Source organism: Prinia subflava (genome assembly GCF_021018805.1).
Source record: "Prinia subflava isolate CZ2003 ecotype Zambia chromosome W unlocalized genomic scaffold, Cam_Psub_1.2 scaffold_22_NEW, whole genome shotgun sequence".
NCBI classification, from domain to species: Eukaryota; Metazoa; Chordata; class Aves; order Passeriformes; family Cisticolidae; genus Prinia; species Prinia subflava.
In genome coordinates, this window is record NW_026960606.1 from 5449439 (window position 1) to 5521527 (window position 72089).

Sequence of the window (72089 nt, forward strand, 5' to 3'; positions counted from 1 at the left end):
TACCAGAAATATATTTGTTTCCATGATAACTAATTGTTTAACCAATAAAGGGGAGGAGGAGAAGTAGCAGATTTTGGTAATACAATTGAAAATAAGATCAGGTCATAGAAGTGATCATAAAACCTGTGGAACTTTATTGTGTTAAGACATGCAAATATGACGTATGATATATAGAATTTTGTGTAAGTGCATGTGCTTAATAACCTGTTAACAGCTCTGTGTTGCTGTTTTCTCCACTCTGTTACAAAGTCTCCTCTTTCAAAGTCTCTGTTCTCCCAGTGGATCCATGGTCATGCTCTACTGAGAGACTGGAAGTGCCCCTTCCTCACCATGCCCACCCTGCTGTGTTCCATGGGAAGGGACACACAGCCGCCACCACTCCTGTTGTGTCCAGTCTTTGTGTGATGCTGTTTGTGTTGACTCCTTCTCTCTGTCAATCTTCACAGCTGCTTTCTGTCCTTGGGCTACTTTGACATTCATATCCCACTTCCCCACCAGTGTCCCAGGTATTTCCACTGCCACTTTGTAGCCCTGATTTCATGCCTGAGATGTTTTGGTTTGTGAAATTTCTTTCCCAGGTGATTTGCTATAAACAAAATGAGATGTTTTCTTAAGTATATCTTTGTTATTTATTCCTTTTAGAGGAGGGACTTCTTGATGGCCCTCTGGTTTAACCAATGTGGTTGAAGAGGTGTTAACTTTGTGTCTTGGGTTGAAAAATGTAACCAAAAATGTGTATTCTATTTTCATCTGTTGAAGTCGGTTGGGAGATATTGTTCTTTATCTCTTGTAACTCTAGGGGTGGAAAGAGGACAGATGCCTTCTGTTAATGGGACACCTGATAACACCAGATATGGCAGTGCCTTCTTATCTCCTCCTCCACCCATCCTCCTCAGAGGGACATCACCTGTGAATGGGCCATTCAAGGCCTCTCACATGACTGATAACATTACCTCATTCCATTGTGAGATGCTCCACCCAGTGGGAGGAGCCAAAGCCTTTCCACCAGGATAAAACCAGCAATCTCAAACACCAAGGTAGCCTGTTTCCACTGAATTCCCACAGGAAGACTGGACCCTTTCTTGAGGATCATCTCTACTCCAACAGAGCCACATCTGTCACTCCAGGAGGACTTATCTCGGACTGCTTCCAACGCCCTGACCAACAGGGAGTCAGGTTTGTATTCTGACTCTGTCAGTGGTTCTTTGTACTATTGCATTTATTTTATTTTTACCTTTTTTGTTGTTGTTTGTTTCTTCTCTCTCTATTAAATTGTATTTCTGACTTGGAGTCTCACTGGTTTTGCTTTCAAGCCAGTACACTTTGCCATTCAATCATATTGGTCTCTGTAAATAGTACATAAAGAAATCGCATTTCTAATATACCTCTCTTTCTTGCCTTCTGAGAAATCACGGAGTCAGTGTGGTTTACTTCATGTCCTATAGCGACAGCCACTTGTTTGCAATTCCTCCAAGCCCCGGTGCACAAGTTGTGTTTTGTTTCTGAGATGGTTGCAGCTGTCCAAGGTCCATCCCCTGATGACCACACTGAGCAGCCACTTGCAGAATTCTTTTTAATCACCTTTGCCAGCAAAAAGCTTTGCACCAGACACTCCCTTTGTGAGACGAGCAGCTCACCGGGGTGCTTTGATGGTATAGGTCTGGTGGCCTGTGGAGGAATGGTCAGCTTCAAAGTGCTGCTGAGCTTTGGGCAGGATTTATCTGCTGCAGGGCAGTGGGTGTGCTGTGTGTCACAGTGAGAGCATGGGCACCAACTCTGCCTGAACAAAGTCCTGCTTCTCTGTTCCTCCTGTTCTCTGAGGTCTCTTGGTGCCCCTCAAGGTTTTCTCCCCCTCCTTGTCTCTTTGAGAGGAGAAATGGAAACACTGGACAAAGAAAGAGGGAGCAAACGTGTATTGTGTCTTGTTTGCATGCAGAACTTTGAAGCCTTATGGCTTTAAACTGCCAGAGGGCAGGGTTGGATGGGATTTGGGAAGGAATTGTTCCCTGGGAGGGTGGGGAGGCCCTGCACAGGGTGCCCAGAGAAGCTGTGGCTGCCCCTGGATCCCTGGAAGTGTCCAAGGCCAGGCTGGGAAGGGCTTGGAGCACCTGGGATAGTGGAAGGTGTCCCTGCCATGGTAGGGGTGGCACTGGATGATCTTCAAGCTCCTTTCCAACCCAACTCATTCCATGGTTCTGGATCCCATGGAATGAGCACACCCATAAGAGAATTTACACACAGCCTGTACCTGCTGAGACAGAACCCAGGTTAGTGCTCTAAGTGCTGCTGGTTTTAGGTGCATGCATGTCACGGTGCCTTTAAGAGAACTCAGTCTCTCTGCCTGCCTTGGCTAGCTCAGACACCACAGCAGGCTAAAGGGTACAGCCAGGCAAGTCACGCAAGCCTGCTGATCCCTGTGAGTTCTTGTCCTGAGAGGCTGTGTGAGGTGGTGGAGAATGCTGACAGTGACGGAGAAGAAGAAGGGAGGAGCCAGTCCAGTAAAATGACAGATTTATTTGGGGGTCACACGGGACCTCCTTACCACCTGCCGAATGCTCAAAACTGCCCCCGAGGCTCTTCTGACCTGCCATTTTATACAGCAGTGAAATGGGGTGTGGTAAGGTTACAACCAATGGGTTTCAACTAAAAAGGTGGTACGAACATGGGGTGACATAACAGAAACCAATCAGGGACAACAGGGAGGGGTTTACACAGACTATGAGAAAAGATTGACAAATAACTGAAGAGCTACATGACTTTGGGGAATTACAGGATAATACTAACAGGGGAAAAATGGGGTACAAGGAACATACCATTGTGCAATCAACCTGCACAAACCTAAGAAACTTATGAACTTAATTCCACACCACCACACATGCAGTTGTTTTCAATCAGAATTCTGTTCTCTATTATTCATGAAAAACTGACTGAATTTACTTGTGAGCTGCTGCGTGCAATGTACAAATATTCTCCATATGTTTTTTACCCATTTTTAAAAATATGATGTGCAACAGAAATCATATGAAGTCTTCAGTACATCAAAAGATGTCAATATATGAACCAGGTGCATTCTATAGTACAATAAAAATAGATAAAATTCTGTATAGATCAAAGAAATGTCATAAGCCATTGTCACATTTCAGAAGTAAACATTACTTAAAATTTTATTAAAATACATCAAAATTATTTCAAGGCATAATTTGGAAGAGAACATGATATAAAATCCATTTGATTTTTATGTAATTTTAAGAATAAAGGCAATTTTTCTTGAGAGAGTCCATTATTTCTAGAAACATGGCATCTGTATGACAGAAAAATCTACTGCAACCATAAAGGAAACAAAAAATGTAGGAAACTAAAATTCCTTTAATGACTTCTGCTTGGTTGCCTAGCCTTTTTTTTTTTTTTCCCATGTTCTTTTTCCTTTTTGTGAAAAGGTGCTTGAAATTTAAATATTAGATTTATGAATCAGGTTTTGGAAAACAGGAGGAGAGTCTGAAATTTATGGGTGATTTAAAAGTCCTTTTTCTCCCAATATTTTTATTTATATGCACCTGCATATATTCCAAACTTTTAATTGCTGAAGTGTTGCTAAGTAAGCAAATCGTGGTTGATTTAATGGTCTCCGTATGATATTTTCCATCTCCTGTTTCCCATGGCCATTAAGTGGGGGAAAGATTTCATGAGCAGTAGGTGATAGCCTCACTGCTGAATGTGTGTGACACAGGAGCAGGGCACAGGCTGTCCCATAGGGTATGGAGATGGTGAGTCCTGGCCTGGTGTCACATCCCAGACAAAACAGACCTGAATATTCTTGGGTTTGATAAGAAACAGGGCTTTCCTATCCCGTGTTTAAAATATTTATATATATAGCAAGATATCCAGTTTTATTTTACATTATTTGGCGTGTTCTCCATTTCTCTTTGGAGCAGTACAACAGGACAAAATTGTTAATTTTAAGTGTTTTAAAAAATACCTTAGTATCAATTTTTGGGTGTTTATTTTGATGCTTACAGTATTCTTTTGGTTTTTTCTTGACCCTTCTGCTCTGGCAGGTATTGTCTGATTTTCAGTACTGCATCTGGTCTTGCTTATGAATCTCCAAATTGCCCAGCAGAGCCCACCTCCACTGGAGAGAAGTATTCTGGGGTGTGCAGCCAGCTTTGGCTGATGTTTGGGCATGAGAATTATGTGTTTTTAGAGGCCTGGGGTTTTATCAGCTCCTTTATTCACATCAGAATAATCCCAGGTTGTTGCAGTGTGCTTTTATGGTTTATCCCTGTCCTCCAAGTTGTGTCAATCCTTCCTCCTCTTCCCCACCCAGAACCCTGCCAATCTTCTGAGCCCTGTCTGTCACCAAAAAAGGGACCTTCCCCTTATCCTGGAGAAATTCCAAAGGAGTGTCGTGTGAGTGGCTGATTTAAAAGATGCCCTTCACCTTTTGGAAACTATTGGCTGCCCAGGTGTCCTTCTTCCCTTGAGATCCCCCCACTTACCTACCTGACTGGTGAGTCTCCTGCACCTTCCCAGCTCCCCTCCCCCTGATAAAACCGAGGGGAACCGCATAGCTGGGGAGTTCTGGCGGGGCAGTTACTGAATTCGGAAGCCTGTAAGCTACAATAAAACTCTGGATTGAAACCCCCTGACCAGAACCAACTCTCTTCTTTGCTATCAGTCTAAAAGTCTGTCCGACAGAAGGATTCCTGGAGAACTACCCTCTGCAAAAGGCAGTTCTCACTCACTGGCTCCAGAGCTCCAGGCAAGTCCAGGCTTGTCCTCACGTGGTCAACCCCACTGCTTACAGCACCTGGCTAGGTAAAGGTATCTTTGTAGGTAACACTGCAACAGCTGCCTTCTGGGCTAAGCCAGTGGGTTTTTGAACAAGCCCAGACTGGTTCCGTCCAGACCTATGGGTAACACCAATAGCACCTATTGGTAACACCAATAGTGGGCCAAGCAATTAACAGGAACAATATCAGATGGAGATGGACATGGCTGCAGGCAGCCAAGATTACCTGCATTCTCATAGAAGTTTTTTTTTAATTAAATCAAAGTCAGATTTCTAAGTCAAAAGCACAAAACTGTTTTTATTTTGGATGTCTGTCTTTAATTGTCTCTCTCACATTTACACAACTAGTGGTAGGACACAATAATAATCATCTACATATTTTTATTATAGATAAATATAGAAAATACAGACATTTATGTCATAAAAGAGGTTTCATAAATACATGTTGGTTTATAGTGCTCCATGTTAAAACCAGCTAAAAGAATGTAGCTGTGCTTCATTAACACACTGATAGGAACTAAATGAGATATGAGGAAGGAGTCCTTGGACTGTACTTCTACCATGTACACCTATAAAGAACATCCCAAAACTGCTTCTTTCCTGTCCAGTGGAGTTCTGGAATTGCAGCTAAAAGGATCCTTTCTGCATTTTGCCTGATACTTCTCTTGTTTAGTTTTCAGATTCCAAATTTAAAAAAAAGATATTTTTCAAAACATGCAAATTGAACATTCATTAGAATGGGATCTTCACTAAGACGCCTTCAAGAATTATTTGAAAAAAATCAAGAAAAAAATTCAAGAGACGCTGTGCAAAAGTGAAACAAGTAAATTAGCAAGGCTGCCCCAAAGTGCAATTTTATATCCCAGTCTAAGCAAGACATGCAGTGTGCTATTTCTGCTCTGATACATCAGTGTAAGCATAATTTCACTGAAATTGGTTTAAAAGCCTCGACTTCCAAAGGAAATATTTACGTATTTTCATAAATATTTGCTTTGCATGAGAAGACTTCTTGTTATAAACAAACTAACAAAAAGTAGAAACTGAGTAAGATTAGCTCTAAGAACCAAGACTAGCCTCAGAAATCAAAATTTCTCACTTAAAGATACTATTATTCTTTCTGGTAAAAAAAAAAAAAAAAAGGAACTAGAAAAGTGGATATTACAACAGAAACTAAAAATAGCAAATAACTGAAAAAAAGTCTCTTTATTTGCCAGAAAAACTTGTTTTTGAAAAGCAATTCTATAGTGTTTTCTCTGTGCTTCCTTCAGTGGCGTTATACGGCAAATGAAAAAAATTTAAGTCAAATTTGACTCTTGTGTCAAAATTGTCACATTGTTCCTCTGTCATATCTTTTATGGTTTGCACAGGAGGGAGTTTGGACCTACTGTAGGAAGAGGAGACATGTTCAGCTGTAGATTTATAGGATGCATTTTAAAAAACTCCAGTGACTCCAACACTTCCTACAAACCTTTGTTCACTCTTCAGCACAGTGGTTATATTTCTGAAATTAGGGCCAAACTCATCAAGCATTTAAAAATTATCTTGTATATACCAAATGTCACCTACATACATGTATGGGGCAGCTACACAATACAGGCTGTCCTTTAAAGATTCCTTTTCAGGTGTTTTCTCCTCAAGTACTGACCTTTCTGATTCCTTCTTGTCCTGACAAACTTGTCCCGTCCCTTAAAGCCATTTATTCCCAGTGCAGTAGCACAGAAACACCACAGGCTGGTGCCTCTGGGGAGGGACCCCCAGCAAAGGAACAGCTCTCATACAGATAATTCTGATTTTGTGAATGGCTGTTTGAGGCAAGCTATGTGGAAAGTGAATACAAACAGCATAAAACAGCTGGAATCATGTAATAGTGTGTCTTTTCGGAGTGTAGCTACAGCCTAATTAGATCTCAGTCAGCTTCTCCAGTGGAGAAACTTCTTGAGAAGAATTCAGGCAAAGCAATCAAGCCACACATCCACACACGTTACCGGCTAGCTCAAGCAAGGAGAGGCAGAAGGCTCTCAGCCACCAGATCAGTTCCAGCAAAGTTTATTCCATGTGCCAAAGAGAATCCATGGGGCTGAAAAGGGCAGATCATGTGATTTTTCTCAGTTATATAGTGTCTCAGGTTCATGGGTGGTACAGGGGGGCAGGGCAGGGGGCAAGTGACCATAGGGAAGACAGAAACTGGATACCAAGCCCCACAGCCAATGGGGAACCAGGGGAAGGGGACACCATGGGGGAGTGATGGACATTGGGAAACCCAGGGAGCAGATTGCACAATGTTTGCAAGGAACCATGGGGGAAAAGCCTTTGTTACACCTGGAAGGGGTATCTTTAATCTTTGCTTTTCCAGGGCAAGGCAGTTGGGAATTCCTTTAAGGGCACAAGGGACTCCACAGAATCACAGAATAGTTGGAGTTAGAAAGGAGTCAGAAGGATCATCAAAGTCCAACTCCTGGCCCTGCACAGAACAGCCTAAAAGTCACATTGTGTGTCTGAGGGTGTTGTCCAAATGCTTCCTGGACTCTTGGTGCTGTGACCACATCCCTGGGCAGCCTGTTCCAGTGTCTGACTACCCTCTGGATGAAGAATTTTTTCCTAATATCCAACCTAAACCTCCCCTGACTCAGCCATTCCCTCAGGTCCTACCACTGGTCATCAAAGAAAAGAGATCAGAGCCTGCCCCTCCTCTTCCTCACACAAGGAAGTTGTAACTGCTCTGAGGGGAAAAAAGGAGTCAGTTTATCCATAATTTTAATATTTCATTATGAATAAAATCTTAGTAAATATAACAAGATGAAAAAAAAAATCCTGTATTTCTAGTAATTGGTTGACCATTGCCACCCAGGAGTCGGACGCAGAATCTGGGCTGTACCTCGTCTCTTGGGGCTGGGCACTCAGTGCACACATTATTGTCAGAACAGCGGTGCTGCATTTGTGTTTAGAAAATATTTATATTCTAACAGCAACTTGGGGTTGCAGGAACAGGGCCTTGGTGATCCAAAATGCTTAAGGACTTGTTAAAGAAAAAAACCCTGCAATTTAAACTTCTGACAGTATTTGCCTTTTAAAGAAGGCAGGAAGACAACAAACATCTAGATGCTGACCTGTGCTGATGTTGAGAGGATAGCCTGCTTCCTTTTCAGCTGCTGGCTGAGCTGGAGTGCTCTGTGAAATATTTTCCCTTTCCAGGGCAAGATAACACAAACAGAAACTTGTGCTCAGCCCTCACTTAAAAGTTCTTCAAGGCCATAATACCCGGGGAGGAGGAAGGGAAGGTGATTGTGCCAAAGTGCTGCTGGCAAACACACACTGATGGAAAGCCAAACCTGAACATTTTGTATCAGTAAAATGAGCAGGAAGTAACCAAAGTCTGAACAGCAGGAGCCAGGAGAATGAGATAAGCTCCCACTCCAGACACAAAATACTGCAGCTTACAGTTTCATCTTCTGAGACCCTACAGCACTTACAAAGTGGAGACTATAAATTTATATTATTATCCAGGCCATGTTAATGGAGAAAGCACCTAGACTTACAGCTCTAAAAATAAAAAGCGAAAAGGCAAATGAAAATCCAGAAAATCAAAACCTTCTCTCCAGGACCATTGTAACCCCATAAGACCTTGGAGTTTTGGACAATTTTTTCATGGTGTTAAAGCCCAGTGCCCTGCTGATTAGCCTGCAGTTCCAGCAGCTCCCCAGCTCACAGAACAGCTTTCCTCATCTCCTCCCTCACTAGGCAGCTCCCACTGTTCTAATTTAGAAGACAACCTGAGACCATCTGTTTCCTTTAGTTTAACCAGTCTATTTAGCATTAGTGCTTTTCTGAGCAAAAATCATATCCTGTTATCTCTTCCCAGATCACTTTTGTATCTACTCACACAGTGTGCGTGATCTATGGCACAGCCCCAGCCATCAAGTGGCAGATTAAATACAGACCGAACAAGAGTGCTACATGAAATTGATAAGTCTGGATTTATAAATTATACATACATTTCCCAAATTGTCGTATCTCCCAATCTTCTCTCTGCTGTTTGCCAGATTTTCTCCCACCAGTCACTGTCACATCACAGCTTCTCCTTTCTTTTTTATGTCCTGTTTAACAGGATATCTATATTCTCCCTTGAGCTCTCTTCCTCCCAGCAAGATTATTTTCCATATCCCTACAGAGGGGCCAAGAAAGCATTTGTGAGCCTGAGATGCTTCTTTTTCAAGATATACTATGTGATCTAATAAAAGATAATACTTTTTCTTATAAATGTAGCTCCATGAGAGCAATTCAAATGCTTCAATATAGGTTCAGAAAAAAAATCTATATGAAAACAATTTATTCTTAAATTACTTTAAAAAAAAAATCAAATTTCAACCCTTTCCCCTATATGTTAGGGGGGGAATGGTTTGACTCTTGAAATATTGATAAAGACCACAGATTTTGCAGTAGGAAAAAACAGCCAAACATGGAATGATCAGATTCTCCTGGTAGCAGTGATTCTTTAGTGATGTTCAGGACACTTCTGAAAGCCACTGTGTTCACATACAACATTTACACCTCCTGCTCTATTGTGGTTTGGATTAGGGGGGGTCCCCGGGGAAGGTTCCCCAGGAGGCCCCCCAGGCCCTATGTTCCTTGGTATTTGCATGCAGGCAGGCAAGGAGACTCCAGACAGCTGGTGAGGTGCTAATGAGATGACAATTTATTTGGAGTTCAACCCCAGGAAGGCAGCATGGTCACTGAGGGAGAGGGGAGAGGAGGGGGAGAGGGAAGGGGAGAGGAGCAGAGTCTCCAGAGGCCTCTGGGGCAAAAAGAGCGAGCCTGCTTCCTCTACACCCTTAACAGGAAGTTTCAAAGTGGGTGCGGATAGATCTTCAGGCCAATAGGGTTACAGATAAACGATACTGCAGGGGAGGTTACAGACTTGGGATAAACCATACATTTTCTAGGGGTGAGCCAGAGCATACCATTTCAATAAAATGCAATTCCACACTGCTCTGTGTTAAAACTTACCCACCAGAGTAATGAATCTAGAACACATACAAAGTCAAACAGTATTCGCAGGGAGTTTTGGGGTTTGGGTGAGTTTTTTTCCAAAACTTTTGCCAAGCTTTAGAACTAACTTCCTTAGCTCTCAATACTCAGAAATGCTTAGAGGAAGTGCCAGGTGTTGCAGAGTGGCTCAGCAAAGAGCCCACAGCTGCAGGGCTCTGGAATGCAGGTGGGTTTATTTGCCAAAATCTAAACACCAAAGTACATAATTTTTGCCAAGAAGCAAGTACCACTAAGTACCATATTTTTCCAGAAGAACAATGGATGGTGCTAGAAAATGCTTCATTAACACTGAATTTCATTCAGTGCTTGAGTTGAACCAAGCCACATGTCACTGCTGCAAGTTCTTTTCACACCTTGTGCCCAGCTTCACAATTTTTACGAAAAATCCAGGGTAGGTCCCCACAGGTCTTTTTGTGTTTCCTCTGAAGTGATTTCTCCTGTACATGTCCATCTTGAATAGATACCACTTTGTTTTCCAAAATGTGTATTTTTGTGATGTGAATATTACACACACAAGACACAGCAGTTATATAAACATCACTTTGCATGATGGGTTAATAGGAAAAAAACCCTCTTGAAAACAGAATTCTCTTGCAGTTTTACTCTTTAATTGCACACTGTGTGCTGCTTTTGACTTTTCTTTTTTATAATGGGCCTTGGTCATACAAGTCAAGCTTTTAGCCCTAAACTGAGGAGAAGTGTTCACATTACATAAAACAATGTGTAGGAAATATCAAAATAATCTGATTGGTTTAAGCATGTCTCACTAGCAGAGTTTGGAGAGCTCAGTGGTTCAAGGAAAATGGTTTATTCTGCTTGTCTTAAACTAAAATGAATTTACAGGTAAAAGGCAGCATTTGTGCACGGACTACTCAAGGGCACATCCAGACTCACCCTGGAGTTCAACTCGCTTTTCAAGCAGAAAAAAACCACACAACTGTCATGGTGCCTGCTTGCTTGAGGTACCTTCTCAAGCCTGCCTGGCTAGCTCTGGCACCATGGTGGCTTTCGGCACAGCCAGCAAGGCACGCGAGCTGGACCGACCCGGTGAGTCCTTGTCCGGAGCAGCGCCGGAGGACACAGGTGGAAGGAGGCGACAAAGGCAAGGAAGGAAGGGAGGACTCTGCGGAGTTGTCACAAGAGTTTATTGGTGTCTCTTGCAAGACCTCCTCAGCTCTAGCAGGGTGACAATTTCTGGCTAACACCAGCTTTTACGGGGGGGTGGAGAAAGGGGAATGGGCAAGGGATCAGTGATTTGGGAGTGGCTCCGGGAATAACAGGCATCCTTGGGAACCAACCCATTAGGGGAAGGAGGGACCTCCTCTGGTCCTGACCAATCACTCGATGCCCTCCTTAGAACTTTCTAGCTCAGAGGAGAGGCTCCTAAATGACAGGCAGGCTCCCGAGGAGGGGGAGTAGGGGATTGACAGGTAAACGGAGGAGGGGGAATTCCAGGGTACAACCAAGTGGAAGTGAGAATAGGGGTACAAAGAACAAACCATTTAACTATGGGATTGCATTTTATGGAAATGGTTTGCTCTGGCTCACCCTTGGAAAATGTATGGTTTATCCCAAGTCTGTACCCTCCCTGCATTATCCTGTATCTGTAACCTCATTGGCTGGAGAATGTTACCGCGCCCCTTTGAACCTCTGTGATAAGAATGCTAAGGCAGAAGGCTCTGCCCCTCTTGCCCCTCTACCCCTGGAGGCCTCCTGATGCTCCCTTTCCCTCTCCTCCCTTCCCCCCCTTTCCCTTCCCCTCTCCCTCAGTGAATAAACCCTCACCTCATCAGCATCCCACCGGCATCTGAGTCTCCTTGCCTGCCAGCGCGGGAACACCACGACCCCAAAAGACCCCGGGGGTCTCCGGGGGGCACTCCCCGGGGACCCCCCATAAATTTAAACAACAACAATTTAACATAGTAAACTCACATGAAATAAATGAACAAAACCACACCACAGCACACAACAAAAAGAGAAAACAAAGTCCTTGACTGTTACAAGGACCATTTCTCAGGTGTCTTCCACTGCTTCACAGCTGCCAGAAGAATGTCTTATTCTTAAACACAAAGTTTGTGTGACAGCCACTGAGCTTGTCCCTGTCTTTCCCTGTCAGCAGGGCAGTAAATGTGTTAAATTCTCTGCTTCAGACAGAGCTGTAATGCTTCCATTACAGAACTTATTGTGCATAAGAGACGTAACAGTCCAACCTCCGAATGTCCCATTTTATTCCAAAATGTTCCTTTCTAGGTGGTCTAAAAGCTCAGTAGTTCTGTAGCAAGGGGTGGAAAAAGTCATCCTGTGTTTCACTTGTAATAGGAATATTTTGTTGGAGTTAATAACTAGGAGTTGATTACCATTTCACGTGTTTGTGCTGAAATTAAATCTGTACTGCATGGTTTGACCTTGAAAAATGATTTGGGCTAGTATCTAGAAGACAAATTCAGTGGCAAAATAAAACACCATAATTTTTGAAAAAGAAAAGGATGACAGTACCAACAGTATCTTAAATATGCAGTGCTTTTGTAAGTAAATGCATACCTGATGTTAGCAAATAGCACATTTATCACCTGACTGCCTAGGAAAACTGCTGTTACTTGAACTCCTTAGACTTTATACATTTTAAAGAGAAAGGTTGTAATTCTGTAAGAGTTTGGAGAATGTATTTAACCATTAAAGATCATTTTTTGCTACCTGAGAAAGATAAGTTTCAAACTTGTTTAAGACTTTAGACATTCAATGATTTTCAGTCATTAGGTGCTGCTCTTCTAAAAGCTCATGGATTTTAGATTTATGAATCTTAGCAAAGTAGACCTTACCATTTCCATGGTTCATCTGTTCCCCTGCATTACTCTCACGCTAAATCAACCTTCAGATTCATAAAACAAGTCTGTAAATATTAATGCAGGCCAAAGCAGCCTCATCTCGGGTAACTATCACAGCAGAAGGAAATTGGAGAAGCAGCAGCTTTTTGAAAGTCTTTTTCAGCAAAATTCGACTCCTGAGCAAGATGAGAGAAGAATCTTCTAGTGAGAAAAAAATGTAAAATAGTACAGGAAAAGAATGGAGTTCATAAGGCAATTGGAGAAAATCAAGAAAGGGGAAAGTTGAAAGTAAGAAGTGCAATGTGTTGAGAAGATATGAAAGGGAAGAACAGAATCAAGGAAGGAAGACAGAAAAGAGAAGAAACAACACAGCAGTGACAGAAAAGAGAATCCTAAGCAGTCGCCGCTGGATCAGTGTAAAAAGGAGCGAAGTGGGTCTCTCATGCAAATCTGAGAAATCCTTTATTAACATAGCATAAACGCACAGCAGGGAAGAGGACAGGGAACAAAGGCAGGACTGTGGGTTTTGAGGAGCAGAATCAGGGTGGAGTTTTAGGGTCGAGGGGCCAATAAGGAGAAGACCGGGGAGGGACACAAGGTGGGGTTTACAGGACAGAAACCAATGGAGAGGCTAATGTGAGGAGATCTATATAAAAAGACCAATGGAGCTTCGAAGAACAGAGGATTCCCTAAGGGGCAGTCCAGGCAGGGGCTGGTACCAGGAAGATTGACAGAGAACATTCGAGAATAGGAGGTAGGTATCAGGGAAGACTGACAACCCGATGGGTGGACACAACCCAGGCTAAACCACCACCCCAGGGGGAGGAAAGGGAACAAATCATAGGGTATTAAAGCACAAAATTATACACCACTACAGTTATAGACATTGCTTTCAATAAAACTGTAGGACATAACTGACGCTTTCTTCCTTGCATCACACAAGTTCTCTATGCTGGCCAGGTAAATCCCTCTTTACCTGAGGCATTTGATACATGTTATTGTAACTGCAAAACTCAGAAGTTTGAATACAAAAGATATGTCCTATATTGTAGCTGCTTTCGTGTTGATTTTTCAAAATACTATTTATCAGCAGTGAACTTGTCAGCTTGTCATTTTTATTTGAAAAACTGGGTTTTTTTCATTTAAATAAACAGTACAGTCACTGACACTGTAATGACGTAAAAGCAGCCATATTACCTTAGGAAATGTGTCTGGAAAATAAGACATTGATGCTTTTGATGCAAAGAATTAGATTAAATAAAATGACTCGGTTCTTCAGTTGTTGGTATTTATATCCTTGGGAAGAAATCTGCAGTCCTTTGCCAACTGGCCAGTAAAAAGTCACACCACAGAATGATAATCAAAAAAATCCAGTGCTGGGAAAGGTATTTGAAGGCACTTTTGTCCACTTGATATGTGGAGATCAGAACTTTTTCTTGAGAAAATGCAGTAATGTAATTTTTGTGAAGTGATTCAGGGACCGTTGTATTGCACTAAGTAGGTTAGCTCATTTTTGATATATATTGCACTGGGTGATTTAAATATGTGTTGTACCTTCCCATGGATCTGTGCGTTCCCTTTAACCTGATCTTCCCTGTGCCCCCTCCCCCTGGGTCAAATCCCCACTGGTTAAGGGTCTTATCCCCCGCCCCCTTCCCTCTCTCCCAAGGGCACAAAGTTACCCTGCCTGAGAAGAACTTCCTCTTTCTCTTCTCTGAACTTGGATAAGAAGGTTCCGTGTAATAAACTGTGGGACCTATCCCGAGAAGAGAAACTGCATCTCTGTCTTTTGCCTTCGGTCCTTTGTCCAGCTATTCCCTCTGAGGCCTACAGCTAGCCCGGGTTGGACCTCAGGGGCAGAAAAACTGGACAGAGTTGACACCCAAACGTGAGGCCTCCCCCCGTGGTTGAGACCTTACGTCATAGCTGGATTTCCACCTGTGGATTTTACAAGCTTTTGGGACAGCCAACTGCCCGAGCCAGGATTACAGTTTCTTACACGGAAAATCCAGTGAGGGACGGAAACGGCAACCTGTCACAAACCCCCTGGATGGATCGGTTTCGGATGAAGAACCCTTCTACAGCAATCCTGACCAGCCAAAGTCCCAGGAGGGGGTAAGTGCACCTTTCTGGGAAACCCCGAAGTGACCCCCGAGTGCGTGGGGTGGAGGAGCACAAAACTCCGGCTGCAGAAGAGGGCGGCCCAGCCCCCACATGGGTGGGGAGAAGTTCAGGTGCACAGGGGAGAGCAGCAGCTTCCAGGCGTGGCAGGAGGGGTTCGGGCAAACGTGGGCAGGTGCTTTTATCTGGAGTTTTTGCATCTTTCCCGGCTCCGGCAGCCACGCGCTGCTGCAACGTCTGTGTGGCTGCCAGCAGCATTTTTAAAAGCCGCGGGCTTATCTTCACGTGAATTTCTCCGTCTTGCCTCACTGTTGAGGGGAGGAGAAACTGAGCACTTTCATTAGTCTGGCTGTTTTTGCTTTTGGCTTTGGTTTGCATTTAGCTGCAAAAAGAGGTAGATATAAAACTGTGCAGTCTGCATTTTAATATCAAATATGGGGGCTAAACTCATTGTGCATTAAAGAGGCTTATATTCCCAAACCCTAAATATTCTAGATGTGGAAATATTAAAATCTCTAAGGGGAAATGGAAACAGTTTGTCCAATGGTTATCTTTTCATCTGCCTCAGTTTACCCAGCAGAATGTAAGTTCTATCTCTGCCAGGGACAAAGTTGGAGAGTTGTTAACAGAGTGGAACTAGGAGATAAAATAGCATCTAAATTTCTCCCAGTGTTCCTTTTAATTCGGAAAGAAGTAAGAGAGAGATGGAAGATCAGCCACCACAAAACCCCCCTCCCACCATTTCCCCTACCCCTTCTCCCATTCCCATTGCCCCTGAGCTGAGAGAGATGCGCAGGACAACCCAGAAAATGCAGGGAGCCTGGCATGAAAGCCACAGTCCCCCTGGTCCTCTGCCTCTTTTTCAGAACCCTGGTTCTGAAAGCTGTGCACAGGCTGACAGAGAATTTTCCCTATACCCCTCTTTCCCGGCTTCTGTACCTAGTACTTTGTGTTTTGCTAGCTCTGAAAACAAAACCCCTTAACCCCATAGCCAAGCCAAACCACGTGGCATGGTCCCAAGACATGCCCGGGCATGTAGCAGAGATCCAATATGGCCGAAAGCACATGGCAAGGCCTCCATCTTACCCCTCTTCTTCCCAGAATCCCTTTCACCCACATGCCCCCTCCCCCAACCCCTTCCGGTCCTACAGCCCCTTCTCTCTTGAGATTCCCCTGCCCCCTCCCCCATGTTCCCGCCCTACATGACATTATCCTGCAACCCCACCTCCTGATTTTGCAATCCCAGTTCTCACGGATACCCCGCCCCTCCAGACAGCCCACCCCCCTCCCACTTCCCAGGTCCCACACCCCCCCTTCCAACACCCAGTTCCTACACTCCCCGCCTGGGTCCCACACCCCCCCACCCAGTTCCCATGCCTACCCACCCAGCCCCTGCAGGGCTGGGGGTCTGGGTAGTACCAGGGCTGGAGTTCCCAGGGCTGCCTGGGGTGGGGGTGGAAGTAGAGCCGAAGTTGCCGCGGCTGCCTGGGGTGGGGGTAGAAGTAAAGCTGGGGTTTCTGGGGCTGCCTGGACCGGGGCTGCAGAGGAATCCGAAGCTCGGGGGGGCACCAAGCCCAGTTTCTGCAGGTCCGGAGCCAGCCCCAGACCCGACGTTCCTGGGGCTGCCGAGTACGAAGTTGCCGGCGTTCCCGGGGCTGCCGGGGGCGGGGCCAGACCCGGGGCCGGGGTTGCTAGGGTTCCCGAGGCCAGGGGGTGGAAAGGGGAAGAAGAAAGCCAGCTCACTGCCAGTCCCCGTAGAAACAGGACCGAGTGGGAAATCCCTGATAATCAAAGCCAAGCAAGTGAAAGAGTATTCTTAGCTGCTCCTGTACAATATACTGGTAGAGATAAAGCAACCAGAACTTACCAACCTTTCTCTTAACAAAATAAAAAAGAATTATGTAAAAGCCAAAAAGAATTTGTCCGAGATAGTGAAATATTTAGAAGCATGATACAAGCTACTCTGTCCTCCTTTGAGCTGTTCCCTGCAGACCTCAAAGATATACTCATGTTATAAATGCCAATACAATAATCTAATTAAATAATTTTGATTTATTAATCAAAAGATTGAATTACAGAATTTCGGTAAACCTACTAACAGCGGAGATACTTGACAATTTTTACCTGGGAAAATGCCAAGGGTGAACTTTGAGACACAGAACCTGGCCGTCTGCTGCCTCCCCCTAGGTTCACAAATTTGCCCAGTTGGGGGCTTGGTTTTTATACACTTTATTCTGCCCTTAGCATTTTCCTCATTTTTCCCTTTGTGTCCCAGCTAGCTATTCAAATCCAAGGGTGTCTCCGACCAGGCTGGAAAGAGTTCTTTCTCTCAGTTCATATGTTAATGTCCAGTTTCTATAAATCCTTATGGCTGATGAATGGTCGAGATATGGATGATGATGCTTGATGACCAGTGAGGGTGTAGTCTGGTGCTGTTGATGGTTCTGCTGCCTTATCTTGATGGGTCTCCTCCCGGTGCTCGAGGATGCTGCCGGTTTTTCCGGTAAACCTTTTGTCTATTTCTGAATGTGAGTTTCTGGGGTGGTGCCTGCCTTTTCATAATTTGGTTTAACAAAATGTTACAGGGTGTCCTAAAACTTATATTTTCATACAACACACACATATATACAGTTTTATAGTTTTCAATAAATTTCATCAACTATGAGAACATGAATTAACATACTACATTTTTCACACTCAGGTGCCTTTTAACTCTCTTAGAGTTTGACCTCTGGGAAGACACCTGGAAAAAATCTTTGGAAGATCTTCTAGAAGAACTTAAAAATACCACACAGGGTGCTAAAGATTTAGAAGGGACAGACAAAACTTATGAGCAACTGTGTAGTGAAAAAAATGGGCTAACCCAAAAGACCAAACTCGAGCATTATCCAAATTCATTCTAGAGAAAATCTGTAAAGTTGCAGGAAAAGCTTTTAACCAAATACCAACAGTTGTATCACCAGGTAGCTATGTCAATATTAAACAATATGATTCAGAAAGTTTCTTGCAGTTCATCGACCGATTAAGAGGACAAATAGAAAGACAGGTACAAGACCCAGTGGCGCAAGCAGAACTACTTAAAGAGATGGCTCAGAGGAATGCCAAGGAAGCCTGCTGCAGAGTAATTCTAGGACTTCCTGTCGAACCTCCTCCCACACTGACACAAATAATAAAAGCATGTGCCAGTGAAAAGAACAGGGCATATGCCTTTATTAATAGTCAGCTCTTTATTAAAGTGATCAGCTCTTTATTAAAGTCATCAGGATTGCAGAGTCCGACCAAAGTCCTTTACGCTGCTGTGGTGATCCAAAGGAGCAGGTGCTGCTGCAGGTCTTCACTCAGCTGCCCACAGTAGATGCCAGGTCCTTGTCTCCACAGGAACAGCTAGAAGCTCTCTCCAGTCCACCGTCAGGAAGCAGAGTGGATGAGCAGCCTGCTGCAGGAGTGGGCGAGGTCAACTCCTTGCCCTCAGGGAAAAACTTCGAGAAGTTCCCCTTGTCTGTCTGATTTGCTTCAGCTGGCTGGTTCCCATTCCATCCGAACTCCTCATAGGTCATGGTGAATCTTTAAACCAGGTCAGGGGGTGCATCCACTTCGTGCTCGGCCAGGGCATGATCTAATTCTCCTCTGACGCCTCTAGCTTCTTGTTTTGGGGTCAGTTTCCCTAAAAAAATCCTCCCAGGAGCCACCAGGATGGTTTTATTTGCATATACACATGCATATGCATTTGTCCTGGTCGTAGCCGAGGTTACTCCTTCTGAATGAGGTAGTTATAAAGGACAATAGAGCTATCTAGGTGTGGGCAGCTTCTTTTCACATTTCAATTAGGTAGGGAAAAGTTGCCAGGCAACTTTCCTTCAGGGCAGTTCTTTCTACTCAGATTGGCTGGGGTGTGGGGGTTACTTTAGCCGGGAGAGGGTCAGTTTGTATTTATCTTTTTTTTTTCTTTTTTTTTTTTTGTTCCTAACAAATCCCTCCTCTATTTCTTTGATCGGGCTGTAGCCCGCATCAACTTGCAGTCTCCTACTGAATATCCTCTCAGTAGACACTGCCCAAAAAAATTTAGGAATTCTCTAGGGGAATTGCCCAGCAGGAGACTGAGCAGATGTGGGAGGGGTGCTCTTAAACTTCGGTTTGGTGGGGTGTGGGTGGTGGTTTTTGTTTTTTTTTTTTTTGTTTTTTTTTTTTTCAGGAATTAAGACACACTCGATAACAATTTAACTGGGTATTCTTCCGTTAACATTTTGACTAAAGAACTTCATGCTGATTGAACTATTACAAAATACTTAAATTCTTATGGTGGCATTTTAACTTGCAAACAGTTGTTACTACTTTACTGTGTATCAGTTTTTGGTGGGCTTTTGCTCACTTTGGTTTTCTTTTGAGAGTTAAATTTAGATCTCCTGGTTTCCTAATTGCTGTCCACGTATGGGAGGTGGTGGGTAGTACTGTGGGATGCGGCTCGGCATCAGGAGGTGGTACTGGTCCTTTTATTCTGGTAATATGAGTCCAGCCTTTTTCTTGGGTTCGCACTGCTGTGTGTGTGGTAAGTAGTACTTGGAAGGGGCCTTCAAATCTAAGGGTTAATGGGGTTGTATTCCAGGACTTGACTAATACCCAATCTCTGGGGTTGATGTTATGGGCGTTGGTGTCTAGAGGAGAGGTTTGAGGGAGATACCCTTTCTTTCTGAGTCTTTCTAGGGTTTTTCCTATGGTCTCTAAATATTTCCGAGTTGCTGCTTCCCCTTCTAGGTAGTCTGCTGTACTGTAAGGAGAGATTAGGAAAGGGAGCCCAAACATCATTTCATAAGGAGAGACTCCTATGTCAGACCGTGGTCTTGTTCTGATTCGTAAGAGGGCGAGGGGTAAACACTTAAGCCAATTCATCTTTGTTTCCTCAATTAATTTGGTCAGCACATTTTTCAGGGTTTTATTCATTCTTTCTACTCTCCCCGAACTTTGTGGATGCCACGGGGTATGTAATCTCCACTTTATCCCCAGGGCTCTAGTTACTTGATTTAAAGTTTGGGCAACAAAATGAGGACCTCGGTCTGAGTCGATGTTATTGACTAGCCCGTATCGAGGTATGATATTTTCCAAAATGATCTTTGCCACTTCTTGCGCAGTTTCCCGTTTGGTTGGGAAAGCCTCTACCCAGTGAGTGAGATGATCTACTATCACCAGTAAGTGTTTGCACCCTTGCACCAAAGGCATTTCAGTGAAATCTACTTGTATATTTTGGAAAGGTCTCAGAGCAAGTCTTCTTCCCCCGGGTGTGGGTTTTCTCATTACTTTTTGATTAGTCTTCTGGCAAATTGCACACCCTTGGGTAACTGCTCTTGCTAGATTGTATACTCCAATACATAGATTTTCTCGTAAGAAGTGGTCACACAAACCTTGGGTCCCCCAGTGGGTTAATTCATGTAGTTCTATTAATACTCTTCGCGCTAGGGCTTTATTTAGGAATTTCCCCCCATCCCGGGTTAACCATTCTCCTTGTTCCCCTTGATGTAACTTTAGTTCTTTTATTGCTTCTATTTCCTTTTCACTAAATATTGGTTTTTCCTTCTCTCCTTCTCTGCTTGGTGTTGTCTCTATTCTACAAGTTTTTACTGGGTTTCCTGAGTCTAAAGCTGCTTCTTTAGCCACTTGGTCTGCTAGTCGGTTCCCTTTTTCTTCCAGAGTGTCTCCTTTCTGATGGCCCTTTATATGTACTACGGCTATTTCTGCGGGTTTTTGTAAAGATTCTAACACCAGCTTTATCAGTTCCTCATATACTAGGTTTTTCCCCTTTGAATTTAAGTAACCTCGCTCTTCCCAAATTTTTCCAAAGGTATGAATAATTCCGAATGCATATTGGGAGTCCGTGTAAATGGTCCCTCGTTCTCCCTCTAACAAGTCTAATCCTCTTTTCAGGGCATAGATTTCACAGCTCTGAGCTGACCAATTTGAGGGCAATTTTCCTTTTTCTACTACTTTCATGTCTTCTCCATCTACTACAGCATACCCTGAAGCTCTTTTTCCTTCTATTACTCTCGAGGACCCATCTATAAAAAGGGATCTTCCGTATGGCAGAGGTATATCCTCTAAATCTTCCCTCACCTTGGTTTGAAGACTTATTAATTCAACACAATCATGTTCCAGATCAGTCAAGGGTTCCCCACCGAGAAATTGTGCAGGGTTTAAACACTTGCAGGTGACTAATTCTAAATCCCCTGTATTCATTAAAATGATTTCATATTTCAGTATCCTAGAGCCGGTTAACCACTGCTGAGCCTTTTGACTTAGTATTGTTTTAAGATTGTGAGGGGTATGGACTCTTAGTTTCCCTTGTAGAGTCAACTTTTGAGCTTCTTCTATCATGACAGCTGTCGCTGCAATTGCTTGGAGGCATGTTGGCCACCCCCTGGCTACTGGATCTAATAGTTTTGAGAGGTAGGCTACAGGCTTTTTGCAGTTTCCCCACTCCTGAGTTAATACCCCATATGCGATTCCCTCCTCTGTACTCACAAACAGGTCAAACTCTTTCCTGAGGTCAGGTAGGCTCAGGACAGGTGCTGAAGATAGCTTGTCCTTTAGAGCCTGTAATTGTTTTTCATCTTCTTCTGTCCATTGTACTCGCTCTGAATCTACCAATTTATTATAGAGGAATTTCACACTTTTGGTGTAGTGATCTAACCATAATTTACAATAACCGAACAGGCCTAGTAACTTTCTCACATCCCTTTTAGTCTTTGGAGCCGGGATAGAAAGAATACCTGAGATCCTCTCAGGACTTAGTTTTTTGTACCCTTCTCCAATTATGTGACCTAGATAAGTTACTTCTGTTTTCACAAATTGTAGTTTCTCTTGGGATACTTTAAGGCCTTGTTCCCCCAGGAAATTTAGGAGTCGAATACTAGTGACCCTAACTCGGTCTTGCTCCTTTCCAGATACTAACAGATCATCTACATACTGCAAGATTTGGACATCCTCCTCAGGAGTAAACTGCCTCAACAGCTCTTCTAATGCTTGCCCAAAGAGGTTTGGAGACTCTGTGAATCCCTGTGGGAGGCGTGTCCACCTTAGCTGTTGCTTCCTCTTTCTGTCAGGACTTTCCCACTCAAATGCGAACCAGTCGCGACACTCCTCTGCAAGCGGGCAAGCCCAGAAGGCATCTTTCAAGTCTATAATTGTAAACCAGGCATGCTCTCTCGGAATTTGGCTTAAGAGGGTATAGGGATTGGATACTACAGGGTGTCTGGTAATGGTCTTTTTGTTTACTTCCCTTAAGTCCTGGACCAATCTATACTTCCCTTCTGCCTTCTTTACAGCTAGTATAGGAGTATTGTGGGGGGACATGCATGGTTCTAGAATACCTTGCTCTAATAGTCGCTCGATCACTGGGACTAATCCTCTCCGGCCTTCAGAGGATATTGGATATTGCTTGACTCGGATAGGGGGTGTATCTTTTTTCATTTCTATTTTTATTGGTGGGATGTCTAAGTATCCACATTTGCCTTCCTCTGCCCATACCCTTGGGTCTATTTTTTCTATGTCTCCCTGAGTAAGCCTCATGATCTGAGCTACCATCCTCCCCTCCTTGGGGATGACTCCCACCCCCAGTTGAACCTGCAGGTCTCTTCCTAATAGGTTCCTGTCTACTTTTGGCAAATATATAAAGTCTGTCCAGCATTGTTTTGAATTCCCCTTAATTTCTACATTCTCGGCTACAGGTGCTTTAAATGGTATTCCTTCTGCTCCCAACACATCACAGACTTTCTTTCCAATGGTAACTCCTACTGGTAACACTTTCAAGCTGGACTTGTCAGCCCCAGTGTCAACCAGGAACTCTAACTCCTCATTTTGGGGACCCACTTCTAAGTTTACCCAGGGCTCTTCTTGATGATTTAGGTCCCCTAACCTATAGAGCCCCCGACACCCCTAGTCGTCTGCCCTTAAAACTTCTTCTAGGGCTTCTTGCTCTTTCTCTGTTGCTTCATCTAACTGAAACTTCTTACAGTTCCGTTTCAGATGCCCTACTTCACCGCAATAATAGCACTTTCTGTTGCTTTCGGGAACCTCGGGTTTCTTGGACTCCCTAAAGTTCTTATTTGCTCTATATGGTGGTGCTGGTTGATCTCCACTTCGTTCAGGTGGTGGTCTTAATGTGTCTCGTCTTGGTCTAGATGGCAGTGCCACTGCTCTCAGGCTTTCCCGGGCAACCGCGACCATAACCTTAGCTTTAGTCTTGGCTTTTTCTTCCTCTCTCCTTAAATATACCTTTAGGGCTTCTTTGAGTAACTCATTTATGTTCTTTTCTTGCCAGTCCTCCACTTTTTCTAATTTCCGTCTAATGTCGGGCCAGGATTTGGTGACAAACTGAACCTTTAAAAGGACTTGGCCTTCTGGGCTATCTGGATCTATATTTGAATATAACTGGAAATTTCGCTTTAGTCGATTAAGCCAGATTGCCGGTGTCTCATTCTTTTCCTGAGTACTGTCAAAGGCCAATTTTACATTGCTTCCTCTGGGGATAGATTCCTTGATTCCCCTTACCATCAGGGACCTATAGTCTCTCATACTTTGCCTTCCTTCTTCTTGGTTAGGATTCCAATTGGGGTCCATTAAGGGCATCTTGTGGTCCCCTGGGGGCCCCAACCTGTTTTCCCTTTCCCATATTTTCATTCCCGCCGTCCTGATCATCCGAAACTCTTCCAGAGAGAATAGAATGTTTAGAATAGAGTTCAGTTCACCCCAGGTATAAATATTTGGTCCCAGAAACTGGTCTACTTGGTTGGATATTCCTACGGGGTCCTCCACTAAGTTCCCTAGTTCTTTCTTAAAACCCCGGACCTCAGAAGCTGTCAAGGGTGCGTTTACAAACCCAACCCCTCCAGCTACTCCACTCATGGGAACTTCTCTAAGGGGGTAAAGCCTCTCTGCCCCTGGTACTCTGGATCTGGTGTTACAATATGGCCCTTCTGAGACATCGTGTGGGGGAGCGGTAAGAGATGGTTGTTGGAGGTTAGGGGGCATGTGGGTCGAAGAGACAACGGAGTTTAGGGGAGGTGAAGGGGTGGGGGATAATACGGGTAAGGGATTTATTTGGGTTGCTTCTGGTGAAGCAAGGGGGAAAGGGGTCATGGATCCAGCAGAGGGGGCTGAGGGAGTAACTGGGGAAGTGGGAGGAAGGTCTGGGGGTAGGTAGTCGAGGGGGTCCCATGTTTTTTCCTTTTTTCTAATTCTCTCTTCTCTATTGTTCTCTTTGTTTTCTTCTCTCTTCCTTCGCAGTCTGTGTATCCTTACACTCTCATCACTTATGGAATTTTCTAGCCAACAAGTCGCATACAATAGTTGTTCTACGTCAGGGTTCTCCTGTGCTTTCAGATATTGGTTTAACTGAGTACACATCCACTGATCCTGAGTCCCATACCATGGCCATTCTCCTGGTAATTCTAGTTTCGGCCATACTTCTGTACTGTAATGTATCATCTTAACTTTATCCAAATTCTTTGTGGATTCCCAGGAATCCCATTGGCCTAACAGTTGTCCCAAGGGACTGTCAGGAGGAATCTTCTTCACTGTCTTTTTGGAAGGGTCTGCTTGTTTACTGTGATATCTTCCCATTTTCTTCTTAAAGAAAAAAAGAAGAAAGAAGAACTTTAATGGTGCCCCAATCCAAACTAGGATATTTTGATGGGCATTTTAGGCCTTAGAGTAGCCCCAACTTGTCTGACCTCCCACAGCTAATCACTCTGAACCTCTTCGCTAAACTTTAAATAGTCAAAGTCTAATTTCTTGACACCCCACTCTTGACACTTTTTCTTCTGTCCCTTTTAAAACTTTCTCTTGGCTATAACACGGAATACTATGACTCACACCCATTGTTTTCTGCTAAGGATATCTCTTACTTTTGACTTAAGTCTGAATTTCTTGCTAGGCTTTCTAGGCTTCAACCCCTGCTGATGCTGTTTGAACTCTTTAAGTTCACTAGGCTTAGGAGGCTTGAACTCCCTGCCAGGCTGAGGTCGAACGTCCTGCCGAGCCTCACACCTGAACTCCGGCCAAGCCCCCCTTGCCCCCTAGGCTTAGGAGACTCGAACTCCCTGCCGGGGTGAGGTCAAACGTCCTGCCGAGCCTCACACCCGAACTCCGGCCGAGTCCCCTTCGCCTCCCTTTCCTACAAGGCTTAGGAGGCTTGAACTCCCTGCCAGGCTGAGGTCGAACGTCCTGCCGAGCCTCACACCTGAACTCCGGCCAAGCCCCCCTTGCCCCCTAGGCTTAGGAGACTCGAACTCCCTGCCGGGGTGAGGTCGAACGTCCTGCCGAGCCTCACACCCGAACTCCGGCCGAGTCCCCTTCGCCTCCCTTTTTGTTTATCTGGCTGCTCTCTTGTCTGTTTCCTCACCTTTATGCCTGCTTTCCTGCTTGCTAATGATATCTTACTTGCTTGCCCAGATATGCTTACTCTCTTGGGGACAGCCCACCTGCCTCCTGGGACATCATGCCCTATCCTGCCAGGGACTTCCCACTTGCCCTATCAGGGATCTTCCTTGCCTGTCTGTCAGGGCATCCTGCCCTGCCCGAGACTTTCTACCTGCCCTGCCAGGGACTTTTTCTTACCTGCCTACTGGGGCATCTTGTTTTGCCATGCCGGGGACATTACCTTGCACCTGCTCTGCCAGGGATCTTTCCTCGTATGCCTACTGGAGCATCTTGTCTTGTTATGCCAGGGACATTACCTTGCACCTGCTCTGCCGGGGATCATCCCTCGCCTGCCTGATGGGGCATCCTGCTGTGCCAGGGATCTTCTTTCACTTGCCTTCTGGAGCAGCCCTGCCAGGGACCTCCCACCTGCCCTGCTGGGGATCTCTTCTCATGTGCCTCCTGTGCACGCTCAAAGGGGCCCTCCCCCAGGAGGCGCCTCAGTCACTCTTCTATGCCATTCGCTTCCCGCCCGTTCTCGGCCGGCACCCTCTCGGGAGTCCGGAAACGCGATACTAGGGGGTCCACTCTCGCTCTGGGGGTCCGAGCTGCCGGCCCCCATCTCACTCAAGCACTCACTCACTCGCCTCCCATTTCCGCCACGGATTTATCTCACCTATCCGGCGTTCTTCTGTGTTGCTTGGTCCTACGCTGACCCCAGGGTCGATCCGGAGTTCCTCTGCGTAGCTTGGTCCCACGCTGATCCCAGGATCTGGGGTAGCCAGCGATTCCCACGGATCCCTCGAAGCCGATGATCGTCCTCTTCGGGGGTGGTCCTTTGTGGGCGTGGCTATCCCGGACGAGTCCCCAATTGAAAAGAACAGGGCATATGCCTTTATTAATAGTCAGCTCTTTATTAAAGTGATCAGCTCTTTATTAAAGTCATCAGGATTGCAGAGTCCGACCAAAGTCCTTTACGCTGCTGTGGTGATCCAAAGGAGCAGGTGCTGCTGCAGGTCTTCACTCAGCTGCCCGCAGTAGATGCCAGGTCCTTGTCTCCACAGGAACAGCTAGAAGCTCTCTCCAGTCCACCGTCAGGAAGCAGAGTGGATGAGCAGCCTGCTGCAGGAGTGGGCGAGGTCAACTCCTTGCCCTCAGGGAAAAACTTCGAGAAGTTCCCCTTGTCTGTCTGATTTGCTTCAGCTGGCTGGTTCCCATTCCATCCGAACTCCTCATAGGTCATGGTGAATCTTCAAACCAGGTCAGGGGGTGCATCCACTTCGTGCTCGGCCAGGGCATGATCTAATTCTCCTCTGACGCCTCTAGCTTCTTGTTTTGGGGTCAGTTTCCCTAAAAAAATCCTCCCAGGAGCCACCAGGATGGTTTTATTTGCATATACACATGCATATGCATTTGTCCTGGTCGTAGCCGAGGTTACTCCTTCTGAATGAGGTAGTTATAAAGGACAATAGAGCTATCTAGGTGTGGGCAGCTTCTTTTCACATTTCAATTAGGTAGGGAAAAGTTGCCAGGCAACTTTCCTTCAGGGCAGTTCTTTCTACTCAGATTGGCTGGGGTGTGGGGGTTACTTTAGCCGGGAGAGGGTCAGTTTGTATTTATCTTTTTTTTTTCTTTTTTTTTTTTTGTTCCTAACACCAGGAAAGCAGAGCTGTTCAGCACAGCAGAAGAAAAGCCCAGACTACCAATACAAAGATGGTAGCCTCTGCAACACCAGAAGTAGAGAAGCAACAGACTTCACCAAGACAGCCTCGACACATCATCTGCTACCTGTGCAGAAAGCCTGGACAATTCACCAGAGACTGTCCCTTAAACCAGCAGCAGCAGAAGATGACTCAGAAAGATGAAGCAACCGACACTCGAAAAAACTAAGACTCGAGCTCAAACCTGTGCCACGCCATGACACAAATACAGTGGGTCCTACTGTAGAACAAGACTCTCTCTTAACAGAAAAAGGGGAAGGGAAGGTGGGTGCAGGGAAACAAAGCAAAAAAAAATATTGATGAATGTTTATCTAACAAGGCTTGTCAGCCTTGTGGGTGTTTTAAGCTTGTAACTAAAGATGCCTTTCTTTTCAGAACTACCCACTGGACAGTCATTGAAGTAGAATTGCCAGAGAAGTCATGAGACTTGACGGTAGATAACAAAGGACTGGACAGTGAGTATTTTGTTATTGGGGACACAGCACACAAACCCATGGAGACTGAGATCGTTCCCATGACAATTAAGGAAATCAGGCCCAAACTCATTCTTTTGGCGCATTGCCCTCAGCCACCCTTCTACCTGGCCAAGGGGCAAATCATCACCCAGGCCATTCCCACTCCAGCGGAGGTCCCAGTAGATGACAAAGCACCTGACGTCTATTGGGCAGAAGTAGTTGGCGAGTACAAACCCATTATGGGGTGCAACCTGACCTGTGGGACAGACCACCTAAATGTAGAGGGCTTTCTAGACACAAGATCGAGTGTTACGATTATACCAAAAAGAGGTGGCCTTCACATTGGGACTTGCAACCCATGGCTGGCAGACTTCAAGGTATAGGAGGGCTTCAATTGGCAAAAATCTCAAAAAGCATTGTGCAAGTTTAGGGGCCGGACGGAAAATTGGCCAGTGTTAGTCCATTTGTAATAGACTATAAGGCTCCCTTGTGGGGGAGAGACACCATGTCCCAGTGGGAGGTCAAATTTTCCCTAAAACCCCCAGGATTTTTAGAAGTGGCCACTGCAGAGCACCCTACCCAAAAGTTAACGTGGCTGGATGACACCCTGGTCTGGGTAAATCAGTAGGCACCCTGTAAAGAAAAGTTTAAGGCACTCGAAGAGATCATAGAAAAACAATTAGCCGAGGACCACATAGAAGAGACAACCACTCCTTGGAATTCCCCGGTCTTTGTAATAAAGAAGCCAGGGAAAGACAAGTGGAGACTCTTTCACGATCTCTGGGAAATAAACAAAGTAATTGAAGACATGGGATCACTCCAACCAGGGATGTCCTCCCCAACAATGCTCCCTCAAAATTGGCAATTGGCTGTCCTAGATATCAAAGACTGTTTTTTCCAAATTCAACTACACCCAGAAAATGCCCCACAGTTTTCCTTCTCAGTTCCTACCATTATTCAAGAGGCCCAAATGAAGTGCTACCACTGGAAAGTATTGCCACGAGGCCTCAAACGCAGCCCCATGATCTGCCAGTGGTACGTGGCTTCATTGCTGTCCCCGGTACGTGCCGAAGGAAGGGAAGCTATCATCCTCCACTACATGGATGATGTCCTTGTGTGTGCTCCCGATGATGCTCTACTCCAATACACACTTGACCTAGTGGTTAAAGTTTTAACCTCTGCTGGATTCCAACTGCAGGAAGAGAAAGTTCAAAGGGTGCTCCCTTAGAAGTACCTGGGCTTGGAGATCACTGTGCGGACCATTGTTCCGCAAAAATTGGAAATCAAAAGTGATCCCAAAACCCTAGCAGACCTCCATTCCCTGTGTGGGTCCTTGAACTGGGTCAGGCCTTGGCTAGGTCTCACCAAAAAAAACCTTGATCCCCTCAACAAGTTATTGAGTGGGGAGAGAGAGCTGCTCTCTCCCAGAGAACTGACCCCAAAGGGAAAAATTGCAATAGAAAAAGCACAAAAAGCTTTGCCCAAGAGGCAGGCTCTCCATTATCAGCCCAAGCTGCCTTTCAAATTCATTGTTCTAGAAATGTTGTCACACTTTCATGGTCAGATATTCTAGTGGATTGAAGGGCAGAGAGATTCACTCTTAATAAGAGAGTGGGTCTTCCTCTCCTGCCAACGATCCAAGACTGTCACAAGGCCACAAGAGCTGATAGCTCAGCTGATCCAGAAGGCCAGGTTGAGACTGCGTGAGCTGGCTGGTTGTGACTTTGCGTGTATTCACCTCCCTGTCAAGCTTTCTGGGGAGGGAAAGAACGCTCCCGAGAGGCTGATCAAAGAGATGTTCGAGTGTCTGCTCCAGGGGAATGCCAACCTCCAGATGTCCCTGGACAGCTACAGTGGACAAATATCAGTACATGCCCCGTCACACAAACTGTATAACGGGGAGTTCCACCTCATTCCTTGTGAGAAAAGAGTTGTAGGCTGCTCAAAGCTCTCACAGTGTTCACTGATGCATCTGGGGCATCCCACAAGTCGGTGATGACTTGGAGAAATCCCTGAACTCAGCATTGGGAAGCTGACATAGAGTTTGTGGAGGGATTGCCCCAGGTAGCTGAAGTGGCCGCAGTAGTGAGAGCTTTTGAGAAGTTCCCAGAGCCAATTAATTTGGTCACAGACTCAGTCTAAGTGGCGGGGGTGGTGTCCAGGGTGGAGCAGGTGATCCTCAAAAACATCAAGAATGAGCATCTCTTCAGGCTGCTCTCAAAATTAATTTATTTAGTTTCGCATCGAGAGCACCCATTCTATGTGATGCACGTAAGGTTGCACACCAATTTGCCAGGTGAGATTGCAGAAGGTAATCACAAGGCTGATTCCCTTGCAACCCCAGCAGAAATAGCACACCTTCCAGATGTTTTCCAACAGGCAAAGCTAAGTCACCAGCAATACCATCAAAATGCACCAGGCCTAATGTGTCAGTTCCAGCTAACATGGGGTCAGGCTCAAGCCATTGTAGCCACCTGCCCTGATTGCCAGCACCGAGCCATGCCATCGCTAGGTATGGAGGTTAACCCCCGAGGGCTTGAGAGCTGTGAAGAGTGGCAGATGGACATCACACACATTCCTACTTTCGGCTGCCTAAAATATGTACATGTAAGCATTGACACCTATTCAAAAGCAGTTTATGCCTCTGCCCATGCAGGAGAAATGGCTGCACATGCCAAGAAGCATCTTGTGCAGGCCTTTTCAGTACTGGGGATCCCAAAAAACATCAAAACTGACAATGGCCCAGTGTACAAAGGCAAAGAATTCCTAGAGTTTGTCCAGCAGTGGGGAGTGGAAAATACAACAGGCATCCCCCATTCCCCCACAGGTCAATCTGTGGTTGAGCGTACCCACCAGACGCTGAAGCAGGTCCTGGCTAGGGAAAACAGATCCACAGTGTGGATGTCACCACAACAAAAACTCTGGAAAGCTATGTTCACAATAAATTTTCTAAATTGTTCATTTGAAAATTTCAGTCCTCCAGTGGTACGTCACTTCAACAGTGGTAATCACTTTAAATTGTGAAAGCATCCACCAGTTTTATTTAGGGACCCAGAAAACTGGGAAATCAAGGGTCCCTATGAGCTCGTGACCTGGGGACATGGGTGTGCATGCGTATCCACCCCCTCAGGCCCATGTTGGATACCTCAAAAGTGGGTAAAACCTTTTGTTCCAAAAAATCCAGCACCAGCAGAAGACAATGAGAAGGAAGCAGCTGTTGCTTCAAAAAGAAGACACCGCTGGAAAAAGAAGTCAGAACCTTCTTAAGACCAGGTTAATTCGGACAGACCTCAGACCTTTAAAATGCTTTAAACATGTTTGTCTTTCCTTTTTGAAAATACCTACCTCCCACTCAACCTCGTGATGAGCCCTGTCCAAATTGTCATCCTGTTCGGGCTGAGCAGTCTGACAGCTGAGTGGATCGTCCCTCAACCATGCCAAAACATCTGGGTGACCCTGGCACAGACACTCCAACAAGAAAATATATGCCTGTCCACTGCAACAGCAAAGGACCCTATGTCTACCTGCCTGGTAGGGATTCCCCTGCAAGCAGGAGAGTATTCAGCCAGTTTTGGCACACATATGCCTAACCCAAGTCCCAAATCACACAACACACAACCAAATAAAATCCGCCATTGGCAAGCTGTAATGATTAAGAATCCCATAGAAGACTGGTTACCAAAAATGCCCAGAGTAGCTCAAGAACCCCAAGAATTAGAGCTGCTAGGTTCCTCTCCAGCACCATACTGCATTCACTTTATCTTCACCCCATTGTTGAGCACTAAAGCGTTTCACATTATACTGCAATATCAAGACAAGTTCACTGCCAAAAGGTGGTGCAGTATTCTGAGCCATTTTACAGCAGACAATCCCTATCATTCACATCCCAAAAGCTTCCCTAAGGGTCTGTTCCTAATTTGCGGTGATTTGGTATGGGCAGGAATCCCATCCTGGCTTTTAGGAGGGCCATGTACCATTGGGTGATTGTTCCTGTTGGCACCCAACCAAACCTTGATTGGCCAATGGACTCGAAAGAACAATTTGGCTGACAAAATTCATAAGAGAAGCATTGAAAATTTGGACCCAAATTGTGATTCAGAAATTTTTCATTGGGCCAAGTCAAAAAGAATTGCTGTCTTCCTTCCATGGGTCTCAGCAGCTAAGGCTCTAGGTGAATCAGGCCACCTAGAGTGCTGGGTAGTCAAACAGGCAAACTTGACATCCGCTGCCATCAGTGCCCTCCTAGGAGACAAGGAAATTACCAGACAGGCCACCCTCCAAAATTGTGCAGCCATAGACTTCCTCCTGCTGCTGCATGGACACGAGTGCCAGGAATTAGAAGGACTCTGTTGCCTGAATCTAACATCGAAGGCACCCAACATCCACACCACCCTCAAAGAACTAAAAAGCTTAGTTGGACAAGTGAAGCAAGAATCGGAAGACTGGTTCAGCGAAATGTTCAAAGGCTGGGGACTCTCGGGGTGGTAGACTTCAATAGTTAAAACAATTCTGTTGTTGTTTGTTGTTTTGTTCTTAACTGATTTAGCATTCGGAGTTCTACAATGCCTAATCTTAAAAGCCCTCAACAGTTTAATCCCTACCACCTCAGAAGTAAACCATGCAGAGCTTGCAGGCCAAGAGCAGCCAAAACGGCCCACAAATAAGAAGTGGGGGGCAAGTTCATATCCTGCATCAGAGTAGGCCTGACACCTTTTCCTTCAACTTTATTATAACAAGAAACGGTGAGATGTTGTATTGCACTAAGTAGGTTAGCTCATTTTTGATATATATTGCACTGGGTGATTTAAATGTGTTATACCTTCCCATGGATCTGTGCCTTCCCTTTAACCTGATCTTCCCTGTGCCCCCTCCCCCTGGGTCAAATCCCCACTGGTTAAGAGTCTTATCCCCCGCCCCCTTCCCTCTCTCCCAAGGGCACAAAGTTACCCTGCCCAAGAAGAACTTTCTCTTTCCCTTCTCCGGAATTGGATAAGAAGGTTACGTGTAATAAACTGTGGGATGTATCCTGAGAAGAGAAAGTGAGCCTCTGTCTTTTGCCTTAGATCCTTTGTCCAGTTATCCCTTCTGAGGCCTACAGCTAGTCCGGGTTGAACCTCAGGGGCAGGGAAACTGGACAAGGGAGGTTTAGTGCTGAGCCATGAGCACAAAGGACAGTGAAAAAGATGTCATTGCACCCTGTTCTTTGGTGAGCAGGATCTGCAAACCCCATGATAATCCATACTCTGCCTGCAGGGGTTGGCATTTTCTCCTGGCAGCTTCTAAAATCATCCCACAAAAAACTGTGTTCAAGGATTCACTGCACATGAAAGGAAAAAGTACCAAACCAGCTTTGCTGCTTCCTGCTCTTTCCTGTAGCCTGAAGGCTGTGGCCGAGTTTCTCAGGTATCGTGGGCATGATATGCTCACAGATACGATTTGAGCTATTCCAAACTAGGCCAAACTAGGCTTCAGGCCTGGGCCTAGTAGGCCTCGCACGTTCAGCATACGTAGTAGCAGATAAACTTATCTGCTACTAGGAATGTGTTAAGGTATGGACACTTACAGCATAGAAGTAATGGCACTAAATCTCCGTAGCTACCTTAACCCTGGATTGTTTACATACTTCTGTATGTCCACTGCCTATCACAGTGCACCTGCTAAATGTAAACGACTCACTCTGTATATAACCCGCCATCTGGGTGAATAAACCGGAGTACATGCTTGAAACCATACTGGTTGGTCTCACGTCGCTCTAGCTCCCGGTCTTTCCAGAGCTCGGCTATAAGTGGCGCCTGAATACAGAAACTGAGCCCTGGATAAATACTGAAATATAAGGCTTAGATGCTGGAATATAAGGCTTAAGTGCTGTGAAGTCCCTGCTTGATTTAGAACGTGTGTGTACCGCTTGCGGACTCCTATTCTGAATTCGCAGGGCAGGCCGGGGAGCGTCGGCTGATTGGATTGTTTGGAAGGGCTACAGTGCCACCCACTGTCAACAGAGAGAAGGTAAGAGCAGCGGCTCGGATGGATTCACTGACGGAGCGCGATTTTATGGCTGCCACGCAGCTATTAGAGTCCATTGTCTCGAAACGGGGCGAAAAAATCAGAGACTCTGATATACATCAGCTGGCCCAGTGGGCTCAAAAGAAAGGGAGGTTACATCAGCCATCGCTTTTGTTTAGCGAGACGGAATGGAAAGAAATCGGAGACTTACTGTGGGACTCGGTAGTTTCACAAGGGAAAGACGCGAAACTCTGCTCGGAGTTAGGCGTAACTTGGAAGAAAGTTATAAACACGTTGCAAACCTTTGCCATGGAGTGCAGAGCTGCCCAAGCCGCGATTTCCGCATTGGAGAGAATGACTCCTTGCTCTCCTGATTTGGGAGCCGTTCCTCCCCAAGCGAAAGAACAGAAAAAAGAGCAGAGAAAAGTATCCAAAGTAGCGAGATTTTTCGGGATCAATTCCACGCATCTGGTGAAAGGGAACACGGCCCCTCTCTGTTCGTCCCTCTGTGATGTAGTAGATGTGGCCAGCCATGCGGTCGAGAAACCGGATGGGAAGCCGGAAATGTCCTTGCCGCGGTTCGGCGAGAATGGTGCGGGGGAGGAGACGAGCCAGCCGCCAGACTCCAGGGGCGTGGCGAAAGAGGAGGAGATAGGCGGGACCGGCAGCGGCGCAGGGCGGGCACGGGTGACGCAGCAAGGAGGCGGACTTCGAGGTGGTGCCACTGGAGGAGTGGAGTCAAACCCCTCCCTACCGGAACGGGAGCTGAAGTCAGCTGCCCACCTGACCAAAACAAAAACAGAAAACATGGCGGCGCCCATGTCCGGATCGGACAATGCGAGTTCGACTCAGTCCGAGATCCCTGTATTCCTGCAGCAGGCATCAGTGAGACCCGCTACCCATCCACGAGCGTCCCACTGTCCTCTGCCGGAATCTGATTCGGATGAAGAAGTTTTGGAACCTGATGGCCATTGTGCGGCTCGATCGCTGGAAAAGCCGCAGAGATCAACGGAGCTACAGCAAATCATAGCCGAGCTTGCTAAGCTCTCAAACCGGCAAAATCAACTAGAGCAAAGGACAATCGAATTATCCAAAACATTCCCACAGAAAACACATAACGTGCAACCTTTGTCGTCAATACATAACCAGCAGAAACTGCCATCCAATGCCCAGCAGATGGCGCTGCCTGCCAACCAACCTGACCCACTTCTGAACCGCTGGTCAGAGGTAAAGAAAAATGCCATCCTCAATAAAGATTTTGAGGCAGCTAATCTTATAGCTTGCCCTGTGGTGGTCGAGCAGAATGTTGCTAGATGGCAACCACATGAGTGGAAAGTATTACAATCTGCAAAACAGACCGTCAGCCAGCATGGAATTCGTTCAGAAGCTTCTAAAAGTATTATTCAATACATTTTTACAGCTGACCTTTTGTGCCCTGCTGATAGTTCTAATATTGCAGCACTTCTGCTTACGCCATCCCAATTTCTCATCTTTGAAAGAGAATGAAGACGGCTGGCAACCGAGGAAGCTAATAAGCATCAAACGGTGGGAGATCCATTTTATGGGATTCAGCCAGACATGCTGACAGGCCAAGGAGCTTATGCTACGACAAATGTACAGCTGACTTTTCCCATTGAAATTCATCAACTGTCCCAGGCACTGGCCTACAGAGCCTTGCTGTTGGTGCTAGACAAGAAGAAGCCTCCATCCTATGCTAACGTCAAGCAAGGAGCCACAGAATCATTTGCACAATTTATTGATCGTCTTTCTACAGCTTTGAAAGATGCTCCAGATTTGCCTGCGGAGGTGCAAGATCATCTGTTTCGTTCTCTTGCATTTGAGAATGCTAATGCACGTATGAAAACCATATTAGCCTCTCTCCCTCAAGGCTGTGGCGTTGACGAAATGCTAGTGAGAGCAGCGAGAGCAGAGCAGACTAACCAGACAGCAGCTTTCACAGCAGCAATGCAAAATGCAATGCAGCAACAGGGACATGTTATCGCAGCTGCATTGTCAGGAAAGCACTTTAGCCGTTTTACTAACAGCAAAAAATCATCAACAAACTTCCCTTGTTACCGCTGCGGTGAACCAGGTCATTTTAAGCGGACCTGCCGAAAGCCTGTTTGGTGTCACAGATGCAATGTAGACACTCATGCCACAGAGGTATGCAGAAAACCGGGAAACTTCACAGCCAGCGTGCCGAGGCAGCGCGCCAAGACACAAATCGATGCCTCAGCCCACCAGACTCCAAAAATGACTCCTTAAGCCAACACAGACCTGCTGTGTGGAGAAGCATTGGTGTAGACATAACAGCGGCGGAAGAAGTCACCTTGCAAGATAAGGAAGTGACTTTAATCCCCACTGATGTCTCTGGTCCTATTTATAATACAATTTCTTCCGTTGGAGGTTTGGTATTAGGAAGACCCTCCACAAGCAAGCAAGGTATTATAGTGGTACCAGGAGTCATCAATGCAGATTACACTGGACAATTAAAAATAATGGTTTATGCTTTGCAGCCTCCTGTGACAATCCCAAAGGGGAGCAGGATTGCTCAGATCATTCCTTTTGAAAACATCCTGCCACGATGTCAGTCTAAAAAGCTGCCTACGGAAACAGAAGGAGGAGCTAGGAGCTTTGGCTCTATGGGACACAATGTTTTTCTTACAGTGAGTTTAGATGAGCGTCCACGTATTGCAGTGAAACTGCAACGAGGCGATGAAATTATTGACATGTCACCACTTCCAGACACCGGCGCAGACATATCTTTAATTAATAAACTACACTGGCCTTCTCATTGGCCTCTGAAATCCCCATATACCCGCGTTGTAGGTGTAGGAGGCCTGACTGTTCCTTCAATAAGTGCAGATCCTATTCAGATCATCTTTCAAGATGGGCAAGTGGTTGTGGCTCATCCATATGTTGTGCCAATGCATGAAGAAATTCTGGGACTACTAGGCAGAGATGTGCTTTCCCAAATAGGGATGGTTTTAACTACTGACCGGCATTTTCCTTAGTGGCCACTGCAGAGCAGCCACCCATTTTAAAAATCACCTGGTTAACTGATACCCCTGTGTGGGTTGAGCAGTGGCCAATGACAGAGAAGAGGCTGTGAATTACCAAGCAATTGGTGCAGGAACAACTAGAAGCAGGTCACATTCGACCCTCCGTGAGTCCATGGAATACACGGATTTTTGTCATCCCTAAAAAATCAGGGAAATGGAGACTATTACATGACCTTCGCAAGGTTAACGAGCAGATGCAAGCGATGGGTGCTTTGCAACCAGGCTTGCCAGCACCGACTATGATTCCTCAGGGGTGGGACATTGTGATCATCGATTTGAAGGACTGGGTTTTTTTACTATCCTGCTCCATCCTCAAGATACTCAGCGCTTTGCCTTCACTGTGCCATCTATTAACAGAGCAGCTCCAGCACAATGGTATGAATGGGTAACTCTTCCTCAGGGAAGTTGTACCTCACCGACTATGTGCCAGATTTTCATCAATTGGGCCTTGCAGCCAATTCATCAGCGTTTTTCCAATGCAATAATTTATCATTATGTCGATGATATCCTTGTTGCTACCAAAGAGCCATTGCTCAGAGAAGAATTAACCTGGCTAGTCACACAATTAAAACATCGTGGTCTGACTGTGGCCCCGGAAAAGATACAGCGATCAGCTGCATGGAAATACTTAGGATGGCTGATCACAAGTGCACATATCCGGCCACAGAAAATTACTTTACATACCAACATTTCTACATTATATGATGCTCAGAGACTTTTTGGAGACCTGCAATGGGTTCGCACCATTGTAGGAATTACCAATGATGACTTGCAACCGTTTCTGCCATGGCTACATGGTAATGATGCCAGTAGCCCTCGACAATGCACCCCTGAACAGCAACGAGCCTTAATCAAGGTGTCAGAAAAGCTACAACGTGGTTGGAGTATTCACCATATAGAACACCTCCCACTGTCACTGTTCCTCTCCAACGCAGATGCCTGTCCGTTTGCCATCATTTTTCAATGGCAAAAGAAAAAGGGGGAACACCAGACTAGGTTAAAGTCGACAGCTGGTGTGATTGAATGGGTGTTCTTACCGGTGCAGCCGAAGAGTCGTGTTATGACAAGAACAGAAGCCCTTGCCGTGATCATCAGAAAGGGGAGAGATAGGATTTTAGAGATAGATGGGGAAGAACCGGCAGATATCAGTGTTCCTATAAAAAATGAAGATCTGGACTGGAAGCTGAGACATTCTGCGGAGCTGCAAGAAGCATTGTTAGGTTTTACAGGTGTGGTTCACAATCAACAACCAAAAGGTCCAATGTGGACTCTGTACGCCATCAGTGGCTGGAGAAGCCTCTGTGTTCCATGACACCTGTGGAAGGCAGAACAGTTTATACAGATGCTGGCCGAAAGACACAAAGAGCTGTGTGTGTGTGGAAACAGCGAGGAGAATGGAAGCAGCATTTAATTCACAGTGAAGCGGGGGACAGCTTGCAGACCCTGGAACTGGGAGCAGTGTGTTGGGCTCTGCAAACTTGGAACAAGGAACCTCTTAATGTGGTGTCAGACTCTTTATATGTGGTTGGAGTGGTACAAAGGATCGAAGATGCACTCATTAAGACCACTCAGAATCAACGCCTTGGAGAACTATTTCTACGACTGAGGAGTATACTCAGACAGCGTCAGCATGCCTTTTGCGTGATGCACATTCGTAGTCATCAGTGCAGCAATGGTTTGGGAGAAGGCAATGCACGGGCAGATGCTGCAGTCAGTTGCGTTGCCCATGTCCCTCCTGAAAGCAAATTTGTAAGAGCTCGCAACAGCCACAAGAATTTCCATTAGAATGCTAGAGCTTTGTGTCGTCAATTTCAAATATCTATGAACGATGCACAAGGGATCGTGCCTGCCTGTCCTCAATGTAGTCATCATGGGCCAAGTCTTGGCCTAGGCACGAATCCTCGAGGCATGAAAGCCCTAGAACTGTGGCAGATGGATGTAACACACATCCCAGAGTTTGGAAGGTTGAAATGTGTTCATGTTACTATTGACACTTACTCCAAATTCATTTGGGCCACAGCACAGTCTGGGGAAAGAGCTCTACATGTTGAGAGACATTTGACTGTTTGCTTTTCAGTGATGGGAGTGCCTGCAGAAATCAAGACTGACAATGGTCCAGCCCATGCAGGACAATGAGTTGCTAGGTTTCTGCAGAAGTGGAGAGTTAAGCATACTACCGGAATTCCTCACTCTCCTACTGGCCAAGCCATTGTAGAACGGGCTCATCGGACACTGAAAGAGTATCTCGCAAAGCAGAAGCAAAATAATGACCTAGATGTGACCAATCGCTTGTCTAAAGTACTGTTCACCTTAAATTACTTATGTCTAGCAGAAGGACGAGAAGAGCCTGCAGTTGTCATCCACCACCAGGCAGTAAAAGAAGGAAGACCTCAAGCAATCCCAGGACTTTACGTATATTATAAGGACATGCGAATGGGTGAATGGCAGGGACCTAGTCCAGTCTTGTTTAATGGTCGCGGTTATATGTGTGTTTCCGCAGGAGAAGCAGGACCTGTCTGGGTGCCGAGTCGCTTTACCCATGCGTGTCCACAAGAAAAGATACCAACCGGCAGTGACACTCATAGAGACACTCACAGAGACAGCGACGACTTACCTGAAGCACCTCAAGAAGACGCGGAGAGGGCTGAAAATTGACTGTTTTAATAATACTATATCATTGCACTACTATAGCTTTATACTTAGAGACACGATAAGTTATTGGTTAAGATTTTAAGTTAATAGCCGGTTGCTACACTGTTTGCTTTTCACAATGGGTGAAATGTTAAGCATAAGGGTGTTTGTTTTAATCAGCGTGGTAGTAGAAACAAGAGCAGGGATGTTTAACATTGACACAAGGGAGAACATGTGGGTTACTTGGGCCAAGCAAACTAATCAGGATTCCTTTTGTTTATCTCTAGCTACGCCATCCAATCCTTTTAGAACCTGCTTGATTGGAGTTCCACTGACCTCCATGGCAGAGTTCAAGTTTTTGACCCCTGTCAGCATTGACCCAAAAGGTGCTTTAGGGCCACAAGCTGCTGCCATAGCGCAAAATCTTAGAACTGCTGGTCCAGAGCCTCAGGAGTTTGATCTTTTAGGTTCCGTGCCAGGAAACTATTGTTTCGTCTTTGGATGTTTTTCAGTAAATTCAAGAATATTAATCATAGACGAGCAGCAATTGAAAGGCCACGCTACGTGGTTATCCCCTCATTCACCATTGTATTACAATTACACTGAGTATTGTAATAATTGGGTCAGATCTGTCACACAGTTGACAGCAGCTGCTAAGAGATTGCCACCAGGAATCTTTTTAATTTGTGGAGATAGAGCATGGTCCACGGTACCTCCAAATAGTGTAGGAGGACCGTGTTATTTTGGTAAACTAACTGTTTGCACCTAGTATTCATCAGGTTCTAGGCTTGCCAAAAAAGGCTCGACTAGTCAAACGCAGTATGTCTCAACTAAGTCCCAACTGCAGAGATCAAGTTAAGTTATGGCAGCCTGCAGCCGTGATCTCAGCATCCGTTTTTGCCCCAGGAGTTGCTTCGGCACAAGCCCTCACACAATTGACGCGTTTAGCCTGCTGAACAGGAAAACAGATTAATATAATGTCAAAGTTGTTGAGTGAGCTTGCTGAAGATGTTAGTGGCATGCGCCGTTCGGTGCTCCAAAACAGAGCCGCTATAGACTTCCTTCTTTTGGCTCAAGGGCATGGATGCGAGGAATTTGAAGGCACGTGCTGCATGAATTTGTCAGACCACTCACGGTCGATACATTAGCAGTTAGCGCAGTTGAGGGACAACATGAAACACCTTGTAGTTGAAAACACTCCGTTTGACAACTGGCTGAAATCTTGGAATCTCACCAGGTGGATTGTGGACTTGATTCATTTTGGTATAATGATTTTTATTGCTGTCATAGTGGTTTTAATAATAGTGCCTTGCTTAATACAATGTATGGGCAAATTAGCCAGCCGTGCCTTAACGTCGGTTTGGATAGCCCAAAAAGAAAAAGGGGGAACTGTGGCCGAGTTTCTCAGGTATCGTGGGCATGATATGCTCACAGATACCATTTGAGCTATTCCAAACTAGGCCGAACTAGGCTTCAGGCCTGGGCCTAGTAGGCCTCGCACGTTCAGCATATGTAGTAGCAGATAAACTTATCTGCTACTAGGAATGTGTTAAGGTATGGACACTTACAGCATAGAAGTAATGGCACTAAATCTCCGTAGCTACCTTAACCCTGGATTGTTTACATACTTCTGTATGTCCACTGCCTATCACAGTGCACCTGCTAAATGTAAACGACTCACTCTGTATATAACCCTCCATCTGGGTGAATAAACCGGAGTACGTGCTTGAAACCATACTGGTTGGTCTCACGTCGCTCTAGCTCCCGGTCTTTCCAGAGCTCGGCTATAGAAGGCAAAGAAACTCAATAGGAATCCTGCCTCCTCTCTTCAGCCTTTGCTTAACTGGAGTGTGTAGATTGCAGGAAAATACCTCACAGCTCGGTAGGGAGGAAATGGATATCTTATTGTACACTTTATACTTTAAAATATATTTCTTCCAAAATGGTTGAGTGCTTTGGAAGTGTTTCATATCTTATAGTTAATCCTCAGACTCTGAACTCATTTGATTCTTTCCACTCTTTTAAAATGCATTGTGATGCTCCCCTTGTCTTCTTGCAGCTCAGACTGAGGTCCTGGTTGATATGAGGCTGTGTCTGAAAGGGCATAAAAAAACCAGAACAACTTGGTAGCTTACTTTGATGATACTGTTTTATGTTTAATCAGAGAACACTGAACCAGTCACCTTGAAATTCTGAGAGCATTGCTCAATACCATTTAAAACACTGATTTTCTGTAACTATGAATCCTCTCAAGTAGTCATTAGAAAGGAAGCAAGTTACCTGGGGGGGGGGGGGGGGTGTGTTAATACAGAAAATGTTAGGAAGTGAGAAATCTAGCCTGGAGGAGGCAAGCTGGAAACTGAGGAGCAGTTTATTAGACCTGAAGCAAAGGTATGTCCCAGGACTTGCAGGGGTGATGGTACTCAATTGATTCTCAGAAAGAGCTGGAACAACTTTCTGACCTTACCTCACCTGACAGCAATACTTTTTAGATTACTAAAAATGGACAGAGTGGTTAAAGGAAAAAAAAATCTCAGTAGATATGAAGAGCTAAAGCATGGTTCTCTTTTTGAGAGCCACGATTAGTTGTGGGTGTTTTCTGCCAACAGATGTTTCAGTGTCAAGGCAACTACTTGAAAACATTGCCCAAGACTATGTGAACATTTACTTCAGCAAAAAGGTTTTTTCCATAATCTTTCTGAATGCCTGAAAAGGTTGAGCTGCAAAAGAATGGTTGTTACAGGTGTTTATTGTTGTCATTTATCCTGTGTGTAAGAATAACCCAGAGCACAAGCAACAGAGTTGTCAGATGGTTTTAACATTTAAACAGAGGCCTAGAAATCAGCCTTACATACAAAAATATCAGCCGTAAAGAAAAAAAATCATGTATATTTCTGTTTTCCGATGTAACCTGTATTACCTGTCTGCTCCTGACAAGCACTACTTACTTAAATTACAGCAGTACTAGAACCTGCTGGGATCCTGCTAATCTGAGAAAAGCCCCAAAATGAAATGGTCTGCTGGTAGAATTAGAAGTATTTTATAGGGATGTCCATGTACATATATCTAAGGTATTGGGATTTTGTATTGATCTCATCCCTGTGGTGTGAGTGTGGACTGAATTTGGTATTCTGAAGCACAGTCATTGACAGGCACTGCCATGCGCTGGCAGGTTGTGCTGTGTCCCATTTTCATGGGAAAATGACAGAAATTACTGAAATACTACAGTGCTGCATAATGAAAGGGTGGTGTCACGATCCGATGGACGGTTGTGATGGTTCGTTTTGATTTCAAAGTGCAAAAAGAGGCAAAGAGAACTCAGTTCAAGTAAAATGCATGCATCTTTATTGATACCCACAATATGTGATAGAGGAGAAGGGAAAGAAAGAGAGAGAGAGAGAGGAAAAAGGGGGAGTATAGCTACCAATGGCCGACGTGAGTCCTCGTGACGCCAGGCCAATAGACCATCTTTGCAGTCTGTTACATCCCCCTGGGGAAATGGTTTCTTCTCCCTCAGGGACCCCTGGAACTCCTGTCATGTAGTCTGACCCTTCCTTCCCCTTCTGACCCCATTGGCTGTGTGCCAACTCGCCCCTCCCTCAGAAACCCTGAGAAAAGACCCCTGTCCCCCGGGATCGCTCTCTCTCCTGGGACATCAACCTGGAATAAAGATCTCTGCAGCTAAAAGGGTGAGAGAGCCTCTTTTGAATCCTTTTCCTGTCTCTCTTGATATAATCCTCCTAGGCCTGAGAAGGGCTGAGCTAGCTTGGACCCTTGAGGGGAATAAGGAGGGTATTATCAATTGGCCCCCAACCTGGGTTTAAATATAGAAACCCATGCGGAGCTAGAGACCTTTCAGGGTCTTAGAAGCTTTTTGGGAAGTTCAATTACCCTAGCCACTTTGGCCACATGTTGTTGCTATAGGTGGGTAGGGATAAGCTCGTAGCTCGTGAGTTGCCCAGCCATGAGTGAGCTAAAAGACAGGACCTTCAGTTGCTTCTGACTCAGCATATGATACCACGGACCAGGTAAAGACCTCCGTTTGATCGGTACCGCAAACTGGGAGGGCGTAATTTTACCTTTGCTAGTAGCAGCGGGTGACTTTAAAACCCAGCGACTGGGATTTTTTTTTTCTTTTTTTTTTCTTTCGTTTCCGATTGCCGCAGCCCGCTGGCCCGTGGAGCGGCTCCGCATAGGAAGCCCTGCTTTTCGGGGAAACCCCGGCCCAGGCAGATATCCCATCGGCCAAGCAAGGCTGCGGGGACCCCCCGGTGCCACCGGGGCTGGAGAAACGGCGCGAATACGCGACCGCAGCCCCCGAGTTTTCCCCGCCTGTTCTCTCTGGTTATAGGAGACACAGGGGTTACATACAGCTGACTGTGTAGCAACTGGAGGCTGGATTTTGAGCAAATAGCTTTCAATAATATCGAATCATGGGCATACAGCTATCGGCTCCTCAAAAGAGTGTATTAAAACAACTCCAGGACCTTTTAATTAACGTTAAAATTTCCAAAAGGCTGCAAAAACGATTTGTTCGTTGGTTAGAACATGAATTTACTGAAGCTGAATTGTTACAGATAGATACTGTTCCCTTTTGGGACCACGTGGGTACTGTGATCACAGATAAAGTCCAAAATAATGATCACGCCGCTTCTGTATTTATCCCAATATTTTTGCAAGCTCGTAAACATCTTTTAGAGTTAAGCAAACCCAGCCAGGAGCAAAAACTTACCCCATGTAATCCTCCCTCTGATCCACCTTTATATCCGGGTTTACCTTTGTCCCGGGATCCTTGTAACAAAGCCAGTTTCTCTCCGGCTGATATCGGTGGGGGGGCAGCGGCGGCCCGGGACTTCTGCCAGGCTGCAGAGCCCCTGGGGGTCACATTCCACGTGGCAGATAACAATGGCGGCTGCCATGTGCCCCGACCTTCCCCCCACAACCCCTTCCCCCCCCTACCCCCTCCCCCTGCCCCCGCCCCCACCCCATACCCCTGTGCCAACCCCTGCTGGCCTCCGGCAGCCCCACCCCACCCCTCCTCCCCCTGCCTCCTTCCCGGCTGTTGCGGCGGCTCAGAGGGGGCCGGCCCCTCATCCCCCTGCCTCCCTCCCGGCTGCCCCGGCAGCAGGGAGAGGGCCAGCCCTCCCTCCCCGCACAACCACGGCAGGGGGTATGATTGCCACACGGCGGGGGGAGGGGGACAGCCTGGGTTGCCCAGCCAGCACGGAGAGAGCACTCCCCCCCTCCCCAACCCCCAAGGGACTGCAAACGCGGTAACTTCGGCATCCCCGGGCACAGGGATATCAGCAGCAGTTCCCAGTCCCCTGGCACATGCAGATGAACACATTTTCTCTGTTGCTCCTGTTACATATGTAGGTAGAAGGCAAGGTTCTAGGCAATACCAGCCACTCTCCTACCAAGACAAGAAAGAACTATGCAAAGTACAGCGTGAGTTTGGGAGGGACACTCCCATCTTTAAAGGGATGTTTAGAGCCACATTTGATTCTAATGAAATGGTTCCTAATGATATTAAAGACTTATTCAGATGTCTGTTATCTCCCTCAGAGTATGATCTGTGGGACAGTATGTGGAAAAGAGCTTTAAGAACAATTTTACAGGAGATTCAGCAAAACCCTAATATGGCTAAGGACACTGAGAATAATGATATTACATTTGAACATCTGTGTGGTGAAGGTGCCTGGGCTTGCCCCGAAAAACAAACCCGAGTATTATCCAAACCAATTTTACTTAGGATTAGCAATGTTGCAGAGAAAATGTTTTATCAGCTACCATCAAGGGAAGGGAAAGGGAGTTATGTCAATGTTAAACAATTTGCTACGGAGAATTTCTTACAGTTTGTTGATCGTCTGAGGACACAGGTGGAACACCAAATACCAGATCCCGTGGTGCAGGCAGAGCTGATCAAAGAGATGGCTCAAAGAAATGCTAATGAGACCTGTCATAGAATTATCCTCACTCTACCCTTGGACCCTCCACCTACTCTGTCCCAGATGATAGAAGCTTGTTCCAGAGGGGCAGAAATGTTCTGCACATCTGAAAGACATCCTGGAACAACACACCCACAGCATACAGCCCCTTCTGGACCACACCCCAGCAGGCAACAGATGCCACCAGACCAGCTGCAGCGCATCATCTGCCTCCGCTGCAGGAAACCAGGACACTTCGCCAGATCCTGCCCCCAGACGCAGAAGCAGAAGAAATTCAATAAACAAAAAAACTGAATTTACAGCGCGTGCCCGCTGTTGATACTACAACGCGCAAAGATATAAATATAGCTGGACTCACATTGGCAAAAGCTTCTCTCTTAAAGGAAAAGGGGGGGGAGGGCAGGTCACGGGGTGTGGAGGTGCAGAAAAATGTAAATGTTAAATGCTCAACTAACAAGGTTTGGCAGCCACTTGGCCGTTTTAGACTTGTAACTACCAAAGGTTTCCATTTCAGATCTACTGAGTGGATGGTTATAACAGTTGACCTGTCTAACATCTCACAGGACCTGACGGTTTACCACATGGGATTGGACAGTGAGTATTTTGTTATTGGGGACATGGCACACACACCCTTGGAAATTGAGATAGCTCCCATGACCATAAAGGGAAAAATAATAGGCCTCATGTTGTTGGCTCGTTGTATGCACCCACCCTTTTATCTGGTAGCGGGGCAAATTCTTGCCCAAGCCATACCGGTTCCAGCAGAGATCACAGCAGATGGTAAATCACCAGAGGTCTACTGGACAGAGGTGGTGGGGGAACCTAAACCCTCTATGATGTGCAACATTATTTGTGGACAAGAGCGCCTCCTAGTGGCAGGAGTGCTCGACACAGGCACGGACATTACCGTACTGCCACAAAGCATGTGGCCTTCGAACTGGGAATTACAGCCGGTGGCAGGCAAACTTCAGGGCATAGGAGGAATCACAGTGGCAAGGATTTCGAAAAACATGGTGCAAATTGAGGGACCTGATGGAAAGGTGGCGAATGTCCGTCCTTTCGTAGCAGATTATAAGGCCCCACTGTGGGGGAGGGACACCATGTCTCAGTGGGGAGTCCAATTGGTCATTCCTAAAACACCCCAGGATTTTTGCAAGTAGCCACTGTGGAGCGCCCTACCCAGAAGTTAAAGTGGTTGGAAAACACCCCCAGATGGGTAGCACAGTGGCCTTTGAGTAAAGAAAAGCTCAAGGCGCTGGAAAAACTCGTGGAAGAGCAATTGGCTCAGGGACATATTGTGGAGACAACAAGCCCCTGGAATTTCCCGATCTTTGTGATAAAGAAACCGGGAAAGGACAAGTGGAGGTTGCTCCATGATCTAAGAGAAATTAATAAAATAGTAGAAGACATGGGACCCCTCCAACCAGGGATGCCCACTCCAACAATGCTCCCCCGAGATTGGAAATTGGCTGTCTTAGACATCAAGGACTGTTTTTTCCAAATTCCATTGCACCCTGAAGATGCCCCTAGGTTTGCCTTCTCAGTTCCCACTGTCAATAGACAGGTCCCAATGAAGCGTTATCACTGGAGGGTCCTTCCCCAGGGTCTCAAATCGAGTCCTTTCATATGCCAACAATATGTAGCCTCATTACTGTCTCCAATACGCGCACAGAGAAAAGAAGCCATCATCCTTCACTACATGGATGATGTGCTAGTGTGTGGCCCCAATGACTCTATACTCAACACATGCTTGACCTAGTGGTTAAAGTTTTAACGTCTGCTGGATTTCAATTACAGGAGGACAAGGTTCAAAGGATGCCACCTTGGAAATACCTGGGCTTGCAAATCAGTGCAAGGACTGTTGTTCCACAGAGCTTAGAAATTGGTTGCAATCCAAAAACTCTAGCAGATCTCCACTCCCTGTGTGGGTCTTTGAATTGGGTGAGACCCTGGCTAGGCCTCACAAATCAAGATCTAGAACCCCTCTTCAATTTATTGAAGGGGGAGAAGGAGCTGACGTCTCCCAGGGAGCTGACCCCAGAGGCGAAGACAGCAATCGAAAAGGTACAAAAAGCCTTGTCAGAGAGACAGGCTCACCGGTGTGAGCCAAAGGTGCCTTTCCAGTTCATTGTTCTAGGAAAACTGCCACACCTGCATGGTTTGATCTTTCAATGGATCGAGGAAGAGAGAGATTCACTCTTGATAATAGAGTGGGTTTTCCTCTCCCACCAAAGATCCAAGACCATCACAGAGCCACAGGAGCTGATAGCGCAGCTGATTCAGAAGGCCAGGGTAAGATTGTGTGAATTGGCAGGTTGTGACTTTGCATGCATTCACCTCCCGGTCAGACTTTCAGAGGAGGGAAAGAACTCTCCTGAGAGATTGACCAAAGAGATGTTTGAGCATTTGCTGCAGAGTAATGCCAGTCTCCAATTATCTCTGGACAGCTACAGGGGACAAATATCAGTCCATGCCCCGTCCCACAAGTTTTTCAATGAGGAATTCCACCTCATTCCTCATGAGAAAAGGAGTCGGAGACCACTCAAAGCTCTCACAGTCTTCACAGACGCATCGGGTGCTTCCAACAAGTCGGTCATGACTTGGAGGAACCCACAGACTCAGCATTGGGAAGCTGATGTCGAGTTTGTGGAGGGATCCCCCCAAGTGGCTGAACTGGCCGCAGTGGTAAGAGCTTTTGAGAAGTTCTCAGAACCAATCAATTTGGTAACTGACTCTGCCTATGTGGCGGGAGTAGTGTCCAGAGCGGAGCAGGCTGTGCTCAAAGAAATAGAGAATGAACATCTCTTCAGGTTGCTTTCAAAGCTAATCTATTTGGTTTCTCATCGACAGCACCCGTTTTACGTGATGCATGTGAGGTCACACACTGATTTGCCAGGTGAGATCGCAGAGGGGAATCGCCAGGCAGACTCCCTTGCTGCACCAGTTGAAAAGGCACATCTCCCTGATGTCTTCCAGCAGGCAAAACTGAGTCACCAACATTACCATCAAAATGTGCCAGCCCTGATCCGACAATTCCAGCTAACACGGAGCCAGGCTCGAGCCATTGTAGGTACCTGTCCGAACTGCCAGCTCCAGGTCATGCCATCGATGGGCATGGGGGTTAACCCCAGAGGCCTGGGCAGCTGTGAGGTATGGCAAACAGACATCACACACATTCCTAGTTTTGGTCGCCTCAAATATGTTCATGTGAGCATTGACACATATTCAGGTGCAGTGTATGCCTCTGCCCACGCAGGAGAAAAATCCATACATGCCAAGCAGCACCTAGTGCAAGCCTTTGCAGTGTTGGGAATTCCAAAAACAATCAAAACTGATAACGGCCCAGGGTATGTGTCCAAGGAGTTCCTAGAATTTGTCCAGCAGTGGGGAGTGGAGCATAAAACTGGCATCCCTCACTCCCCCACAGGTCAAGCTGTGATCGAGCGTGCACACCAGACGCTCAAACAGGTTCTGGCTAGGCAGAACTCCTCGGCTTCGTGGATGACACCACAGCAGAAGCTCTGCAAAGCCATGTTCACCATCAATTTTCTGAACTGTTCATTTGAAAACATGAGTCCACCTGTGGTACGTCATTTTAATAGTGGTAATCAGTTTGAATTGTCTCAGCGTCCACCGGTTTTGATTAGGGATCCTGAAACTTGGGAAACCAGAGGTCCCTATGAGCTGGTGACCTGGGGTCGTGGCTATGCATGTGTGGCTACTCCCTCAGGCCCTCGGTGGATTCTTCAGAAGTGAGTGAAACTTTTTGTCCCCAAAAATCCAGCTCCAGCAGAAGGGGATGAGAAGCAAGTGACTGATGCTTCGAAGAGAAGAAGCCCCCGGATGGAAGAGAAAGAACCTTTTTAGAGGTGGATTCCTTCTGGCAGAAACAGGAACCTTTTTAACATGTCTTAAAAATGTTTATTTTTCCCTTCCAGAGAAAACCTACCTCCCACTCAACCCTATGATGAACCCCATCCAAGTTGTCATCCTGCTAATGCTGAACAGTCTGGCAGCTGCATGGATCATCCCTCAACCACGTCAGAACGTCTGGGTAACCCTGGCACAGACACTTCAGCAAGAAAACATATGTTTGTCCACTGCAGCAGCTGAGAATCCTATGTCTACCTGTCTGGTAGGAATTCCTTTGCAGGCTGGAGAACTTCCAGCAGGCTCGGACAAATACAAGTCCAACGAAATTCCAGAGGCACACACCCCACAACCACACAAAGATCATCAAAAGCAAGGTGTGTTCGCCATGAACCCCTTAGCGGAATGGGTGCAGGGTTTGCCCAGGGTAGCTCATGAACCCTAGGAGTTAGAACTATTGGGTTCCTCCCCTGCCACATACTGCATCCAGTTCTCTATCATCCCAATACCCCCTAACACTGACGAGTACCACCGTATAAGGCAGTTCCGGGGAGAATTTACTGCAAAGAGGTGGTGTCATAATATAAGCCACATCGCACCAGACAACCCATCTCACTCCAAACCCAGAAGCCTCCCTAGAGGATTGTTCTTGGTTTGTGGGGATCGGGCATAGGCAGGAATTCCATCCCGGCTTTTCGGAGGGCCATGTACCATAGGGCGATTGTCCGTGTTGACACCCAACCAAACTTTAATTCGTGAATGGACACACAAAAACAAATCGGCTGACATTTTTCATTGGGCAAAGTCAAAAAGAGTTGCTGTATCCCTGTTTCTTCCGTGGGTAGCAGCAGCCAAAGCTCTAGGTGAATTGGGCCACCTAGAGTGCTGGGTGGTCAAGCAAGCTAATTTAACATCCATCGCCATCAGCTCCCTCCTAGAAGACGAGGAGATTACCAGACAGGCCACCATCCAGAACCGTGCCGCTATCGATTATCTTTTGCTATTGCATGGACATGAATGCCAGGAATTTGAAGGACTCTGTTGCATGAATTTGTCCTCAAAGGCTCCAAACATCCATGCTGCCCTCCGAAGCATGAACAACATGATCGGACAAGTGAAGCAAGAATCAGAAGATTGGATCAAGGAACTGTTCAAGGGCTGGGGATTCACTGGGTGGTGGACTTCTGTAGTCAAAACAATTTTGTTACTTTTTGTTATCCTTTTCCTTGTAACCATAGCATTCGGGATCCTACGCTGTTTGATTTTCAAGGCTATTAATGGCCTCACATCTTCTACCTCAGAAGTCAACCATATAGAGTTGGCAAACCTAAAGCGATCTGGTCTCCCTACCAACCATAAGTGGTGGGAAAACCCACACTCCATGTCAAACAGAATTTGAGAGTTTCTCTCTGTATCTTTTTAAACAAAAAAAGGAGGAGATGTTACATCCCCCTGGGGAAATGGTTTCTTCTCCCTCAGGGACCCCTGGAACTCCTGTCATGTAGTCTGACCCTTCCTTCCCCTTCTGACCCCATTGGCTGTGTGCCAACTCGCCCCTCCCTCAGAAACCCTGAGAAAAGACCCCTGTCCCCCGGGATCGCTCTCTCTCCTGGGACATCAACCTGGAATAAAGATCTCTGCAGCTAAAAGGGTGAGAGAGCCTCTTTTGAATCCTTTCCCTGTCTCTCTTGATATAATCCTCCTAGGCCTGAGAAGGGCTGAGCTAGCTTGGACCCTTGAGGGGAATAAGGAGGGTATTATCAGCAGTCCTTGTGGTGCGCCAATAGATCTGTCTTTTCTGTCGGGGAGGCGTCAGAGGCTCTCTTTTTCGGGGTGCTTATTACAGTCCTTTTTCGAGGCGAGAGGCCACAGGCCAGTGAGGGGGGGGAGACCTCGTGAGTGTTGCAGATTTTCTCTCACAATGAAGGAGCGGGGCAGGCTGGACTTGGTGGGTCAGCACAGTCAGTCCGGAGCAAACATAGCTCCGCAAATACGGCCCAGATAATGTGACAGTCCCATTGTTTCTGCTCGGGTCTCTGAAGGGATGTCTTGGTCCAGTGAATGCACCTGCAGGGAGAAACCTGGGTCCCACCTTAGTCAGGCCAGAACTCCTGTGTTGTGGTTTAGGGTCCTTGGGGTCTAAGCCTCTGTCCTTGTCTGACAGTCATGAGACAGATGAGGGATCTTCGGACCGACTCTTCCAGGTGGCTTTGAAGACTGTCTTTGGATGTACTTCAACTTGGCTGTTTGCACCAAAGATGACTTATTTTGCCATTGTTTTAGAGATCAAAAAAGTGAACAGTTTGAGAAGCAGCAGTTTAGCTTCCATTTGCCCTGTCTGGCTTTGGAAATATGATGCCCTTGGGACATTTCTGTTGGACTGGACTGGACTGGAAGAACAGTTCTGGTAAACAACTTCCCAGAATCATCATGTCCTATGCTGCTTTGGGTTGGAAGGGATCTTAAAAACTGCCTTGTTCCAACCCCTGCCATGGGCAGGGACATCCCCCATTAGCCCAGGCTGCTCAGAGCTCCTTCCAACCTGCCCTTGAACTTGTGGGTACTTTTTGGGAGTCTCAGCAGGAATTTCCTAAGCAGAATTAGCATAAACTGTGTACTAATAGACTTGAACATTTCTGTCTCTGCAGTCAATGCTAAAAAGTTTCATTTTACTTTCCTGTTGAAATGTAGCAAATGGAACCAGTTTATCAGTGTTTCTTATGCAACATTTGGCATTATTTTTTTCTGTCCTGCTTACTCTCCTGTAAAATCTAGAGACCTTAGTAAATATTATGCATCATAACTGATTTCTGGATTGTTGCAAATGGCATAAATTAACCTCAGTCAATTAATTTGTTAAACTTTCCAAATTAATTATTTCCCCTATCCAGCATGGTTCTGGTGGTTTTACATGTCTTTGAGAAGATGCTTTTCTGCAGGATCTTTTGTTTTAGTGTGGCAGAATGTATTTGGAAAAAAAAAAAGGGGGGGGGGGGATTAGAAAGCATTTTTAATTACTTTAGTTAATTTAGACAACTTTGGTAATACAAACAGGTTTTTCAGGTTCACTGAGATATGACAGTGGACAAGCAAGTGTGGATATTGTCTAATCGCCTCTTTGTGATTAAGAAGCTTGAAAAGGAACTTTATTAAAGCTACAGGTGGTGCAGAGTCTTAGCTTGTTGTGTGCAATGATTCCCCTGGCACCAATGGGAGATGATGTTTATTTCAGCATCATTTTATCTGACAATGACCTGTTGTGGTTTGGATATAGGGGGGTCCCCGGGGAGGGATCCTCGGGAGGACCCCTGGGTCTTACATTCGTTGGTATTCGCATGCAGGCAAGCAAGGAGACTTCAGACAGCTGGTGAGGTGTGGTGGTGTGGAATTAAGTTCATAATAAGTTTATTAGGTTTGTGCAGGTTGATTGTACAATGGTATGTTCCTTGTACCCCATTTTCTCCTGTTGGTATTATCCTGGAATTCCCCAAGTTATATAACTCTTCAGTTATTTGTCAATCTTGTCTCATGGTCTGTGTAAACCCCTCCCTGTTGTCCAAGATTGGTTTCTGTAATGTCACCCCATGTTCGTACCACCTCTTTGGTTGAAGCCCATTGGTTGTAACCTCCTTACCACGCCCCACGTCACTGCTGTATAAAACATCATGTCGCAAGAGCCTAGGGGGCGCAGTCTGAGGAATCGGCAGGTGGTAAGGAGGTCCCCTGTGACCCCCAAATAAACCTTCTGTTAGTTTACTTGACTGGCTCCTCCCTTCGTTTCTCTCCGTCTTCGGCAGCACTTCTCCACCGCCTCACACAGCCTCTAGGGAGACAAGAACTCACAGGGGTCAGCCGGCTTGTGTGACTTGCCTGGCTGTACCTTTTAGCTTGCAGCAGAGCCTGAGCTAGCCTGGGCAGACAGAGAGACTGAGTTCTCTAAAGGCACCGCAACAGCTCTGGCGCCCAATGTGGGGGCCTGAGAAGCTCGACGGACCCCGCGGTGAGGACTGGCAAGATGCAGCTTGAAGCTCTGGGCTTGAGAAGATCATCCTTGGACATCACGCTACCACCAGTCGCAGCAGCTCTGATAATCGGGGTGTGCTCCTGGTGGACGAGGGAGGCAGCCTCTCCAAGCACTCGGGGGAGGTCTTTCTCAGACAAAGAATTCCCAGATCAAGTGTTGCACCCAAGCCAGAGCGGTGAGTACCCTCCATTTTCTCTCTGAGGACGGAGGTGTGTGTGTGGGGGATTGAGTTTCTCTCCCTCCGTGGGCCACCTGTGCGGTGTGTCACCCAGGTCGTCAGGCTGCGCAGCCCCAGGGGTGTGGGTGTTGGTCCCTCTCCCTGGTTTTTACTCTCCGGCAGCTTTAGTTCTGTTAGTGAGTTTTCAATAGATTTAATTTGCGCATGCACGTGGCTGTCAGCCCCAACAGGACTTAGAACAGTTTACTGTCAGCCAGCTTGAGTTATTTGCAGCGCCCCAGCTGGATTTTATATGGTTGGTGAGAGTGCATGGGTTTTGAGTGTTGGTTTTTGAAGCGCGCTGTGGTGTCTGATTTCACTTGCTACCTTTGTTAAATCTTGGTCCTGTGAGTGAGCTGTAAATATAACATCGAGAGCAGAATGGGTGCGGGTCTCTCCACAGCTCAGAAGGGAGTGTTCTATGTTTTAGTTGAAGTTTTAAACTTAGAGAAAGTTAAATTCTCTAAGAGTTGCTTGAAGAGGTTTGTTGGAGTCCAGGATATCCCTCTGGCCGCCCTGGAGGATTTGAAGACTGTACAGGAGGGTTTGGAGACTGTACAAGGGGGTCTGGGATCTGGACAGGGGGGTCAGTTAGACCCACACAGATCCCAGGAGGACACTGACTGATTCCTGTCCATGGGAGTGAACACTCACATGCAGGAAGAATCACAAATCCTAAGAATTTAAAATAAGTAGTGGGTGGCTTATTATAGAATATAAATATAGAAATTAGGATTCTTAGCATATGGGGCTGAAGAAACAAGATGGAGGAATTGGGGAGTGGCCCCTGTCCTCCTTGTTCTTGCTCTCGTCCCCCATCTTGTGCTGAGTTGGGTTTTAGAGACTGGCTTAGAGTAGAACTGACATGTTAGCATAGGTTGTAGGTATTGGTAAAATTTTGTAAATAAAAAATACGTCTCGGACAGTGGTTGGGTCAAGGGTACCGTACTTAAGGTGCGGGGGTCTCTGATCCGCCCCAGTCCAGCCGCGTGTCTTGCTTTGCTGGGGACGCCTTGCAAAGCTGGACAAGAACTTATAGATAATTAAGAATAAACAGCTTGATAACATGAACTACTGGACTCAACTTGTCGTCTCTGGCTTCGGTGTGAAACACCCAGGGCGAAGAGAAGACTGAAAACCTGATTACCTCTGGGAACAGCAACCCAGAGGAAACTCCCAGGGGACAGCAACCTTGGGGGAACCCTTAGTACCTTGAGGAACAGCAACCCCAAGGAGAATCTCAGGGAATCAACAACCCTGAGAAGTGGCACCCGAAGACATCCCAGCAGCCACGGACCCGAAGAAGAAGACAAAACTCCATCCTTAGAAGATAAGAACACAGCAAGTCGCCGACCTTGGAACTTCAATCGGACCGAAGTGAATCCAGGGGCCCTGGGCCAGTGTCACCCTACAGCTGCAGGACAGCGAGGGACAACACCAGTTCCAGTTCCAGAGGAAGGAAAGACTACATCTAGGTGAGACCGGTCAAAAACCCAGATCATGGGGGGAAACGTATCCCAAGAGCAATTGCACATTTTATCATCTCTGCAGAGCATCATTGCTGCACAACCTGCGGCTTTATCTAATAAGGAGCTACGAGCTCTCTTGAAATGGATTCGCCTTGAAATTCCACAATGTAAAACGGAACTACTGTTCCAAACGGAATTTTGGAAAGAGGTGAACAAAAAATTATATCAAAAAGCCACAAAGAGAGATAAGATAGCTCTCAAATTACTGGCTCCAGCACGAACACTGCTGGAAATAATAACACAACATACCGGGGAGAAATCAAAGCTTCAACAGCAGCAGAGAGGCAAAGAGGAGCTAGATGCCCAAGCCTCTGTTCAGCAGCCACCCCAAACCTCGACCATAACCCCAGAGGGGGAGGGAATGCTCAAGATCAATCTCTCACACTTTCCCTAACTCCACCACAATGCATTAGTCTGCCACAAACTTCATCCCCACTCCTGGGAAAATTACAACTCCTAATTCATCCTGCCTCGCAGGAGCACCTTGATATGATATTTTACGAACTTGATCCCTCTCCTCACGAATATAAATCTAGAGAGAGGCATGTAAGCACTCTGCAGCTTAAACCCCATCGTTTATTCCGTGCTCCACCCCACCCCCCGGCAAGGAAAGCCGTGCTGCCTGCCCCTGCCCCCACTGCAAAACAAGGGAGGGAGGGGGAAGGGCAGCTGAAAAAACACCAGCTGTGCCGCCAGAGCCGGGGGGGCAGCTCCCTCCGAGGGCAGGAGCAGCCCGCAAACACCCGATACGGGGAGGAAAACATCGGCGCGGAGGAGGAGGGGTTCGAAACAGAGGAGGAAGAAATTGAATGGGGAGAAGGTGAACTTTTACAGTCGCCTTTGAAACAATCAGAGCAGGACAATGGGGATGATGAATCACTTTTGGGCGATTTTCATGAAATAGTACTTACTCCAAAGAACACAGGGCAGACTCAGCAGCTACCCGTGCCCGCGCAGCTCAAGCTGGAGACAAAAGCAGACACGGGCAGTGCCATTGTGCTGGGGGAGGTCGCCATGGGGTGAGAATAGGAGGGGTTGCCTCCACGGGCCGTGAAATCAGGGGAGGCGGAATTGGGACGCTTCACACAAATGCCTACGGAACCCGCCGCTCTCGCTATGCAGTCGAGAGCAGGAGCCATTGTCACCTCAAACCAGGAAACGGAAGCGGGGCCACACCACGTCACCGCCCGTGGGGGGACGGGAACGGCGTCGGGCCACATCACCGCACGCGAGCAAAGGGAGGCGGGGCCGCAGAATGTCATCCTGCAAAGGGAGGCAGGAACGGGGTGGGAACAGGGAGGGTATTCCCCCTGAGCGCCGCCTCCTCGAAGCAGGTGCAAGCAACGCCATGCCCACCTCCTTCCACCAAATATCACATAAAGCCAACACCCCACCCTGGTGCACGACCAAAAATAAAAGCAAGTATACAGCAACACAGTGACCCTGCAGTGTCCCAATCAAAACAATACACAAACTCACTGTACCCAGCCGATGCTCCTCAATTTGCATTCTCCATCCCGAGCATCAACAGGGAGGAACCCCTACAAAGATATCATTGGGTGGTTCTTCCACAAGGCCTCAAGAACTCACCGACAATATGCCAATGGTTTGTAGCGCGAGCCTTGTCCCCAGTGCTAGAGAAACATCCAGAAGCAAGGATCGTTCATTACATGGACGATCTGCTCATCGCAGCACAAACGCAAAAAGAGCTGCAAAGAGTTCGTGACAGCGTGATTGCAGAAGTGCAAGGCGCAGGATTGGAAATCTCCACCTCAAAAATTCAGGAGATTGCACCATGGAAATATTTAGGATGGAAGATCACGGAGCAAACAATCAGGCCACAGAAGGTACAGATTAGAACAGAAATCTACACTCTACAAGATCTGCAACAGCTTTTAGGAGAAATCAACTGGATGAGGCCAATCTTGGGAATCACAAATGATGAACTTGCGCCATTGTTCAATCTTTTGAGAGGGGACTCTAGCATCAAATCTCCCAGAACGCTCACACCTGAAGCTCAAGAAGCCCTTGAGAAAATTGCGAAGATGCTCGAACAAAGACAAGCACATTGCTTTGTAACATCATTACCATTCTTTCTCGCAGTATTAGGAGAAGAAATACAGTTGTACCGGCTGATTTTCCAGTGGGACGTGTCACAAAAAGACCTGTTACTGATCATTGAATGGTCGTTTTTACCCTACAGATCCTCCAAAACAATCCTCACGAATTTAGAAATGATAGCTCAAATTATAATAAAAGCTAGGGCAAGACTGTTGTCCATGGCAGGCAAAGAATTTGCTACAATTTACCTGCCTTTGAAAAAAGAGTATCTTGATTGGGCGTTGCAGAAATCAGAAGATTTACAAATTGCATTGTTAGACTACCCAGGTATCTGTACAATTCACTTTCCAAGCCACAGATTGCTGAAAGCAAAAATAAGTCTAAGGGAAAAACCAAAAATAAGTGAAGTGCCGTTGGATGCCATAACGGTGTTTACTGATGGCTCAGGAAAAACTCACAAATCAGTAATCACGTGGCAAAATGAAACCACAGGAAAGTGGGAATCAAATATAAAAATAGTACAGGGCTCACCCCAAATTGTAGAATTGGCAGCAGTAGTGAGGACTTTTGAATTATTCCAGCAACCCTTTAATCTGATCACAGACTCAGCATATGTCACTAATGTGGTCAGGAGGATTGAGGGGTCACTTTTGAGAGAAGTTAACAATGAGGATCTATACACATACTTTGCATGAGGACATTGTTACAGGAAAGGAAACATGAATATTTTGTTTCACATATCAGGGCACATTCCTCTCTTCCAGGATTTTTAGTGGAAGGGAACTGACAATGCCAATTTCAAAGACTCTGCCAAATACCTTTGAACAGGCAAGGCTGAGTCATGCATTTTGTCATCAGAATGCACAGGCACTGATGGAAAACTTTCGCATCTCTAAAAATGAGGCGAAGGAAATCATAAGTGCTTGTCCGGATTGTCAGCTTGTGCAACCCCCGCATCCATGGGAGCAGTCAGTCCAAGAGGATTGCAAAGTCTGCAGTTGTGGCAGACTGATGTAACAAAATATCCATCTTTTGGAAAGCTCAAAAATATTCATGTTTCAGTCGACACATTTTCAGGCGCAATTTTTGCATCTCTGCATGCAGGTGAAACAGCACAAAACGCATGCAGACACTTTTTACAAGCATTTGCATCATTAGGCGTACCGCAGGAAATTAAAACAGATAATGGTCCAACATATACAGGAAAGGTGCTTGACAAATTTTTGAAAAGATGGGGTGTCCGTCACACCTTTGGCATCCCACATTCTCCAACAGGTCAGGCAATCATTGAAAGAACACATCATACATTGAAGTCCCTTTTGGATAAACAAAAAAGGGGGGAGGCGGACGCAACACCTCACATGCGTCTGAACAAAGCTTTATATGTGTTGAATTTCCTGAACGGCTCTTTTACAGAGCCCACTCCACCAATCATTGGACACTTTTCAAGTAGCTCTCAAGCGAAATTGAAAGAGAATCCCCTGGTTTTGGTCAAAAACCCAGAGTCAGAAAAAATTGAAGGTCCGTTCAAATTAATAACTTGGGGCAAGGGTTATGCTTGTGTCTCCACAGGAGCTGGACCAAAGTGGGTGTCGGCAAGACACGTGAAACCGTATCGGGTCCAGAAGCAAGCGGACGCGAGCCCCGGGAACGGAGAAGCAAGCATGCAGACGTGAGCCGGTGCCAAGACTGTGAACATCTCCTCGCCTGGCGTGCAAAAGACTTTGGGACTTGGGGTTCTTTTGGGACTTGGGTGGTGTTGGATCTCAGAAATTCCCAGGAGGAATGAGGTTCTTAAATATGGAGCTTGATCAGGTGTTACTCCTATGCCTCATTTTCTCACCAATTGCCTTAGGCAGTGTGGCAGATCTGCCAATGATACAACCAAGAGAAAATGTCTGGGAAACTCTGGCCAATGCGTCAGGGTTGGATACCATCTGTCTGACACACTCAAAGCCAAAGAAACCCTTTTCAACATGTTTAGTGGGCTTGCCAGTGAACGAATGGCCGATCCCAACAGAAGGTGAATGGGATGCTTGGGTGGAATCCCTTCCTGAGGCCCCCTTTGAACCTCAGGAATTGGAAATCTTTGGATCAGTCAGAATGAGATTTTTTGTAAAATTCGGTCCTTCGGGGGTGACAGAAAACAAAGTAATAGATGTCACACCAAATCAAATAATCTATAAGAATACATCCTCTTGATGCAATTACACCAAGGTGCAGAACAAACCATTCAGCCATGATGGTCCAGCGCAATTGCCAAAAGGGATCTTTTTAATTTGCGGGGACAGGATTTGGCCCGCAATCCCTGCACAGGTGACAGGTGGTCCATGCAGCATTGGAAGACTTTCATTGTTAACACCTAACATGACGTGGTTGAGAGAGCAAAAATATAGAGGAAAAAGAGATATCAAACAATATGATCCTAATTGCACTGACAGTGTTTACACCTGGGATAAGACCCAAAGAGTTTTGGCAGCTGTATTTTACCCACATGTAGCAATAGAATCAGCTTTGAGGCAGTTGGATCATATGGGCTGTTGGTTGAGCAAAAACGCCCAATCCGTCTCTCTCGCACTGAGCGAGATGTTAACTGATGTTGACAGTGTGAGACAAGCAACTCTCCAAAACAGAGCAGCAATTGATTATCTATTGCTGACACACGGACATGGGTGTGAGGAATTTGAGGGAATGTGCTGTATGAATTTGTCAGACCATTCCAAATCCATCCATGAAAACTTAAAGCAATTGCGGGAAAGTGTTAACAAACTTGGAGAGGTCACTGGATCATGGCTAGATGGGATGCTCAATAGGTTTAATTTCTCATCATGGAAGAGAGAACTTTTGAAAGTTTTGATATATTTTTTGTTAGGGCTTCTGATTGTTCTGATGTTTGTGCCGTGCTTGCTTCAATGCATACGGCGGGCCATGAACAAGGCTGCCAGAGAGGTGTTCTTGGTGCAAACAGGAGGAGGAGATGTTGGAATCCAGGATATCCCTCTGGCCGCCCTGGAGGATTTGAAGACTGTACAGGAGGGTTTGGAGACTGTACAAGGGGGTCTGGGATCTGGACAGGGGGGTCAGTTAGACCCACACAGATCCCAGGAGGACACTGATTCCTGTCCATGGGAGTGAACACTCACATGCAGGAAGAATCACAAATCCTAAGAATTTAAAATAAGTAGTGGGTGGCTTATTAAAGAATATAAATATAGAAATTAGGATTCTTAGCATATGGGGCTGAAGAGACAAGATGGAGGAATTGGGGAGTGGCCCCTGTCCTCCTTGTTCTTGCTCTCGTCCCCCATCTTGTGCTGAGTTGGGTTTTAGAGACTGGCTTAGAGTAGAACTGACATGTTAGCATAGGTTGTAGGTATTGGTAAAATTTTGTAAATAAAAAATACGTCTCGGACAGTGGTTGGGTCAAGGGTACCGTACTTAAGGTGCGGGGGTCTCTGATCCGCCCCAGTCCAGCCGCGTGTCTTGCTTTGCTGGAGACGCCTTGCAAAGTTGGACAAGAACTGATAGATAATTAAGAATAAACAGCCTTGATAACATGAACTACTGGACTCAACTTGTCGTCTCTGGCTTCGGTGTGAAACACCCAGGGCGAAGAGAAGACTGAAAATCTTATTACCTCTGGGAACAGCAACCCAGAGGAAACTCCCAGGGAACAGAAACCTTGGGGGAACCCTTAGTACCTTGGGGAACAGCAACCCCAAGGAGAATCTCAGGGAATTAACAACCCTGAGAAGGTTGGTCCGATGGATTTTCCTACATTTCCCTCAAGTATCCCCAGCACTCGTCCACAGTGCCCGGTTTTGGTGAACTGTGAAGAAGAAAATTTTAGAATTGGCTAATGCAGGGGACAAAACAGTTCAAAATTACTCATTCCTGGTCCTGCAGCTTAAGGCTGCCACACTGAAAAGCAGGGAAATGGAGGAAAAGCCAGGTTCAGGACAACCTTCCTCAGTTTCTCCTCACCCCAGTCCCAACCCCTCTTTCCCGAGAAAAGGGATTCTAAAGGGAGCGACAGCCCCGAGGTCTGTCAGCTCAGGCTCCCCACAGGTCCCTCGATCCCCCTGCCCGAGCAGTCGAGGCCAGACTGCCCAGGATTCCTCTGAAAGCCCTGGCCAGGCAGTCCGAGGATCATGCCCTCCCCAGACTTTCCGAATTGATAAACCTAAAGTTCATTTTAATTTTGCTGAGCCACAAGCGACTCAAAATGGAACCTGGGGTTTTAATTTTGCTGCGTGGTCGTCGTCTCAAAATGGCGGCGACCCCATGGCGCGATTGTTGTCCTCTTTGTCCCTTTCTTCTTCCCACAATCCCTTCCCTCCCTCCAACCCCTTCCAGTCCCCAACTCCTTCCACTTCCCCAAAGATCCCACCCACCCGCCCTGCCCACAGACACACCCCTGACTCTGAATCCCCACCTCCCTCAGTCTCACCCTTCCCCGGAAGTCGGCCATCTTGGAATTCTGATTCCCACGCCCCCAATTGCGGTTCCCACGCTTGGAACCCAGAAGTCTGCAGCTGGGAACCCAGAAGTCCCCATGCCTCTTTCACTGCTGCTCCAGTGACTTTCAGAAGATCTCGAGGAGGTAATGCCACCAATCCTAATTGGCATCCCTTCTCCCAATCCATCATTAGGGATCTGTGTAAGGCACATAAGGAGTATGGCAGAGAAAGTCCATACTTCAGAGGTCTCCTTGCTGCTGACCTTTCAGGAATTGTTGCTGTTCCAGCAGATCTCTGACAATTGTTCGCATGCCTCATGAATACAACAGAATTTAAACTCTGGGAAGGGGCATGGAAACAGTTGCTCAGAGATTCACTTCCACATCTACAGCAACCAGACACACTGGTTGACGAGCATGGCAATGCTCTCACCCCTGAGTTGCTCTGTGGTGAGGGACAGTGGATGTCTGCCACCACTCAGGCTTCCCTCATCCCTGCTCCTGCCCTTGATGTTGTCAAAGAGCTCGCATGTAAGGCATTCTTTAGTCTGCAGCCTCATGGTCCCCTGCCTCCATACATTCAAATTAAACAAGGGTCAGCAGATCTTTTTGTATACTTTGTTGAAAAATTGACACGAGCTATTGAGCTCAAACTTAAGAATGAGCAAGCTAGGGAAGGGATATTAGAGGAAATTGCCTTTGTGAATGCTAATGAGTCTTGTCGTGCAGCAATTTTAAGTCTTCCTCTAGACCCCCCTAGAACTCTTCAAAGTATGCTACAAGTCTGCCAGATAAAGGTTCCATTCCTGACCCCGAGGCATCCGACACGACCGACCCAACCGCATCGTACTTTGGGTGAAGTCAACCTTGTTGGTGTGACCGCTGCAGACTCTTCACATCGCAAGCCTTTTCAGCGCAAGCCATCCTTTCGCCAGACCCCGACAAAGCCTTGTCTTCTGTGTGGGGAGGGTGGTCATTGGGCAACTGAATGTCCACTCAAAGCTCAATTCCAGGCATTCAGACAGCAGACTCAGGGCAAGGAGAGGAATTCACAACACGTAGCACCACAGGGAACGCCACGCTCCAACCGCCATTTCCAAAAAAACTAAAGGGGGAGCGTGGGTCCACCCAGCGCGATGACACCAATGGAGTGGACCGGGCAGGGTAGAAAGGGGGAGAACAACCTGACCGTGACACAAAATTACCTGACACGACTCAATCTTTAGAACATGACTTGGCAAAACCAATTTTAACAACTCATTCTACCTTTGAACCTTATAGGTTGCGGCTGACAGAATCCTTCATTCTCAGTGACCGCAATTGGCATTTTGTCGTCATCAATCCCGGCGAGAGAGAGAACTGGCCTCTGAAGGTATCTCATTGATGGGGATTGCAAATTTACTCTGCATGAGATTGAGGTTCTTCCTGGGAGACTTTCCAACAATCCCAGGCACCTCATTCTCTGGCTGCGATGTATCCACCCACCAACATTTTTAACAAGAGGGCAAATTGTAGAACAGGCAATTCCTTTTGGGAATCCATCTCCGAAAAACACTCCATCGGTCAACACAGTCCACAAGGTAACTGTAACAAAACCAAAAATAAAGTGCACATTTATGGTGGGAAATGAGTCTTTCGATGCGGAGACACTTTTGGACATGGGGGCATATGTGACCATCATTCCTGCCAAGGACTGGCCGTCACATTGGGCCTTGGAAAACGTTGCTGGACACGTCAGAGGTGTAGGGGGACTCCAATTGGCAAAACAATCCAAGAGCGTGGTGCAAATTAAGGGGCCGAAGGTACAATTGGCGAGTCTGCGTCCTTTTGTTTTAGATTATGAGGAACCTTTGCTTGGTAGAGACCTCATGGCCCAGTGGGGGATCACAACTGACATTCCTGACCCCTCGCAAAATTTTTGGGCTGCGGCCATTGAGAAGCGCCCTACCCAAAGGCTGAATTGGAAGACTGATACACCAGTCTGGGTAGAGCAGTGGCCGCTCACCACCGAAAAATTGAAGGCGCTTCAGGAGCTCGTAGAGGAGCAATTGAAAAAAGGACACATAGAGGAGACCAACTCTCCTTGGAATTCCCCAGTCTTCGTCATCCGCAAGGCTGACAAGACTCGGTTGTGGCTCCTCCACAACCTCTGCCAAATTAAGAAAGTCATAAAAGATATGGGGTCTCTCCAGCCTGGGATGCCTTCCCCAACCATGCTCCCATGAAATTGGCAATTGGCTGTAATAGACATTAAGGATTGTTTTTTTCAAATTCCTTTGCACCCTGACAACGCCCCTCGTTTTGCTTTCTCAGTACCTTCCAGCAACCGAGAGGCCCCAAGGAAATGATATCATTGGAAGGTGCTTCCCCAGAGAATGAAAAACTCCCCAGTGATTTGCCAGCAATATGTTGCTTCCTTGCTGTCCTGTGTTCGCACAGCGGGGGAGGGAGTAATCATCCATCATTATATGGATGACATACTCGTTTGCGCCCCAACTGATGATCTGCTGGCCTACGCGCTTGACCTCACAACGGAATTGTTGGTTGCTGCAGGCTTTGAGTTACAGGACAGCAAGATTCAGAAGATGCCACCTTGGAAATACTTGGGCCTGGAAATCGGTAGGCGGTCCATTGTACCCCAAAAATTGGACATCAAAACCAAAGTCAGGACTCTTGCAGATGTCCATCAGCGGTGTGGTGCCTTGAACTGGGTAAGACCTTGGCTAGGTCTGACCACCAAGGACCTAGACCCTCTTTTCAACTTATTGAAAGGGAGAGAGGAGCTTAGTTCTCCTAGGACACTTACCCTGAAGGCAGCCCTGGTGAAGGTAGAGGAGGCAATGTCAACAAGACAGGCAAGCAGGTGTGACCCTGGTCTGCCATTCAATTTTATCATCATGGAAAAGCTGCCACACCTGCATGGTGTGATTTTCCAGTGGGACTCATCACACAAGTCACCAAAACAAAGTAGGAAGGGCCAAGGCAGAGGAGGCCCTCTTCTGGTAATACAGTGGGTCTTTCTCAGTCACCACCAGCCAAAGAGGATGACACGACCACAAGAATTGATGGCTGAGCTAATCCACAAGGCAAGAACCCGGATCAGAGAATTGGCCGGCTGAGATTTCACATGCATTCACATGCCAATTGGTTTGCAAACGGGCCAAATCACAAAACCAATGTTGGAGCACCTGCTTCAGGAGAATGAAGCACTCCAATTTGCCCTGGACTCCTTTACGGGCCAAATTTCCATTCATTGGCCAGCCCACAAATTGTTTAATTCGAATGTAGAGTTTACACTGGCCTTGAAAATTGTCAGCAGTAAAAACCGCTAGAGGCTCTGACAGTTTTTACAGAAGCGTCCGGAAGATCTCACAAGTCAGTGCTGACTTGGAGAGATCCTCAAATTCAGCAGTGGGAGACGGACATCCAAGAGGTGATGGGATCACCTCAGATTGCTGATTTGGCTGCTGTTGTCAGGGCTTTCGAAAGGTTCCCCGGACCATTCAATTTAGTCACCGACTCCACGTACGTTGCAGGGGTGGTTTCTAGGGCAGATCAGGCTGTTGTACAAGAAGTGTCCAACACAGCTCTTTTTGAGTTGCTCTGAAGCTAGTGCAGCTAGTCTCCCACTGAGAGCATCCATTTTATGTGATGCATCCGCGATCGCACACCGATTTGCCAGGCTATACTGTTGAAGGGAACAGGAGGGCAGACGCTCTCTCTGCTCCTGCAGCAATTGCCCCACTACTGAACATTTTAGAGCAGGCAAAGCTCAGCCACCAATTGTTTCATCAAAATGCACCAAGCCTCGTTTGGCGTTTTCACCTCACGCGCCAGCAGGCAAAGGCCATTGTGGCTTCATATTCATCCTGCCAATCACACACAGTTCCCACACTGCAAGCAGGAGTCAATCCTCGTGGCCTGGAGAGCTGCGAGGTTTGGCAAATGGACGTCACACATATCCCACAGTTTGGCAGACAAAAGTATGTGCATGTCTCTGTCAATACCTTCTCAGGTGCAGTCTTTGCCTCTGCCCACACAGGAGAGAAAGCGCAAGAGGTAATCAAGCACCTGATACAGGTGTCCTCTTTCATGGGCATCCCTAAGAGCCTGAAAACGGATAACAGCTCAGCATACAAATCCAAGGAATTCTGCTACTTTCTGCAGCAATGGGGAGTGGAACATAAAACTGGCATCCCCCACTCCACCACGGGCCAAGCAGTCATAGAAAGGACCTATCGGGAGATCAAAAGGGTCCTTGCCCAGCAGCAGCAGGTTCTAAAGATCGAACTTCCATCAATTAGACTGGCCAGGGCTTTATGTACCATCAATTTTTTAAATTGTACCTTTGAGGTTTTGAACCCGTCCATCGTGAGACACTTTGGATCAAATTCCGAGTTCGACCTCAAAGAAAAGCCACCAGTTTTGCTAAGGTCACCAGAGTCAGGCCAGGTAGAGGGCCCATACGACCTTGTGACATGGGGGTGTGGGTACACCTGTGTCTCTATGCCCACGGGCTTGCAGTGGATCCCTTCCAAATGGGTAAGACCATTTGTGAAAAGACAGTCAGAAAGAAGTAATGAAGTGCCACAAGTTGCATCAGCGGCATTTCACCGCAAGAAAAAGAAATTAAACCAGTTGATTCTCCCAATTCTGTGGGAATGGGAGGAGCCCCTGCCCTTCTCATATTATTTGTATTAAAGCTAATCATATTTCATTTTAAGTCTGTTTTTCAGTTTGTGAGGATTCAGTCCAGCTCTGGATCTCCACCATCATGGCCAGCTCCCTAGTCCTGTTGACTGGTTCAGTGGATTTTTGCACAGCTGGGGACTTTCGGGCTGGGTTGGTGTCACGAGCCAAAGGATGGTCGTGATGGTTCGTTTTGATTTCAGAGTGCAAAAAGAGGCAATGAGAACTTAGTTCAAGTAAAATCAATTGTATCTTTATTGATACACACAATTATGCGATAGAAAAGAAGGGAAAGAAAGAGAGAGAGAGAAAAGAGAAAAAGGGTGGTATAGATACCGACTGAACAGACGTGAGTCCTCGTGACGCTGGTACCAATAGACCACCTTCACAGTCCTCGTGGCGCAGGCCAATAGATCCATCGTCCGCCGGGGAGGCCTCAGAGTGTGAGTCGCAGGGGGAAGCTTTTATAGTCATTTCAGAAGCAGGGGGCACCCGGCCAATGCAGGCAGAAGTGGGGGGCACCCGGCCAACATGGAAGAGCATCATCATTGTGAAGAGGCTCGTTGCTCTGGGCAGGCAGGTTTGGGACAAGCAGGTCTGGGACAGCACAGTCAGTCAGAGCAAACATGGCCTCTGCAAACACAGCCCAGGAACCGTGACAGTGTCCATTTTTCCTGCATGGGTTTCTGAGGCATCTCGGTCCAATGGAGGCACCTGCAGGGAGAAACCTGGGTCCCACCTCGGTCAGGCCAGAACTCTTGTGCTGCGGCCCAGGGTCCTTGGGGGTCTCGGCTTTGGACAGTAGTGAGGCAGATGAGGGATTTTCAGACCGACTTACAGTTGGGTCAATTATAAAAACTTGTCTGTTAATTTTATTCATTATTATAGTTGCCTTAATTACCTTAGGTTTAGTTAGACACATGTTAAGCAGATTGATTTCAAATGCTACATCTACCCCCCATCCGTCCGTGAATCAAGTCAGCCTCCCCGAAGATCCGGAGGAGATGGAAATGATGGACCTCCAAGATGTCGACCAGCAAGAATATCCACCCAACGAGCAGTGGCTGACCACAGAGAGAGGATTTGATGAACTGTACCTGGAGTCGGAATATCTGCCACCTCCGCACCAACTCTCATCATTTTAATAAAAACAAAAGGGGGAGATGTGGTGGTGTGGAATTAAGTTCATAATAAGTTTATTAGGTTTGTGCAGGTTGATTGTACAATGGTATGTTTCTTGTACCCCATTTTCCCCTGTTGGTATTATCCTGGAATTCCCTAAGTCATATAACTCTTCAGTTATTTGTCAATCTTTCCTCATGGTCTGTGTAAACCCCTCCCTGTTGTCCCTGATTGGTTTCTGTAATGTCACCCCATGTTTGTACCACCTCTTTGGTTGAAGCCCATTGGTTGTAACCTCCTTACCATGCCCCATGTCACTGCTGTATAAAACATCATGTCTCAAGAGCCTAGGGGGCGCAGTCTGAGGATTCGGCAGGTGGTAAGGAGGTCCCCTGTGACCCCCAAACAAACCTTCTGTTAGTTTACTTGACTGGCTCCTCCCTTCGTTTCTCTCCGTCTTCGGCAGCACTTCTCCACCGCCTCACACAGCCTCTAGGGAGACAAGAACTCACAGGGGTCAGCCGGCTTGTGTGACTCACCTGGCTGTATCTTTTAGCCTGCTGCGGTGCCTGAGCTAGCCTAGGCAGACAGAGAGAATGAGTTCTCTAAAGGCACCACGACAGTGAGGTGCTGATGAGATAAGGATTTATTTTTAGTTCAACTCTGGGAAGGCAGCATGGTCACTGAGGGAGAGGGGGAAGGAGGGGAAGGAGGGGGAGAGAGGGAAGGGGAGAGGGAAGGGAAGAGGAGCAGAGCCTCCAGAGACCTCCAGGGCAAAGAGAACAAGCCCGCTTCCCCCTGCACTCTTAACAGGGAGATTCGAAATGGGCGCGGATTGATCCTCAGGCCAATGGGGTTATAGATACACGATACTGAAGGGGAGGTTACAGACTTGGGATAAACCATACACTTTCCAGGGGTGAGCCAGAGCATACCATTTCAATAAAATGCAATTACACAATGACCCTCTCTCTGTACCTGCTTGCGAACATTCTAGAAAACTCTCTGCAAGCAACTATAATGTTGCCATGAGCTTTTTCCTGTATGCCAAGTGTTCATATTGAAGAAGAATATGCAGCCTTTCTCACACCTGTTAATGTAAACACTGGCTGTGTTTAGCTAACTGTCTCTCTTTGTTTACATATTTCTAGATTGGAGGAATAAAGGTAATAGACAGTTAGTTTGGCCAGTGGAATTGAAAGGTGGGACTTTGGTCCTCCAATGGATGGACATCATAGGAGGTGTATATAAGTTTCTTTTTGTAAATAAACTGGAGGACTTCCTGCCTCCTGCTCGGATCTGCTCACAACCCAGAAAATGTCTCCCTGAGTCCCTCTCTTATCGTCAGGATCAGCTGCGGCACTATAACTGACCTCAGCAGGGAGTAATTGCTTCATTAGGAAAAGAGTGCTGCAATTAAAATTGACAGCTTTTTAAAAAAATCTGTTGCAGTCTGATGGGAACTTTGCAGTGGAAAAAAGGGGTAAGTCAAAAAACGGAAATAGTCTGTTTAGAAAATATTAGAATGAAAGGCATTGCATGTTCTTTCCATCAAAATGAACAGCTTGGTGACAGTTGCATGATTTCATATTAACATTTCAGTTTTGTCATAGCCTTAGCTTAAATAGACATATTACAAGAAAATTGTACTCCACTATAAGATGTCAATCCGATTTATTTTTCCCCTTGTAACAGTAAGCCTTTGTTTTTTATTTACTTTGGACAGAGACCAATTTTTTTCCCTTGTCTTTCTTACCTACTTTGATATATCTCACCTTGGTTGCTGTTCTAGAGGTTGCTTTGCTGGAATATCAACTCAATAGCTCATTTTGAGTAGCTGGAAATGAAGGGCCCGTCAGTTTTCACCTGTAAATGTATCTTAGAGAGCATATGATTGTTACATTCCCCTGGGGAATGGTTTCTCCCCCCTCAGGGACCCCTACAGCTTGTAACCATGTAGTTTAACCCTTCCTCCCCTTTCTGACCCTATTGGCTGTGTCCCAATTATCCCTCCCTGAGAGAAGCTTAGATAAGACCCTCTTCTTCCGCACTCATCCTCTTTCCCCTCTGGTCACCACCTGGAATAAACATCTTGAACTAGAGCTGGGGGTCAGAGCCTCTTTTGGAATCCTTTGTCCTGTCCATGAAATATTCCTCCAAAGCCCTCTAAGGTCTGAGATAGCATTGGAACATTGGAGGGGCTACAGGGGGGATTTATTTCATATGATTAATCTATCATTAACTTTGATCAGCTGCTCTCAGAGATACGAATATGCAGAAACCCAGAAGAGGCTCCAAAATCTCTCCATAAGGCACAAGTTTGTCTTTTCTTCTGGAATGCTTTTGAGGCAACCATAAAGCATGTTTTCTTATTTTGATTAATGTTCATGGAACAGTGCTGAAGCTCAGGTGATGAAATCCATGTGTCTGGCATCTGGCCCAGTGCTTATTTTCTTGTGGATTGTCCCCCTGCGTACATATATCCATGAATAATATCAATACATATCCCCTCCTCGACAAAATAAACCTTCATCTAATCTATTAAAAAAAATATTTACCATGATTTACCATGTATGAGTCAAAAGTTGTTTCTATACTAACAAAAATCAGAAATCCATCAGTTGCTAATACATTGAAACATTTATTATGAAATGAAATATTAATTTGAAATTAGATGTGTGCACACAGGGCGAGCTTTCCATTTCTCCTGTGTTATTCTTAGTTATTTTTTTTTCATATGACCCACTATTCTTGTATACCTGGAATACCTGTGGCTGTTCAGGTCATACATAGTTTTTGTGCCTGGACACTTCATTGGTTAATTCTGTGTAGCCTTTAGTGAATCCAGGTGTCCAGACTGCATTGCTTGGATGGAAGGTGAATATGGGGAGAATGTGTGGATCAGGTAACACTTCAACCCTTCTTTCCCAACACACATCTACTTTTTGTTTCTTTGTTTCATAAAGCTGGCTAAATCTTCCATAATCATGTCAAATATCTCTTGTGGTTCAGGCTTTCTATAGAAAAAAGCTCATTTTCAGAGTGAACATATTTATCTTAACGAGAGGTGGCAGAATCTAGATAGGAAGTGAGGCTGGTGCTCCTTGAAGAAGCAAATGGTTTTATCCCAAATATTAATTAGATGTAAAATTATATCTTATAATAAAATGTGCACATTGGTCTCTGTTCTGTTAAAACATAGACATTTTAGCCATACCTTGAAAATATTGCTATGTCATCAGCTGTTCAACTATTTAAAGTATAAACGTAATTGGCTCAAGGGCCGGAGATGCCTGACTACCTCTCACACCCCAGCACTTGCGCCTAGAGTGGCCGCTCTCTGCCGTTTCTCTTGGCTCAGGTAGCGGTGGAGTGGCAGGGCAGCTGTTCTCAATGGCTCTCAGTTGTGGCGTGCCTCGGAGCGGAGCAAAGGACAGAAAGAGGTTTTCTCACTTGTTTCTCAGAGATTGATTCCCCAAGGGGTGCCGCAGTGTAATCCCAAAAAGCCTGCCCTTACAGTCTCTTTTGAATGAGGTAGCAATGGGGGAAGTTACAGATTTCCAGCAAATCAGGGGTAAAACTGGTAGGGGATTTAGGAGGGACTCAAAGTATGACAGCCTACAGGGAAGGCAAGGGGAGTGGAAAAGATCACATGGGCCAACAGGACATCGAGGAAACAGGGAATTCCAGGGTGGAGTTTAGTACTGACTGGGATTTCTCTGGAACAAGAGGTAGGGATTATGGGGAGATTGACACTAGGAGAATAATGTAACAGGTGTGTCTAGGGAGTGAATGACAACTGGACAGGGGAGGGGAAAACCTGGGGTAAAACCAAACATTTTGAGGGGTGACAGGAACAAACCATCAGGAGAATAACTTAACAAAAACTTCACAAAAACTTCACAAAAACTTCACAAAAACACACTACCACATCTCCCCCTTTTTTGTTTAGTTTTGAACCAAAAGAAGGGAGGAGACTAACTCCTTAAACTCCTGTCCGCGGCCCCTCCCACCATTTCCCGACTGCAGACACGGTGAATTTGGGAGCAGCCGATCTTTTAACCCTTCTAGTTAGGACTCTCTTTAGAGCCCTAAAGGCTAGGAAAATCAAAATGATAATAAGAACAGCCAACAAAATATCTTTTACAACTGATTACATCTGCCCTGGCAAACCCCAGTCCTTAAAGAGGTTCTCCAGCCAGTCTTCTGCTTCCTGCTTAATCTCCTCAATCATATTCTTCCTCTCCTGAGTGGAATCGAGGATGCTCCGGCTTCCACTGGATAGATTGAAGCAGCGCATCCCTTGAAAGTCCTCACATTCGTGTCCCTGCACGACTGACTGGGTCAGAAGAAACAGAAAACACAGGAGTTCTGGCCTTGTCTTGGGGGTCAGGAGAATGTCCTTAAAAGAAATTAAAAATAGCATACACAGATAAGTTAAAGAATAACAATTAAAACTTATCAAAACTGACGTCAGGAGGCCGGAGGGCTCCGGCTAGCTTTCACCCTGGCTATGATGGTCAGGAGTGGCCGTTCTTAGACTGCAAGCAGTCCAAGTAAAGGTAGAGAGCAGAGCTGTTCTCTGCTCTCTTGGTCCTGGATATCCTCGATGTCTAGGTTTCGAAGCAAGAGTCAGAGAAGGCTCCCTCAAAGGTGTTTATTCCCCAAGAGGTTCCGAAAGACCGAGAGCACAGGGTCCCGTGCTTAACATTTAAGCTGGGGGGGGCAGAGGGGTGGAGCAGGTAGGTGATTGGCCCCAGGTTAACACAGGGCAGGGTCAGGAGAGGGGGACAAAGGGACAGGGGAGGGGAAAATCTGGGGTAAAAACCAAAGTAAACCAGAGACTGGGGGGTAACAGGAACAAACCGTAACTTATCAAAAACCCACCACCACACAAAACAATCTGTTTAAAACTCTGAGTTAGGGATAACATGGGATGTGGGTCTCCCACTTCCTTTGCATTGTCGCCTGAAGGAAGCAATTGCAGCATCATCTGGCCGAGAAGGTAAAGGTGGGGCTGCATTCTGGGCCTTCTTTTCCCTGGGTGGAATATAGCGTTTGACCCATTTTTGTGGAACCCATTTAAAACCTGTGGGGGGGATACGTGTGC